Below are 60948 nucleotides of genomic sequence, written 5' to 3'. Positions count from 1 at the left end.
ATATAGACTTCCTCCTGAGCAAGTTGTTTGCTACCACCTCCATCACGGTAATACGTTAAGTGGAGAAATGTTTAATGAGTGTGCAGTTATTTTGAAGGACAACCCTAACGCAGCAGTTACTAAGCTCACTGACATTGTGATATGTTGTGCTACAAGTACTGGCACTGTTTGTTCTTGGTCCAGTAAATGTCGTGTATCTCAGCCAGCCTAGTTTGACAGCGACAATATGAAATCTAAAAAGTATTTATGTCTCAACAACTTCAGAAATCATAAGTGTGATTTGAACCTGCACAGATATATAAGTGCAAAATCAGAATTTAAAAAGATTTGTGACGTTTGTATGACATAAAATTGAATGAAGAAATTAAGTTAACAGCGCATCATGGAGATTGTAAAACGTTTTGGAAAATACTTAAGAAGTCGTTACGTTAAAAACAGACAGTTCTATGACTCCTAATGTATGGCTTTCCTATTTTCAGAATTTATTAAATCCGATGTGCATGACGGCCAAACCAGAATTTGATCTATCAATATCTGATTTGTTTATGTGTGATGAATGTACTGATCTTCCATTCACGGAACAATTGTTATCTGGCGAGATCACAGAACAAGAAGTGAGGGAAGCATAGTAAAGCATCAGGCGTCGATGGAATTCCATCAGAATTGTACAAAATAAAAGGAGATTTTCTCATACCATATTTGTTGCTTTTATTCAATAAAATCCTTGATACAGGTATTTTCTCCGATGCGTGGAATATTGGAATGATAATGTCTTTATACAAATCAGGAAATGTCAGTCAACCAAACAATTACAGAGGTATATCTGTTTTGAATGTCATGGGAAAACTATTTGCATTTATTGTTGAATAACTACTTAGAATTTGGCTTGACGTAAATGATATCTCAAGCTCAAGCAGCGTTTCACTCTGAGTATTCTGAAGATGACAATATCTTTGTCACTTTGCTCCAAATATTTATGTAAACCTAGAGGTCGTTTTTATTGTGCCTTTGTTGATTTCCGCAAAGCTTTTGATTACGTTGATAGAAAAAAACTGCTGTACCTATTGATGTCGAGGTAAACTGTCATTAGTTTTTAAAAATATGTATATCTCAGTCAAAGCATGTATTATAACTGACTCGGATATAACTCCTTGTTTTACTACCAGTAGTGTTCCTCAAGGTTGCATCTTAAGCCCAGTCTTATTCATCTTTTTTATAACCAAACTTGTTTCTGAAATGTACAAAGAATGTCATCCTGGTGTGTTTGTGACACAAAACATTATAGATATTATGCTATTGCTTTTCACGGATGATGTTGCTCTGGTGCCCTAGTATGTTGCTTGCAGAAACAGCTTAATGTATTGCAGTCCTTTGGTATTAAGTGGGGTTTAGAAGTAAACCTTGTGAAAACCAATGTTATTGTTTTTGATGGAGGAATTGTATCGAAGCAGGAAAATTGGATATATGGTGAAAAACATTAAAAAATTGGACTTTATTATAAGTATTTAGGACTATTACCGTCCTCAAGAATACATTGGTCTAAGGCTTGTAAGACCTTAGCGCTTCAGGCATCTGAGGCAATGTTTCCTGTTTATAAATTATTGAAGGAAAACAAATATATCTCATTTTCAACAGCAAATTCAATATTTGATGGTAAAATTCTACCCATTTTGTTCTACGGATCGGAAATATGGAGCATTAAATATATTTGAATCCATTGAGAAATGTCACACTTTGTATTTTGAGCAATTTTTATGCATTGGTAAATATGCTTCAAATAAGATAGTGCTTGGTGAAACTGGTCGCTGCGTGTTGTTAATGCTGGATAATAGATATTAAAAATGGAAGCTGACAGGTACCCATTTTAATGTTACAAAACGCTAAAGCAAGATGGTGAAGGGAAAACGAATTGGTGTCTGGTGTAAGGAGCATATTATTTAACACTGGATTTTCCTTTGAATGGATCTCACAAGACACTCGTAATGAAAAACTATTTTCAAACAAAGATTTATAGATATATTTCCGCAAAACTGGCACCAACAGGTTTCCTCTTCACACTTTCTCAAGCATCATGCTTGTATCAAATCATTGTTACAACCAGAAAAATATTTAAGTATATTAAAAGATAAAACATTATTGAGAGCTCTTTGTAAATTAAGAATATCTCTCCATAACTTCCTTGTCAATAAACATCGTAGACCCAATGAGAGTGATTTTGTAAATTGAAGATGTTCTAACTGTACGAACCAGGAGATTGAAGACGAGTTTCATGTTCTTTTTATATGTGAAAAATTGAAAATGTTGAGATTAATATTTCTATCTTATTTAGATATAACACACAAAGACAATCAATTAATGATCAGTTCGTTGAATTCACGAATGAAGATGTTATCAAATCTTTCGGAATATATTTGAAACATGTATTTAGAATATATCATGCTATGTTCAAGATCATGTTGATTTTTATGCATATGTTAAAACTGAACTGTACTATTGACCATATGGCCTTGCATACTGACTAAACTGTCTGCATGTCTGTCTGAATACGTGGCACTTCTTTATGGATAACAACTTATTTTAATCTTTTTAACGACGTTTCAGGGCTACTTCTTACCCCATCAACAGGTAAACAATGAGTAGGCATATAGAGTTATACAATAATTATATATACATACACATATACGTGTGTAATAACAAAATCTGACCATGGTAACATTAACAATAAGGAACTATAGTAGCATAAATGCATCGTAAATAAACTAATCGTAGATACAGATAGGTGTTCAGGTGACGTGATGACATCAGTACCCATATTCACATGGACGACTGTTCCCTGGAGGTGGTGTTTTGATAGACGGGCTCTGTGAGGGAGAAAAGATGTCAGTCAATGATAATAATGTTTGATGTTGACAATGTTTCCATCATCATAGTTGCATACCACAGGAACGGTGGGTTAGCTGACTGGTTAAATTGTCTGCTTGTATTGGTGCAATGTTTGCTGGCGTAAAACCCAACTCTACTACCAAAAAACACTATTATACAAAGATAGTACATGTATGTCATTAATATGTGGGTCATTCTGATGTTACTACACTTGTGTAAGAAATCATTTGTATTTTTCTCAGACCGCCTCCGTGGTCTTGTGGTAGAGCGTCCGCCCGGAGAGCGGAAGGTCCGGGATTCGATCCCCGGCCGCGTCATACAAAAAGACGTTAAAAGATTGTACTCGTTGTAACCCTGTCTGACGCTCGGCATTAAGGGGCTTAAACAAGGACTGGTCGCCTCGGAGTCAGTATACCGTGTCTGAGTGGGGTATTCATGTTAAACTGCGACATGGTATCTCAGTGAGCTAGCACTATAAATCGTCATCAGTCCGGACTAGTACAAGCAGCCAAACACACACACATACACGTGCATGCACGTCGCTATATAAGTGCAATATTCTTAGACGCGACGTTAAACCCCATTTCACCTCACCTCACCTTGTATTTTTCTTCCTCTTCAGAGGAAATTTTTCAAACATTCTGACACACAAAAATTTAGCCATTGCTACATTAGGCACACTTTATTATGCCTCTATAGCAACGAAATAGTGACTTCAACTGTATTGTCAATAACGTTCTTTGCATTCCGTCACCCAATTTTGTTGTGTGTGTAAAGCAAGCATTACACATGAGCAATGACTGGATTTGTCTTAATTCGCTTGCTTTAAAATATGGATAATATATGTATACATATTATATGAATAATAACTAATGGTACGAACTGGTTCCCAACAAAGCATACGTGTCCCAAATAGATCGTATGGTCAGACTGGGTGACTTAATTGGTTGATAAGGTGTCATCGTACACCGACAGCATGGAGCGTTGCTCACAATATCAAATGCTGAATTTTCTGGTCCAGACTCCATTACTAGTATTTACTGGCCACCGTCATATAGCTAGAATATTGCAATGTGCGACTTAAACAACAAACTAACACATTGTATTATTAGCAGTTGTGATGATATTAAAGTACAAATTGCAATGTGTGGTTTAAATAACAAACTGAAATATTGTATTGTGTTCCATTATGATGCTATTAAAATACAAACCGCAAGTGTGAGTGTTCAACCTACCATCATTGTACGCTTGTCCTTTGGGTGATTTCACTTTCCTCTCCTTTCCTGGTGCGTAACACAAGAAAACAGATGATGTGTAGATTATGTTGCTGTAAGACTGAGATACAGGACAATGCAATATAATTAATTCTGTGCACTGTAGTTACGAATTGAAACACTTTCAAACAAACAGTTTCTTCTCCTGCTGCAATTAATCCAAACGGTCATTGGTATAGAGTATGTCAGTATGGAACAATCGATCAAGGTATTTCAGTTCAATCAGGGTGCAACAGCTGAATGTGTGCGGACAGCCCCTAATCTGGTTGGACTTCTTTGTAAAACCCACGATCCCTTACACGGGATTGCCTCCGTGGTCTAGTTGAAGAGCGTCCACCTGGAGTGCGGAAGGTCGTGGGTCCGGTACCCGGCCGCGTTATACCAAAAGACGTTAAACGACGGTACTTTTTGTTACCCTGCCCGGCACTCGGCACTAAAGGGCTAAGGCAAGAACTGGTCGGCTCGGCGTCAGTATACTTTGTCCAAATGGGATATTCACGTAACATGCGTCATAGTATCTCAGTGGGCTAGCACTATTAAATCGGCATTAGTCCTGACAAGTACAAGTAGCCACACACAAACACACGTTTAATTGCAATGATCTTGAACGCGACGGTAAACCCCATTTAACCTCACCTCTGACACGGTGTTGAGATGCCAAGGATGATAGCAATGGATCGGGGTATTTCAGTTCACTCAGGGTACAACAGCTGAATGTGTGAGGGAAGCCCCACATCAGTGTGGACGTGGACTGTTTTATAAAACCCACGATCCCTCACGCGGTGATAAGCCATAATAACTGGGGCTTGTGTGGAAATCCAATGGACGGGCCGAGGACTGTCTGCCCAGTAACTTACAATGGTATACAGTACTGGGTTTTACAAAAATGGACCAAGGGACATAACATGGTGAAAGTTTACCTCACGACCCGAGGCAGCTGAGGGCGTTGCGATTCGTTTGACAAATGGGGCACCGTGTCTCACCATTGGTTTCTCGAGATAGGCATCAGATCACATGATAAGTTACAATGTGATATCAGTCCGCCTGGCGGAGTAGGATGATCAGTAAAAGTATGTATAAACTGAATGCATATGAACCATGCAAGGTTGCACAAATCAAACGGGTAGTTTGTCAAGCAGCGTCGACGTACCTCTTTTTTGACGTATGTTTTCGCTCATTTCAAGCTGGATGTTGCCGTAGTTTGTGCCCGAAGCAGTTCCTAGCAACACACAGAGTTTTCAGTTTATACAGTTCTACCTCGTCAACACTAGCTACTTTAAGGTACTGGCAGAATATTAATCCTTATCGTCACTAGGGTCTTAAACAGGCACTCTGCTTGTCTCGAACTACGGATTAATCGAAACACATTTCCTTTATAACTCCTTAGTATTTCGAATACTAATTTAAGCTGGTTCTTTCATCAGCCTGTTATCTACCTTGTACACACAAAAACAAATACTTGTGAAATTTCATATGGATTACTTGTGAATACAAGCGACAAATCCTTTCCCTATTCATAAGAAATCTCTGCTAAAATAGTTCGTTGTACGATACCGATTGCATCATCAGCAAGTGTTTATGAATCCGAAAGCCTGATGAACGAGGGTCAGGCTTAACTTTCATTATCTGATTCCTTATGCTTTAAAGCGGTGACAAAGTACCTTTTTTTTTACGTATGTTTTCTTCATCTTCAAATCCAGTGTTGCCATAGACGTGGGCAGGATTCCCATCTGGAACATTGTGTTATTTCAGAAGAGTTGGTTCGATTTCACATATATCATGGTTTGTGTTTTGTCTGTTTGTTTAACGTCGCACTCATCAATATTCCAGATATATGACGGCGGTCTGTAAATAATCGAGTCTGGACCAGACAATCCAGTAATTAATATCATGAGCATCGATCTACGCAATTGGGATCGATGACATGCATCAACCAAGTCAGCAAGCCTGACCACCCGATCCCGTGAGTCGCCTCTTACGACAAGCATAGCCGTCTTTTACGGCAAGCATGGGAACTTTGTGAAATACGCGAGGACGGGCGAGGGGCTCACAAACATAATTACGCTTCGTTTAGTTTGTTTAACGCCGCACTAAGCAATATTCTAGCTATATGACGGCGGTCTGTTAATAATCGAGTCCGGACAAGACAATCCAGTGATTGACATCATGAGCATCGACCCACACAAAATTTGATTGCATCAACGAGTAACCTGCGAGTTTCTGGAACACCTTGGGGACACAACTGTGAACAGAGAAGCGCAGCACCTTAGATGACTTGCCATTCAGTCCCTTTGTACAACTGAAGAAAGAGACCCGTGAAGATTCCGGGGTAGAATAGGTCTTCAGCAACCCATGCTTGGCGTAAAAGGTGACTATGCTTGTCGTAACGGCGACTAACGGGATCGGTAGGTCAGGGTCGCTGTCTTGGTTGATACATGTCATCGATCCCAGTTGCGTGGATCGATGCTCATGATGTCAATCAGTGGATTTTCTGGTCCCGACTCGATTATTTACAGACCGCCGTCATATAGCTGGAATATTGCCGCGTTAAACAAACAAACAAACAAACAAAACACAAGCCATGATATATGATATTAATCACTGGATTGTCTGGTCCAAACTCGATTATCTACAGACCCCTGTCATATAGCTGGAATATTGCTGAGTGCGGCGTTAAACAAGAAACCAACCAACCAACCGAAGAAAGAAGTTTTTTTATGTTTTATCTCTGTGTAAATAAAAGAAACGTCTACGCCAGAGAATAAACACAATCAATTAACCGTCGAAACAGATTTTATTGGGTGCAGAGGGCTAAATAGAGGAGATAATTACTTCAAAGGATTAATGAATATCAGTGATGACACCAGGTGTTCGTGTAAAGGGTTAGCATATCCTGCTCTACCAGTTGCACCTGCGACATACACAATTTACAACAAATAGTAAGTATTTGTTTCCTGGCGCATAAAAGAATGACACCCATTACTGCAAAGACACAGGTCTTGCTGTGGTTGAGGGTACTTGAAAGGCCTTGTTACAATGGTCATTCATTGCATGGAAGTTGACTGTTTACGCCATATCTTTACAAATAATTTATAAACTCATTGAACAATATGATGACTTCATGAAATATTTATAATACTTATCATATTTTTTATCATTACAGTACATTATGGCTCTGTACTCTTTCGTTTCTCCAATGAAATGTTATGGTATATTTATCAACAGCATCACATAAAGAATTAATGTATATGTGGTGTACTATTTTCTGTATTGATGCTCGATGGCTAAGCATTTGCCTGTTACCTGTTGTTTGTGACAAGCCAATCTCGCAATAGGTATTCTCAGGACCTGGAACATAAATTACACTGTTCTTATTTTTCTGAGGGAAAGACAGAGTAGTCATAGACAAAATACCGGACAAAATGCATTAATTCCCAACTTTCGGAACTTCCCAGGCTTTACAAACTGTTCTGTCTAAAAACTAGTACCATCTTACCCATGTGTTGTTGCAGCGGTAGCCCCCGCCACTCACACACTGTGCATAAAAAAGTAAGTGTCTGTTGCCTTACGCCGCACAGCTGTACTGCTGTTACTCGAGGGCGACCTACAGACACACTATTCTTGACCGTACAGTCATCACTTCTTTCAGTGGCATTTAGAAGTTGGTGTGATGAAGAAAGGCAATTTCTATGGATGAACAACTTCTTTATTACAATTAGTGCGACGTTTCGGTGTAGATCCTAACACCTTTATCAAGCAAGCGATGTATCGTACAGTCATAGTTACCAGAAAATCCACTGATACGATAGCGCTGATCTAATTGTAACTAAAACTCGTTTCAAAGTAGTTTCAATGCATATACTCGCCTTCACATAAGTGCCCTCCCGTTCGAAATTACGGCGGTGTTCTGTTTCCAGTGTATAGCCATTGTAACGGCTCACATTACAACTAAGGTGTTCATACCATTCAGTATATAATATATATAATATTGGTGTTCGTACCTCCACTAGGCCGCTCCACGGTCTCGTAATTGCAGCATCTTGAAGGGATTTCATCTGTCCTTGACGTCTGTTCAGATCTAACATAGATACACAATTATGAAATAAATATTCGAGGATCCATAGGACACTGTAATCATGTTCTTCTTCAGCATATTTTAGGAGCTCAAAACGCAGAGCTCTTCGAATGTACTCTGACAAATTAACGTGCAGTGAGGTTCACAACAGTGCTTCAGACAAAAAGTTATAGTGAGTGAGTAAGTTGTTTTTAACGTCGCTTTTAACAGTATTCCAGCTATATCTCGGCGTGTCAGATTAATGTGGGAGGAAAGCCCGAAGTGTTGCAGGTCTCCGGCGTTTCCCACTTCGGTGAAACACACGAGCACGGGTAGGGTGCTGACAAACCTAGAAACATAATCGGGGCGAACTGGGATTCGAAACCACAATCATAGGTTTCTGGCGTGAGTTATAAATAAAGAGCAAAAATGCTATTGTGGTTCATGTACAGGTAGATGTCACCTTTCAGGGGGAAATTACACATTAAACATGTTTTGTTTATTACATTAAAATAAAATATATTTACTTTTGAGGGTTAGAAAAACAGTGAGGCTAATTTTGCCGCACTTGATTTTCGTATTAAAAACAAAATCATGGGAAGGAAACCTTGATAACCATCACACGTTTTAGAATTGGAGTTTCCTCTTTTCAAAGTTTGCTAATTTTGGTTTAATGACACCCCCAAGTGCATACAGTTAGATGTGATGAGAACATAGAGAAGGTTAATTAGAAATCAAGGACGTTGTCTTCAGTTTTAACTTTGATCCAAACTAAATGTCTGATAGAGGCGAGAGGTGAAGGGAGTGAAGCATGTTGGGGAAATCTCACCCTCTCATACACCCGAGCTATCCGTCATTATTTTTTGCTATTTAAAGCTTGAAACCTTCGTCAAAAAGGCAAGCCTTCTGGTATTTAATCACATGGTCGATTCCATTAGATTTCTTTCTTCCTTTGAAACCTGATGATTATTCGCCTAAAATGGTCTTTGTAACATCTTATACTTAAGAATTTACATAAAATCACGACATATTATTTTCACAGCAAGCAACAATCACTGGTCAAAATTATATCGATAATAAATACTATCTCAGGCAGAATCGGTCGAACCTTGGAATGTTTTGTGTATCATATATCTTGAAAAAGGATAAGAATTGACTTTTCCATATTACAAGTTGAATCATGAAGTGACAGCAAAGGCTGGTTAAGATGTTGTGATGATAATGTAAGAAAATTGCGATGTAATTCTCACCATAACTGTAAGTAGATTTCCATGACCGTGTTACTAATTTTACAGGCTGTTACGTCTCTGTCAAATAGCCTGTACAAACGTGAGACCGTAACAAAACACACTTACCTCTTTGGCTCATGCTCAGCTAGAAATAAAAGAAAATGAAAAGCAAATCAGTTGTCGGTAAATGTTGTTTTCAGAACTTGACTTGTTCAATACTATTTTCATTCAACAGCAATTACTATAACTTTTGATATGTGCATAGAATTGTTAAAATAAATAGTAAATGGTGAAACGATTGTGTACTTGATTGTGTGTGCATATCAAGTGTCATTGATGCTGTCAAGTTATACCACAAATGCACGTACATTTTGCAGCATGCAGTCTCCTCCTCAGGTGAATAACGATGATGATGAGGATGATAATGGTAACTATGCCAACAGATCCTGTTACTATGGCAATCAGTTTATTCTGGCTTATAGTGTCATCACTTCCGATAAACGAGGAAACTTGCACTGTGACAGAACAGATTATCTAAATGAAGGCATGGAATTGCACTACCAAATACACAAATACATATATCTTGGATAGAGATGATATCTATTGAAATTGTACTGTACCTGGTTTTGCCAACCATCAAGTAAAACATTCCTGAAATGTGCGTTCCACAACGTTCAGGCTGACAAAAGGATTACTTACAGACCCTGATCCTTGCTTGTACAGTAGATGTTCCCTGTTCATTCGTAGCAGAGCACGATAGGTTTCCCGCATCATCAGGAGACACATGCTTCATAAACGTCTGTCCATGACTGATATAATCGTTGTGACACCACGTGTACGAGGTGACAGCAGGGTTGGCGTCGTCGACGACACATTCGACTTCAACGGCATCTCCAGCCATGACACTGATGACATCTTGCCTTGGTGACAGGTGGATCTCTGGTGGATCTTATGTCAGATATAATGTTTTAAAAATCATAAATCACATAATTCTGAGAGAACAAATCATTTTTAGTTTAAAAAAATCATTTTTAAACAGCATAACTTATTTAAAAATATTTTGTATAACTCGTCTATATAAAATAACATAGCACATAAACACATGTTTGTAGCAAGTAATAAGAATGCATGCAATAGTTTTTGACATAGCTTACATCTGACGTTTACAGTTGCAACTGCCCGTCCAGGTGTCATCATGTGTCCATTATCAGCAGTACAGGCCAGTTCTCCTTGGTCAGACTTTGTTATGTTACGTTTGAGGAATGTCGATCCATGGCCAGTAACTGTTTGTCCGTTGTGAGACCATCGGACTGTGTGGACACTAGGGTTACCATCATCCACAACACACCGTACACTGAGGTCCTCACCTATATCGACATCCAGGGTGTCATTTCGTGGTTCCAGATGTACCACTGTGGGGTCCGAAAACATTAAGAATTAGTCGAGAGATTAGTGGTATCATTCTGAGCAATACAACATAGCGACAAAACGCCATTGCATAAGGTGTAATAAAAAGATTATGGTTTGGGTTACATAAACTGAACATGTGCAGTGAGACTATTCTTGTATCCTCATGGTTTTGTTTTTGTTTGAATGTGCAAAGAAGTTGGTAATAGTAAATCGTAAATGTCAGCATTTAAACAACTTTTGTTAGATATATACAGCCAACAATGGCATCATTGTCTTAACAATTCCTCACTTTTATCCACATATTGTACATTGAAATCCTTGTTAAATACTGAAATATTTAAAATGTATTAGATCTGCCTCGATAAGAAGATCTATAGCTAAGTTTAGGCGCTGTCCAAACAGCTTTAAAATGAACACATATAAACATGTACATAATCACAATCCGTTAGACCTTTAACGTCCATATTGTGGAGAAGGAGACAAAGACGAATATCATATACTGTTTTTATGCCCACATTATGCTGAAACTCGAGAACAGTATTTAACTGTGTATTATTATAAATATCAATCGACAAACTATTGTTAACAGGAAACACTATTGTGTTACGACTCCACCCTGTTTGACAATGGTGACCTGTTTTGGAGGATCTTAGGTGAAAAAAGATATAAAGATCAACAGCATATGTGACTCAAAAGTACTTTTCATCACCTGTCTATATATAAATAAACATGAGACATAAACACATGTTTGTAGCAAGTTTCGTTTCGTGGTTCGAGATGTACAACTGGCGTGTCTGAAGACATTAAGGATCAATCAAGAGATTGGTGGAGTCATTCTATATAATAAACTGCCGGGCGAAAGAAACTTGTTTAGGAGCTCCATAAAAAAACCAAAGACAGATGTTATCGATATAATGATTATTTCAATGAAAGGAATCATTTTTCGATGTCCGTTCATAATTGCAATGCCATATTGATAGTGCATTTGCCATAAGTCCGAGCGAAAGAGACACGGGGTCAAAATAAAAAAAATACATAAATACGAGTCCATTCAAAAGGTGCTCATAAAGTCATGTGACAAAACATGTCGTTAGTAGCGTGTGTGACCACCCCCTGCATCAATGTACGCCAAAATACGTCTTCTCGTGGATGTCGTTCGTCGCCGGATGACTTCAGCAGGAATTCTGCGCCACCAGTCCAATAAAACCTCTTCAAGCTGCTGTCGTTTGCTGGGGAGGGACGCATTGTCTCAGCTGTCGATCACGATGATCCCAGAGATGCTCTATGGGATTCATGTCTGGAGAACATGCTGGCCAAGGCAATACGTTGTTGTTGTTAACGTTGTGCAGATATTGGTGAACAAGTCTGACCCTATGAGGTCGTGCATTATCCTGCTGCAAAAGGGTACCCCTTGGCTGTCCACGTAAGAATGGCACTGCAACAGGTCGCAACACTTCGACCTTGTATCAGATTCCAACGGATGATAACAAGCCTTGTTGTCCGCCCCATACCCTCCACCATAAGGGTGCACATCTTGGATGTATCGGTTCCTCAGGTGGATTGTCCGGATGTAGCGACCCTTGCATTTTGCGACCCTTGGTTTTTAGGATCTTGAACGGGCTTGTGTGTGGCCTGTGTGTGGCCTATGTGTGCCCACAGTTCCCCAAGATCCTGTTTTCCCATTTATCATGACTGCACGAAATTCATTGAATCCTGCAAAACGTGACTTTCATGTGTGCACAGGGTGTGTTTTGGTGAATGTTTTCTGATAACGTTCTAACTTATCGCAAGTCTTTAATTTAGAAAAAAAACTCAATTTGCAAGTGATAAGTTTTTTTTGCCCGGCACTTTACAATACAGCTGGAAAACTACAAAAAATATATAAGTGGTAATAAAGACAGGCAACTAAACATTCCGCACTACCATAACCTCATTCTACCCGAAGTACACTCGTACGAACTGATAGCTATGTGTATCCTCCCGCATCAACCAAGGGGTTTGTTACATATCCACACACAATTTGTATTATCTTCTACTTAATAAAAAACAATTAAACCCGATGTCACGATCCTTACGTTTATCCTAGAAGCGTACCCACTCATGACTTTCGTAATTCTTAAAATGGGTAATGTAGGTATTTCTTTTTGTTCACATTATTAACACCATATTTGTACCCTTTTGACATTAACCTTTTTTACATATAAATCACTTACACCACACGTTGATTCGAGTGGAGGCGTGGACATTCCCTACACTGCATGTTAAACTGCCAGAGTCGGACTTGGATGTTACTGTTTTACTGAAGGTCTGTCCACTGTAGGGATGTCCATTGTGAGTCCAGCGGAACGAAGTGACCGTGGAGTTGGAGTAGTCGACCACACACACGACACCGATCACCTGACCAAGGAGGACGTTTAGGACACTTCCTGGCGGCTCCAGGTGGATTACCAGGGCAGCTGAAAATTGTTCTTATTATAATAGCAACATTCCTTGGAACTGAGACAACCAAAGGAAGGCGTGAAATGAGGGTAATTACGGCATATAAGATTCGCATCACACAAATTAGGGAAGGCAATACTGGGCCTTACATGTTACATGTATTGTAGTCGCTGCCCTTCCAGGTGTCATCATGTGTCCATTATCAGCAGTACAGGTCAGTTCTCCTTGGTCAGACTTTGATATGTTACGTTTGAGGGATGTTGACCCAGTACTCGTTTGCCTATTGTGAGACCACTGGAATGTCTGGGCACTAGGGTTGGCGTTATCCACCACACACCGCACACGGAGGTCTTCAAATCAACCTCCACGGCATAGCACCCAACAACATTCCTGTGTTAAAGGCACCTCTACGGCATACAACCCCACAACACTTATGTGTCAAACTAACCTCCACGATATCCCCCCACCTCCCCCATCAGTACAGTGTCGACCGCCTAGGTGGTCTCGTGGTAGAGCGTCCGCCCGGAGAGCGGAATGTACTCACCCCACCTCACCTCACCTCACCTCACCTCACATCACATCACATCACATCACATCACATCACATCACATCACCTCGCCTCGCCTCGCCTCGCCTCGCCTCGCCTCGCCTCACCTCACCTCACCTCACCTCACCTCACCGCACCGCACCGCACTTCACCTCACCTCACCTCACCGCACCGCACCGCACCGCACCGCACCGCACCGCACCGCACCGCACCGCACCGCACCGCACCGCACCGCACCGCACCGCACCTCACTTCACCGTTACTCACCTCATTAGAGTGTCAAACCATCCTTTGATACATACCAGCCCAGTTTGTTACTGTCTAATACCCAACCCCACAACACAACACGCTAACATTACTACGTCTCTGACGAACCTAACGACAGAGCACGCTGACGTTACTACGTCTCTGATCCTCCCCTACGACATAACACGCTAACATTACAACATCTCTTACCAACCTCCACAACATAATCAGCTAAAATTACCTCGTCTCTGACCCACCCCACGACATAACACGCTAACATTACTACGTCTCTAACCCACTTCCACAATATAATACGCTAAGATCACTACGTCTCTGACTCACCTCCACAACATAACACGGTAACATTGCTACATCTCTGACACCCCCTAAACATAACACGCCAACATTACTACGTCTCTGACCCCACCTTCCCCACGACATGACCCACCTCCACGACATCATACGCTAAAATTACTACATCTCTGACCCACCCCCGCGACATGAAACGCTAACATTACTACATATGTGACCCACCTCCACGACATAACATGCTAACATTACTACATCTCTGACCCACCTCCACAACATAACATGCTAACATTGCTACATCTCTAACACACCTCCACGACATAACACGCTAACATTACTACATCTCTGACCCACCCCCACGATATGAGACGCTAACATTACTACATATGTGACCCACCTCCACGACATAACACGCTAACATTACTACATCTCTGACCAACCTCCACGACATAACATGCTAACATTGCTACATCTCTTACCCACCTACACGACATAACACACTAACATTACCACGTCTCTGACCCACCTACACGATATAACACGCTAACATTACTTCGTCTCTGACTCACCTCCACGACATAACATGTTAACATTACTACATCTCTAACCCACCTCCACGACATAACACGCTAACATTGCTTCATCTCTGACCCACCTCCACAACATAACACGCTAACATTGCTTCATCTCTGACCCACCTCCACAACATAACACGCTAACATTACTACATCTCTGACCCACCTCCACAACATAACACGCTAACATTACTACATCTCTGACCCACCTCCACAACATAACACGCTAACATTACCACGTCTCTGATCCACAGCCAAAACATAACACGCTAACATTACTACCTCTCTGATCCACCCCCATGACATAACACGCCAACATTATTACGTTTCTGACCGACAACCAGGACATAAATGCAAACATTTCTACGTCTCTGATCTACCCCCACGACATAACAAGCTAACATTACTACGTATCTGACGCACCTCCACGACAAAACACGATAAGACATAACACACTAACATTACCACGTCTCTGATCCACAGCCAAAACATAAGACGCTATCATTACTACATATGCGACCCACCTCCACGACATAACACGTTAACATTACCTCATTTCTGACCCATACCCATGACATAACACGCTTACATTACTACATCTCTGACCTACCTCCACGACATAACATGCTAACAATACCACGTCTCTGATCCACAGCCAAAACATAAGACGCTATCATTACTACATATGCGACCCAACTCCACAACATAACACGTTAAGATTACCTCATTTCTGACCCATACCCATGACATAACATGCTAACATTACTACATCTCTGACCTACCTCCACGACATAACATGCTAACATAGCTACATCTCTAACCCACCTCCACGACATAACATGCTAACATTGCTACATCTCTAACCCACCTCCATGACATAACACGCTAACATTACCATGTCTCTGACTCACCTACACGACATAGCACGCTAACATTACAACGTCGCTGACCCACCCCCACGACATAACACGCTAACATTACTACGTCTCTGACCCACCTACACAACATAACACACTAACATTACTACGTCTCTGACCCACCCCCACGACATAACACACTAACATTACTACGCCTCTGACCCACCCCCACGACATAACACGCTAACATTACAACGTCGCTGACCCACCTCCACGTCATAACACACTAACATTACTACGTCCCTGACCCACCTCCACGACATAACACGCTAACATTACAACGTCGCTGACCCCCCTCCACGACATAACACGCTAACATTACTACGTCTCTGACCCACCTACACGACATAACACACTAACATTACTACGTCCCTGACCCACCTCCACGACATAACACACTAACATTACTACGTCCCTGACCCACCTCCACGACATAACACGCTAACATTACAACGTCGCTGACCCACCTACACGACATAACACACTAACATTACTACGTCCCTGACCCACCTCCACGACATAACACGCTAACATTACAACGTCGCTGACCCACCTCCACGTCATAACACACTAACATTACTACGTCCCTGACCCACCTCCACGACATAACACGCTAACATTACAACGTCGCTGACCCACCTACACGACATAACACACTAACATTACTACGTCCCTGACCCACCTCCACGACATAACACGCTAACATTACAACGTCGCTGACCCACCTCCACGTCATAACACACTAACATTACTACGTCCCTGACCCACCTCCACGACATAACACGCTAACATTACAACGTCGCTGACCCACCTCCACGTCATAACACACTAACATTACTACGTCCCTGACCCACCTCCACGACATAACACGCTAACATTACTACGTCGCTGACCCACCTCCACGACATAACACGCTAACATTACAACGTCGCTGACCCACCTCCACGACATAACATGCTAATATTACTACGTCGCTGACCCACCTCCACGACATAACATGCTAACATTACTACGTCCCTGACCCACATCCACGACATAACACGCTAACATTACAACGTCGCTGACCCACCTCCACGACATAACACGCTAACATTACTACGTCCCTGACCCACATCCACGACATAACACGCTAACATTACAACGTCGCTGACCCACCTCCACGACATAACATGCTAACATTACTACGTCCCTGACCCACCTCCACGACATAACACGCTAACATTACTACGTCCCTGACCCACCTCCACGACATAACACGCTAACATTACAACGTCGCTGACCCACCTCCACGACATAACACGCTAACATTACAACGTCTCTTACCTACCTCCACGACATAACACACTAACATTACAACGTCGCTGACCCACTTCCACGACATAACATGCTAATATTACTACGTCGCTGACCCACCTCCACGACATAACACGCTAACATTACAACGTCGCTGACCCACTTCCACGACATAACATGCTAACATTACTACGTCGCTGACCCACCTCCACGACATAACACACTAACATTACAACGTCGCTGACCCACTTCCACGACATAACATGCTAATATTACTACGTCGCTGACCCACCTCCACGACATAACACACTAACATTACTACGTCTCTTACCTACCTCCACGACATAACACACTAACATTTCCACGTCTCTTACCTACCTCCACGACATAACACGCTAACATTACAACGTCTCTTACCTACCTCCACGACATAACACACTAACATTACAACGTCGCTGACCCACTTCCACGACATAACATGCTAATATTACTACGTCGCTGACCCACCTCCACGACATAACATGCTAACATTACTACGTCTCTGACCCACCTCCACGACATTACACACTAACATTTCCACGTCTCTTACCTACCTCCACGACATAACACGCTAACATTACAACGTCGCTGACCCACTTCCACGACATAACACACTAACATTACTACGTCCCTGACCCACTTCCACGACATAACATGCTAATATTACTATGTCGCTGACCCACCTCCACGACATAACATGCTAATATTACTACGTCTCTGACCCACCCCCACGACATAACATGCTAACATTACTACGCCTCTGACCCACCCCCACGACATAAAACGCTAACATTTCTACGTCGCTGACCCACCTCCACGACACAACATGCTAACATTACGTCTCTGACCCACCTCCACGACACACCACGCCCACATCACTACTGTGAGAACAGCTCGGCGCTGTTCCCCATCCAGAGTGGGAACACTGATCCAGGGAAGTCTCGGTTCCCGTACAGTCGACGTTACTCAGCCAAATAATTCCTTCACCTGGCCCGTAAGATGTAGTCACAGAGGCGGTCGTCCTAGAAAATAATAGAGATGATTGCCTTGCTAATTCGTCATTTTCATTTTACTGATGCTGCCAACAAGGATCTATACCGAAATTTCACTGTAAAAGTATATTAAAGAGTTTATTTTCAAAAGGTTGAATCTATTTTGACTTCCAAGAAATACCTTTACAATTCACATGTTCAATGTATTCCTAATGCAGTAAGGGTCTTCTAGATTCAATAGTTAACAATATCACTTGCAAGAACCTTATTACGTTAGTTTCAAACAGATACTAGTTTATGAAATAAGAAGGGAATAGAAATTAAAGTGACCGTGACACATGACAGGTGTCGATTTAGTCATACAAAGTTTATGTAGAAGAAAAACGCTTTTGACACCAAACTCTATCAAACCAAGATGAATTCATTACTAGAGAAGTATGAATAAGTAGGCTTCATGAGACCCATGACTAAGCTCGAGTTTAAAGGTGAATAGTCGTGCGAAGATGTACTCACCAGGGCAGATTTGCCATTTTACACACAACTTGTGCCTCCTGTGAGGAAAACGACGACCTTCTACAAACTGTTCCCCAGACATTGTTGTGGAGTACTTCTACCCGACCCCGTCCGAGAGTTGTCGAATTCAAGCGTATGTGAAGATTAGCTGGAACAAAGAAAGCCACAGAAGGTCAAACATGTCATTGTTTGCATCACCTTTATCTCTATTTTGACACATTATTCCTAGCTTTGACACATTATTACTACAGTTTTGACACATTATTCCTACAGTTTTTACACATTATTTCTACAGTTTTGACACAAAATACAACTTACCAGAAAGACACTGTATTCGGGCTACGCTTGAGGAACAGGTAACACTACCCCATGGATAGTGAAGACATTCATTGAGAGAGAGTTCTGTGCCAAGACACTTGACTTTATCTAGGATGACATGCCTTGATGAACTGCCGGTGTTTAAATGTAAGCTGGCGAGGGCCCCACTACTATATATCAAGTAGAAAGTGTCAAATAGTTTCAAATCAATTGATAAGATCATTGAGAAAAAGGTCAAATATGTGTCAAATGTGTATCTAGTTATTTGTTATAGAATAGTGGCTTGGGAAGCCACACTTCATTTTCGTTATAAAGTATAATAATATTAGTTGTGTAGATTGACTTTCCACACAAGAAAAGATATCCAGCTATACTTGGTTACAACACAATCTCAATATATGTTTTTACGTGCTGTGTCCCAACATTCTACAGACAACTGTTGCCTCTTCCACTCCGAACCCAGTATAGCAGACTCGACCCCATTGTCCACCATGGTACAGCTCCAGCACTCCCTCCCCTGGCGTGCTGGTGGTGGATACAAGTCTTGCCGCTGTAGAATCTGACGAAGACATCATGCTGATATTATTTGGATATTATTTGGATAAATCAGCTGTTGGCCTGCATACATTTCAATTCCACAGAATCGTAACACGGACGTTTGAGGTCATAATATAGTCATATAATTGCAGCCATGTAAATGTTTTAACTAGGTCAGCAAGTTCCAAGAGAAATCTAGCACTGTATATCTTCATCTTTCCTAAATGTTTCATTTGAGAATGAGAGAGCGAGTGGGTATGTATTTATGATGTATGTGTTTGCTTATGTCAGTGTTATTTATGTATTATGTAAAGCATTCATTGGTATGTTATGTGTAACACATAATTCATGTTTTCTAAGGTAACCCGTTTTACCTAAGTAAGTATATTTGTCTTTGTATTTGTATTTAGATGCAGGCACCATAAGTCCTGTCAGTTGTGTTGGTGAACGCAGTTCCCGCCCCAGTTTCACCTGCAGGGTATGATCGTACTTTCTTTTGTATTAATGAAATTAATTAATTGCATTTATCATATTATTACACATGTATATGAATACAAATGTATACAAAGTTATTGTGAATTATAACACATCCTTCAATGTATTTGTTCAAAGCAAGAGTTCTTTCTATTTCTATGATGTCGTCGGTTTGACGATGTGAATGAATATAACATAATGTGATGTGCTCTTACATATCTATGTTTGTGTATATTAACATACATATATATTTACGTGTATATTTATCTTTCAGTTATGTTTCAGGGCGTTTGTTCTGATAATAAATCCTCATGACAAATAACGACCTGTGTTATTCATGAACACCCCCGGTTACATAAATGCATTACAGAAAATCAGTGATGACAGTGTTCGCGAATATGGTCTACTGGTAGCACCTGCCAGCATTTTCATAAAGCCTGATCAGACAATCGAGTGATCAGTATCACGAGGAATAAATGATCCAAAGCATACCTTCAGGAAATGAAAAACACTGGACACCTACAGCTTCTGAGTCGCTACAGTCATCACTCCCCCATGGTCTGTGCTTGCAGTCTTTAAGATCTGTATTCCGCATCGTGCACTGCACGTCATCTAACCACATTGTTATTGAACTGTTATTATCGATTACCTTTCCCCCTCTGAAAATAAAGAGAGAAAAGACACCTTTGCAAAAATAAACATTGTTATATCAGCTATACGTGTTGGTGGGTGAGTGAGTTTGGCCTAATGATGCTTTGGACATTAATTCAGTTATACCACAGCTTGTCAGGCTGACGTGGAAAGAAAGTCCAAAGTGATGCAGACCTTAGACGTTCACCACTTTGGTGAAACAACAAGCATGGGTCTGGTGCTAACAAACCTAGAAAATCGGGATTCGATACCAAGTTGCGTTCAATTCAAATGTCACATTCGAACTCTTTGTGATGCTTATGTGGTGATATGTAGCGTTCCCTTTTAGAGTGAGTGAGTAGGGGTTTACACCGCTTTTACCACTTTTCCCGCAATATGTAAACACTGAGAAATGGGCATCACACATTGTACACATATGTGGCATCGAACCAAAGTTTTCGGCGTGACGAACAAACGTTTTGATGACAAGGTAACAGCACCCCTTGTGCCTGTTAGAGATTATGAATTTCCAGGAAGTGGCTACAAGACGCAAGTATTTTTTGTTTTATGTGTTTGCCCAATTCCATTGTTAATAATCCTAGGTTGATGTGTTTAAATGATAGATAAGCATTTAATTAAATATTTGGGTATATAGAAAGACGTTGAACTACAACTTACTGGTACCCCAGGGCCCTGCACACAACTGAAGCTTCTATTTGGCCAAACTCATCATCACACACTGTGCCCCATCTACCGGAGTGGTACACCTGTAGGAGTCCTTTGTTGTAGTTCGGTGTCAGCTTCATCGTTATGTCACCTAGTAAAACAATGTAACGTAAACTGTCCTCTTGTTGTGATGAAAACCAATATCGTACACATATGTAATGTTTAATGGTAAAGATACCTGTCACTATATTTACCATTTTGACCAATTTAACCATACGTACATCTGTCAAGTCGACCGGGTCGAAAGCTCTATTGTTAATTAGTATGGGACAAGGAACATATAAAAAATACATATGTTTCATCTCAAGCATGCACTCGAACACAAACACTGACTTTGATACTCTACTATGTGCATATAGCGTGAGAATGGTTTGGTAAAATGTAATACATTTTTTACAAATGCTGTGGCCGAACTCAATTACCGGTTGTTAACATTAACAGCGTACATATTAAATTACTGATGTGAACTGTTGTCTGACCAGCCTTTAAACTCAAGCACAGTCCCGAATGGAGTGTAGGATCTTACGAACGTCGACGTTCTGTCACAGAGTCTTGTTGAGTGGTGTCGGGTTTTGTTTATGTTGAACATATAAAATTATGTCTACTATCGAGGCTGCAAAGAAGGATATCTATTTTTGCCTTCAACCCACCACTTGAAAAGCACACCAGGAGTATTACATCAGCCGGTATCCACTTCGCAATACTACATACGAAATAACACACATTCATTGATGGGTATTGGTGACGGTTTAGTAATAACTAATGAATGTGGAGAGGTCAGGCGGCTTGTACATTATCAGAACGAATTCACGGATTCGAACCAGCGATCGTAGATGTCTGGCATGCCTAGGGGACGCATCTCTGCATAGAGAATTGCAGCGCCCTCTCTTGTTGATGTTTTCTCCAGCGTGTACGTGGTCACCTTTTTCTGATCATGACCGTGTATAAACAGTGAATGATAAACAATGCTTCTGATATTCAAGTAAATATATGTTCCGGCAATAACTCACTTGGATCACATATGATGCCAACATCTTCACCGTGACTACAATCGTTGTCGCCCCATGTGTTGTGTGAACAGCTGGCCAAAGATGACTCGGTACCGGAGCAACTCACGCCATCCAACCAAATCTTTCCTCCTCCAAACCCAAAAGTTTCAATTGCCCTTGGTGTAAGTCCGCTTTTACTAAACGTACAAAAATAGTTTCATTTAATTACAGCAGCACAACATTATGATGACAATGAATAATCAGAAACGGGGAATAATGGACCTCATCTGCCTCACTACACCCAATAGATACTGTCATAGCATGATGCCCATCTCCAACACATTCTACAAGTACTATTGTAGTGTGTTGTGATGTTACTGTTAGTTATTGTCTAGCCCTAGGTACTGCGTGTAAGTAATATTTTAACGTGTCCTGGTGTTGTGATATCTACCAAACCTACCTCAGTACATCATACACCTACGATTATGACATAGTGTCCTACTATTGTCACATCTTCACAAACCTAACTCAATATATCATACAACTACGATTATGCACATGGTGTCCTACTATTGTCATATCTACCAAACCTACCTCAGAACATCATACACCTACGATTATGACATGGTGTGCTGTCATTGTCATATGTACCAAACCTACCTCAGTATATCATACAACTACGATTATGCACATGGTGTGCTGTCATTGTCATATGTACCAAACCTACCTCAGAACATCATACAACTACGATTATGACATGGGGTGCTGTCATTGTCACATGTACCAAACCTTCCTCAGTACATCATACAACTACGATTTTGCACATGGTGTCCTACTATTGTCACATCTACCAAACCTACCTCAGTACATCATACAATCACGATTATGATATAGTGTCCTACTAATGTCACATCTAAACAAACCTAACTCAATATATCATACAACTATGATTATGCACATGGTGTCCTACTATTGTCATATCTACCAAACCTACCTCAGTACATCATACAACTATGATTTTGACACGGTGTCCTACTATTGTCATAGTTATCAAACCTACCTCAGTAAATCATACAACTACGATTATGACATGGTGTCTTACTATTCTCATATCTACCAAACCTAACTCAGAACATCATACAACTATGATTATGACACGGTGTCCTACTATTGTCATATCTACCAAACCTACCTCAGTAAATCATACAACTACGATTATGCACATGGTGTCTTACTATTGTCACATCTACCAAACCTACCTCAGAACATCATACAACTATGATTATGACTCGGTGTCCTACTATTGTCATATCTACCAAACCTTCCTCAGTAAATCATACAACTACGATTATGCACATGGTGTCCTACTATTGTCATATCTACCAAACCTACCTCAGTACATCATACAACTACGATTATGCACATGGCCTGGTGTCCTCCTATCGTCATATCTACCAAACCTACCTCAGAACATCATACAACTACGATTATGACATGGTGTGCTGTCATTGTCACAGGTACCAAACCTACCTCAGTACATCATACAACTACGATTTTGCACATGGTGTCCTACTATTGTCACATCTACCAAACCTACCTCAGTACATCATACAACTACGATTATGCACATGGTGTCCTACTATTGTCATATTTACCTAACCTACCTCAGTTCATCATACAACAAGGATAATGCACATGGTGTCCTACTATTATCATATCTACCAAACCTACCTCAGTACATCATACAACTACGATTATGGCCTGGTGTCTCTCGACCTCAGTACATCATACAACTACGATTTTGCACATGGTGTCCTACTTTTGTCATATCTACCAAACCTACCTCGGAACATCATACAACTACGATTATGGCATGGTGTCCTACTATTGTCAAATCTACCAAACCTACCTCAGTAAATCATATATCTACGATTATGACATGGTGTCTTACTATTGTCATATCTACCAAACCTAACTCAGAACATCATACAACTATGATTATGACACGGTGTCCTAGTATTGTCATATCTACCAAACCTACCTCAGTAAATCATACAACTACGATTATGACATGGTGTCCTACTATTGTCACATCTACCAAACCTACCTCAGAACATCATACAACTATGTTTATGACTCGGAGTCCCACTGTTGTCATATCTACCAAACCTACCTCAGTAAATCATGCAACTACGATTATGCACATGGTGTCCTACTATTGTCATATCTACCAAACCTACCTCAGTACATCATACAACTACGATTATGCACATGGTGTCCTACTATTGTCATATCTACCAAACCTACCTCAGTAAATCATGCAACTACGATTATGCACATGGTGTCCTACTATTGTCATATCTACCAAACCTACCTCAGTAAATCATGCAACTACGATTATGCACATGGTGTCCTACTATCGTCATATCTACCAAACCTACCTCAGAACATCATACAACTACGATTATGACATGGTGTGCTGTCATTGTCACATGTACTAAACCTACCTCAGTACATCATACAACTACGATTTTGCACATGGTGTCCTACTATTGTCACATCTACCAAACCTACCTCAGTACATCATACAACTACGATTTTGTACATGGTGTCCTACTATTGTCACATCTACCAAACCTACCTCAGTAAATCATACAACTACGATTATGCACATGGTGTCCTACTATTGGCATATTTACCAAACCTACCTCAGTTCATCATACAACAACGATTATGCACATGGTGTCCTACTATTATCATATCTACCAAACCTACCTCAGAACATCATACAACTACGATTATGACATGGTGTGCTGTCATTGTCACATGTACCAAACCTACCTCAGTACATCATACAACTACGATTTTGCACATGGTGTCCTACTATTGTCACATCTACCAAACCTACCTCTGAACATCATACAACTTCGATTATGCACATGGTGTCCTACTTTTGTCATATCTACCAAACCTACCTCAGAACATCATACAACTGCGATTATGACATGGTGTGCTACTATTGTCATATCTACCAAACCTACCTCAGTACATCATACAACTACGATTATGCACATGGTGTCCTACTTTTGTCATATCTATCAAACCTACCTCAGTACATCATACAACTACGATTATGCACATGGTGTCCAACTTTTGTCATATCTACCAAACCTACCTCAGTACATCATACAACTACGATTATGACATGGTGTGCTGTCATTGTCATATGTACCAAACCTACCTCAGTGTATCATACAACTACGATTATGCACATGGTGTCCTACTATTGTCATATCTACCAAACCTACCTGAGTACATCATACAACCACGATTATGGCATGTTGTCCTACTATTGTCATATCTACCAAACCTACCTGAGTACATCATACAACTACGAGTATAACATGGTGTCCTACTGTTGTCATATCTACCAAACCTACCTCAGAACATCATACAACTATGATTATGACATGGCGGCTGTCATTGTCACATGTACCAAACCTACCTCAGTACATCATACAACTACGATTTTGCACATGGTGTCCTACTATTGTCACATCTACCAAACCTACCTCTGAACATCATACAACTACGATTATGCACATGGTGTCCTGCTTTTGTCATATCTACCAAACCTACCTCAGAACATCATACAACTACGATTATGCACATGGTGTCTTACTTTTGTCATATCTACCAAACCTACCTCAGAACATCATACAACTACGATTATGCACATGGTGTCCTACTTTTGTCATATCTACCAAACCTACCTCAGAACATCATACAACTACGATTATGAGAGGGTGTCCTACTATTGTCATAGTTATCAAACCTACCTCAGTAAATCATACAACTACGATTATGCACATGGTGTCCTACTTTTGTCATATCTACCAAACCTACCTCAGAACATCATACAACTACGATTATGACAGGGTGTCCTACTATTGTCATAGTTATCAAACCTACCTCAGTAAATCATACAACTACGATTATGCACATGGTGTCCTACTTTTGTCATATCTACCAAACCTACCTCACTACATCATACAACTACGATTATGACATGGTGTGCTGTCATTGTCATATGTACCAAACCTACCTCAGTGTATCATACAACTACGATTATGCACATGGTGTCCTACTATTGTCATATCTACCAAACCTACCTCAGTACATCATACAATCACGATTATGGCATGGTGTCCTACTATTGTCATATTTACCAAACCTAACTCAGTACATCATACAACCACGATTATGGCATGGTGTCCTACTATTGTCATATCTACCAAACCTACCTGAGTACATCATACAATCACGATTATGCACATGGTGTCCTACTATTGTCATATCTACCAAACCTACCTCAGTACATCATACAATCACGATTATGCACATGGTGTCCTACTATTGTCATATTTACCAAACCTAACTCAGTACATCATACAACCACGATTATGCACATGGTGTCCTACTATTGTCATATTTACCAAACCTAACTCAGTACATCATACAACTACGATTATGACAGGGTGTCCTACTATTGTCATAGTTATCAAACCTACCTCAGTAAATCATACAACTACGATTATGCACATGGTGTCCTACTATTGTCATATCTACCAAACCTACCTCAGTACATCATACAATCACGATTATGCACATGGTGTCCTACTATTGTCATATCTACCAAACCTACCTGAGTACATCATACAACCACGATTATGGCATGGTATCCTACTATTGTCATAACTACCAAACTTAACTCAGAACATCATACAACTATGATTATGACACGGTGTCCTAGTATTGTCATATCTACCAAACCTACCTCAGTAAATCATACAACTACGATTATGACATGGTGTCCTACTATTGTCACATCTACCAAACCTACCTCAGAACATCATACAACTATGTTTATGACTCGGAGTCCCACTGTTGTCATATCTACCAAACCTACCTCAGTAAATCATGCAACTACGATTATGCACATGGTGTCCTACTATTGTCATATCTACCAAACCTACCTCAGTACATCATACAACTACGATTATGCACATGGTGTCCTACTATTGTCATATCTACCAAACCTACCTCAGTAAATCATGCAACTACGATTATGCACATGGTGTCCTACTATTGTCATATCTACCAAACCTACCTCAGTAAATCATGCAACTACGATTATGCACATGGTGTCCTACTATCGTCATATCTACCAAACCTACCTCAGAACATCATACAACTACGATTATGACATGGTGTGCTGTCATTGTCACATGTACTAAACCTACCTCAGTACATCATACAACTACGATTTTGCACATGGTGTCCTACTATTGTCACATCTACCAAACCTACCTCAGTACATCATACAACTACGATTTTGTACATGGTGTCCTACTATTGTCACATCTACCAAACCTACCTCAGTAAATCATACAACTACGATTATGCACATGGTGTCCTACTATTGGCATATTTACCAAACCTACCTCAGTTCATCATACAACAACGATTATGCACATGGTGTCCTACTATTATCATATCTACCAAACCTACCTCAGAACATCATACAACTACGATTATGACATGGTGTGCTGTCATTGTCACATGTACCAAACCTACCTCAGTACATCATACAACTACGATTTTGCACATGGTGTCCTACTATTGTCACATCTACCAAACATACCTCTGAACATCATACAACTTCGATTATGCACATGGTGTCCTACTTTTGTCATATCTACCAAACCTACCTCAGAACATCATACAACTGCGATTATGACATGGTGTGCTACTATTGTCATATCTACCAAACCTACCTCAGTACATCATACAACTACGATTATGCACATGGTGTCCTACTTTTGTCATATCTATCAAACCTACCTCAGTACATCATACAACTACGATTATGCACATGGTGTCCTACTTTTGTCATATCTACCAAACCTACCTCAGTACATCATACAACTACGATTATGACATGGTGTGCTGTCATTGTCATATGTACCAAACCTACCTCAGTGTATCATACAACTACGATTATGCACATGGTGTCCTACTATTGTCATATCTACCAAACCTACCTGAGTACATCATACAATCACGATTATGGCATGGTGTCCTACTATTGTCATATTTACCAAACCTAACTCAGTACATCATACAACCACGATTATGGCATGTTGTCCTACTATTGTCATATCTACCAAACCTACCTGAGTACATCATACAACTACGAGTATAACATGGTGTCCTACTGTTGTCATATCTACCAAACCTACCTCAGAACATCATACAACTATGATTATGACATGGCGGCTGTCATTGTCACATGTACCAAACCTACCTCAGTACATCATACAACTACGATTTTGCACATGGTGTCCTACTATTGTCACATCTACCAAACCTACCTCTGAACATCATACAACTACGATTATGCACATGGTGTCCTACTTTTGTCATATCTACCAAACCTACCTCAGAACATCATACAACTACGATTATGCACATGGTGTCTTACTTTTGTCATATCTACCAAACCTACCTCAGAACATCATACAACTACGATTATGCACATGGTGTCCTACTTTTGTCATATCTACCAAACCTACCTCAGAACATCATACAACTACGATTATGAGAGGGTGTCCTACTATTGTCATAGTTATCAAACCTACCTCAGTAAATCATACAACTACGATTATGCACATGGTGTCCTACTTTTGTCATATCTACCAAACCTACCTCAGAACATCATACAACTACGATTATGACAGGGTGTCCTACTATTGTCATAGTTATCAAACCTACCTCAGTAAATCATACAACTACGATTATGCACATGGTGTCCTACTTTTGTCATATCTACCAAACCTACCTCACTACATCATACAACTACGATTATGACATGGTGTGCTGTCATTGTCATATGTACCAAACCTACCTCAGTGTATCATACAACTACGATTATGCACATGGTGTCCTACTATTGTCATATCTACCAAACCTACCTCAGTACATCATACAATCACGATTATGGCATGGTGTCCTACTATTGTCATATTTACCAAACCTAACTCAGTACATCATACAACCACGATTATGGCATGGTGTCCTACTATTGTCATATCTACCAAACCTACCTGAGTACATCATACAATCACGATTATGCACATGGTGTCCTACTATTGTCATATCTACCAAACCTACCTCAGAACATCATACAATCACGATTATGCACATGGTGTCCTACTATTGTCATATTTACCAAACCTAACTCAGTACATCATACAACCACGATTATGCACATGGTGTCCTACTATTGTCATATTTACCAAACCTAACTCAGTACATCATACAACTACGATTATGACAGGGTGTCCTACTATTGTCATAGTTATCAAACCTACCTCAGTAAATCATACAACTACGATTATGCACATGGTGTCCTACTATTGTCATATCTACCAAACCTACCTCAGTACATCATACAATCACGATTATGCACATGGTGTCCTACTATTGTCATATCTACCAAACCTACCTGAGTACATCATACAACCACGATTATGGCATGGTGTCCTACTATTGTCATAACTACCAAACTTAACTCAGTACATCATACAACCACGATTATGGCATGGTGTCCTACTATTGTCATATCTACCAAACCTACCTGAGTATATCATACAACCACGATTATGGCATGGTGTCCTACTATTGTCATATCTACCAAACCTAACTCAGTACATCATACAACCACGATTATGACATGGTGTCCTACTATTGTCATATCTACCAAATTAAACCTACCTCAGTACAGCATACAGCTATGATTATGACATGGTGTCCTACTGTTGTCACGTATACCAAACCTACCTCAGTACATCATGGAAGAAGTTTTATATGTTAGGGCAGTTTACCTTTTCTCTGGTCGCATATCTCAGAACATCGTATTAGTACCTTCACAATAATGTGCAAACATAAGCAAACGTTTGTTATTTCGCCATTGCTTTTCCTTCATGAAATCAGCAATATATCCCCATTAGTTTTGTTTGTTTCGTTTAATGAGTGTTTAACATCAATATTCCAGGTATGCGAGGGCGTCCTGTAAATATACCAGGTCTGCTGTACACAGCGTGTCTTACTATCGTCCCAGTTGTTTGCAGGCCACCTTGGCTTCATCTGCCCCAAAGCCATCGTCACAAACGGTGCCCCATGTGCCGTTATAGAACACCTCAATTCTCCCAACACCGTTGCTCAGGGGGGACACCAGTCGGATTGTCTGGCCAGACACTGAAACTTTAAAATGGTTTCGCAATATAAAACAAATTCGTCCTGGTATTTAACATCTTGTACACATGTGTCAGCAACAAACGCCAGTACAATATATTATGTGAAATATTCAAGCTGTAAAGAAAGATATTTAACTTTGGCATTCAACCTACCACTGAAAGAAATACATGCCAGAAGTATTATATCAGCTGTTATCCACTTCGCCATATTGAATACAAAGTAACACACATTCGTGGACGGTTGACCCGCTGATACACGAGGAGTGGCCCTCCCTGCAAGGTCGGACGGCTTACGGCGTGATCAATTTCTTCTTTTTTTCACTGTGGAGCTTCCTGGTAGATAGCGGGATATGCGTAACTTCACAACAATGTAAATAGGGCGCATTGAGTACCGTTTCCCATGCCTGTCTGCATTCGTGATTGAGTGTGTCAATATTTGAGTTGATAAACGTGTTATTGTGAATTAGTATATCCCTGTCGCGACATACATAACCCCACCAGGATGCTAGGTAAGATAAAAAATGATATTAACTCTCTAAACTCCAGAAAGAACAAAAACGAATCAATCATCCCTGAAGATCGTCATAGACGCTTTCTCGTTGTTGTTTTTCGTCGCCTGACGTTGTGCTTGTTCGTGTCGTTATAAGACCAAGCAATGCACACATATACAATGTACATGAAACGGCATTTGGAGGCCATTCATTCAAAGAAACCAAAGAAAGGATTTGCTTGTGTGTAACCTTAGGCAGCATGTGTCGTTTACCTATCAGACTATTTATCCCCGGCCTTTTTTGTCCATTACCCATTACCAATCAGTGTGATTTAAGTCCTGGCTTCCAGTTGTGCATAACTGTCAGTGCGAATTACTGTAATGTGTTGGCTTCCATTGTCTATTGCTAATCACCTATCAGCGCCAATCATCTGTTGGCTTCCCTTGTTAGTTTCCACCTTTTGCTATCTTATTACTTTTGTTGTCCTTACATGTACATATATATGTTCTCTGCCTTATATCAGTCATTCACGTGATGAAGGAGCAAGCATATACTTCAAAACGTTGTGTTCCTCAAGATGATGAAGTTGACATCCATAAATTCTCTTCTTTATGTTTTATCACTTCTAAATGCCTTTCAAAGACTTGCCTTGGCGGTATTTTCATATATATTTTGTTGAATAGCTATGGTCCCCACTGTGTTGCAAACCGAACATGTTTTTTATGTGTTTCAGCAAAACCTCTGCCCGTGTAGGCAGCGGAAGTAACTCAAAAATAACTTATCGTGTTTAGTTTCGGAAAAGGCAGTGAATGTGCCGTTGTGTCTCTTGATTTTAAGGTTACTATCACCAGATTGTCTGGTTTATTTAAATGCCGCTGTCTCATGACACTAATACTGCTGTACGGCGTCAGTCAACAAACAAACACTTACTTTTTATGCAAATACGTGTGAGTGGTAGGTGCTACCAGTTGGGCAGTACATGCTTACCCTTTTCGTGAACACCTGACATAATGACACCCCTCACTGACTCAAGTTGAAAATGACACGTTAATCACAGGTAGACTAAACTATGGAAACAGTTGGACTAAACGGTGGACCCGTGAAGATCCGGGGTAGAATAGGTCTTCAGCAACCTATGCTTGCCGTAAAAGGCGACTATGCTTGTCGTAAGAGGCGACTAACGGGATTGGGTGGTCAGGCTCGCTGACTTGGTTGATGCATGTCATCGTATCCCAATTGCTGGATTGTCTGGCCCAGACACGATTATTCACAGACCGTCGTCATGTAGCTGGAATTTTACTGAGTGCGGCATTAAAAAAACAAAAAAACTAAAACAAAACATGTCATGTGAGGTGCATAAACAAGACACTTACCACTGACAATCAACGCAGCTAGAAAAACCAAGTGAGTCCCGATCCTGTGCTCCATGATGAACGTGGTACACAAGGGAACACTAGGCCTCACACTACGTTGTACATATGGCTTATATTATCCTCACATGCCCCTTCCAGAACTCCGAGTATATTCGAACCTCCGTTCGCTAACCAGGGAATCTTTATCTCTACTGGAGTATTTAATTTCCGGGTCGACCGCATGCAGCCTACATAACAGGGTGGCCAGTGATTCATGTAGAAGACGTTTCAACCAGGAGGTTTATAATCCCACGAATTCGTCTTTCGCTAAGCTCTATATATGCGTGCACAGTACACGTGACAAGATAATATATCTGCCTCATGAGGCGATTTGTTTTCACAAATGCAGTTGGTTTTGGACATTAATAACTTTGTGGATTCATGACATAAGGATATCTGAGACACCAAGATGAAAACATGTAACTCTGAGTTGTTTTTTTATGAATTAATTTTTCTTTATTGTAAAATGTTTTCCGTGTTTGTAACTTTTACACAACTAATTTGTTTTCAAATGAGAACGGATCAGTTACCACATTATTACTTGTAATATTTGTTTTCTTGGGCTTTTGTGATTGTAACTTTTAGTTCACCATGATCCAAAGAAACATTTCGCATTTTGCAATTGTCCGACCGTCGTCCGCGGTTGCTTATCTGACGTCCATCTGAAAAGCTTAAAGGGATGGAGAGAGTGAGTGAGTGAGTGAGTATGGTTTTACGCCGCTTTTAGCAATATTCCAGCAATATCACGGCGGGAGACACCAGAAATGGGCTTCACACATTGTACCCATGTCGGCAATCGAACCCGGGTCTTCGGCGTGACGAGCGAACGCTTTAACCACTAGGCTCCCCGGCCGCCCCTTGTTACAGTAAACTATGGTTATAACGAACTCAAAGGGACCACTAATTTTAGTTCGTTATAACCGCAGTTGGTTACTAACATATATTACAGCTTGTATACAGCAAATATACAGCAAATGGACGGGATGAAAACACATTTCGTTATATCCGTCAGTTCGTGATAAGCGTGTTCGTTATAAACGTAGTTTACTGTAGTATGTTTTAATGAAACACAAATCAGATCATGAATATTTTTTATATGATGATGCGTAAGATGCAGGATTGAAGAAACATGTACAATAATTCCTAAATATTACAAACAATGTTCACACATAAATTGTAGATGTTATAATTAAAATATGGCGTATTTTAAAAAAAGCAGCATTTATGATCACAATCACACATTATGCAGATTTGTTCTGGAAGATCAAGCACTGTTTGATCTATTCATTCTTATTCACTTATTTTTATGTTGGAATGAGGATATCTACGTGCATACTGCATCACTCTAAAATGGTTTCAGAGTGGCCAAGTAGATGAGCAGCTTGCTATCTTTAGTACCGTGTTGTCCGTGTAAGAGTGAGTGAGTGAGTTGGGTTTAACGCCGCTTTGAACAGTGTTCAAGTTATATTAGGGCATGTCAGCTTTACGTGAGAGGAAAGCCTGAATTGACGCAGGTCTCAGATGTGTACCACTTTGGTGAATCTCACGAGAACGAGTATGGTGCTGACACAACTATGCACAGCGAATTGGCCACTCTGGAATATATATATTCCAGTTACGAATTTGTGATCCCCCATTAAGCTCCAAAATGTATAAACAGCGGCAACGTGAAAGACATCGTTCAACCAACTACTACAACGTCTAAATTAAATTAAAAAAGAATAAAAACCTTTTGCCCCGAAATCCACTCACGAGGAAACAACCAACCCGTCAGGACGGTTTTGAAAGAAGATTTATTTGAACAGTAAAATCGATGAATGCAACATGCCACTGTAACTAAGGTTCACTGCATTTAATCTTGGGATAAGCCAGGCTGCAGATTGCACGCCTGTAGTCCTTGTTTCATTCTTATCAGCCTGTGTCAACTTGCTCTCAGTGCATACATAACAGTTACATATTGATTTATTAGTTGTATTTAACATTTATCTTTCCCTGGACCGAGTTGGGGACAAATAACGAACGTAGCTTATGTTGTTGGGCGTAACAGTTTCAACATGTGTAACAAATGTGTTCAGACAACACAAACCTAAGTATGGGGATGATGGGTTTAGGTGTGTAGGCTGTAAGATGATACAAGTATCATGGTTTAAACGCCGATAAAACACACCAAATGTGTATTCCGTTTAGGATTTAAACACATCTTAGATCTAAACATATCTTGGAAGTGTTAACCTTCTAAACACATTTTTTACTTTGCGGTTGCCTCCCGTAGCCGTACCAGGATCCGCATGGATTGGAATCTAACCAACGGATTCCTGGGCCGTAATTGTGTCACTCTCCGATTTAATCTGACAAACACTGATATAACTGAAAATCATGTTTAGCTAATTTATACCACAGCTCTCCAATTACAATCTGTCGAACCCTAACGGTTCCACGTGACATTTCCAGTCGTCCAACATTATATTCTGACAAAAGATCATGTTTATCTCCTTCATGATTGGCCTCAATATTGCATTTGTGAATGAGTAAGTTTTTGTTTTGTTTGTTTGTTGTCTAACGCCGCACTCAGCAATATTCCAGCTATATGACGGCGGTCTGTAAATATCGAGTCTGGACCAGACAATCCACTGATTAATATCATTAGCATCGATCCAAGCAATTGGGATCGATGACATGCATCAACCAAGTCAGCGAGCCTGACCACCCGATTCCGTTAGTCGCCTTTTACGACAAACATTGTCGCCTTTTACGGCAAGCATGGGTTGCTGAAGACCTATTCTACCCTGGAATCTTCACGGGTCGAATGAGTAAGTGAATGATAGTTTTTGACGCACTTAGGTTTATTCAAGATGTATCGAACGATCTGAACCAGGATCAATGAAAAGATAAAATAAGAATCTCAGCAGCGAAATAAACAAAAACATTATTAATACAATACATAATTCACCTCAATACACTTATTCCATTTGTCCTTCAAGCTTAACCACGCCTCTGTGGCAGCCTTTATGTCCTCGTCATCCTGGAAGCGTCTTCCACGTAGGGCAGATTTCATTTGCCGGAACAGGAAATAGTCACTGGGGGCTGTCTGGGCTTTAGGGTGGGTGATTTAACTGTTCGAATCCAGATTCTCGACTTGTGAACCGGAGCGTTGGTAAGGAACTTTATTACAGCGCGTTGTTCATGTTTGAGAGAATCCATGATTGTGACCACCCTTAGGTGAATGAAGCCATCACATTGTTGTGTCTGGAACTTGTTATGACACGTGTCAACCTGATGTTATGACTAGTGTCACACCTGCCACAAGTTGACATTGTTTGTGTAAGCACAAATGGCCAAGTTGCAAAACTTTTTGAACACATCTCGTATTACAGAGGAATAAGTTGATAATGTTATAAGGTTAAAAAGGCATCTAAAAAACATTAGAAAATGGTAACAAATAATACCGTTTTAGCTGCAATGAGGAGTTGCATTAGATATAGTTTGTGACAGAACTTTTAGTTTGAAAGGAATCAATATATACAAGACATTTCACATTTATCACAAGTGTATTCTGAACATTTCATAATTATCATGGGATTGGTTCCTGGTTATCGTCCATAAGTTAATGAAACAAATAGAGAGTTTCAAGGTATATTTCATTTGGAGCTTCCAGATGCGAGTCCAATAGAGAGATGAGCAATCTGGCACGTAGGCTTCTGTATTTTTCCGATTACGACACACTTGAGTTCATGGTCAGATCTAACTTTTAACGAATCAAAATGAGGTATTGTGACATGTGACAAAGACAGACCAGGCCCGAACACTATAAAATGATACCTGCAACATTAGGAGAGGAGAGCGCGGTTTGCAATCGATCGAGTCGAATCCCGATCGTTCTAAGTTTTCCCCAGCTAGTGACGAGTCTGGTCGGTCTGATCCTGTCCTGTATTGATAGATGGGCTGAGAGTAAGTACAACTATGTGAGTATAAAGCTGGTGTTGCGTTTCTTTATTATGCGTGTGTGAATGCTGACAGAGACAACTTGGAGTAAGTGTCGTTAGACCAATCACTCCTTGACGGAGCCGAGCCACTGAGGGCAAGATGAGTGGCAATATCGTGGCGTAATTGAGGACCAGGAACGGCAATACATTTAGTAATTGTATTAGGGTCGCTCTGGACGCCCAAAAGCAGTTACGACAACAGGTTGTTGTGCACACACAGACACACACACACGCAGAGACACACCCACGCACTCACACACACTCACGCACACAAACACACACACTCACACAAAGACAAACACACACTCACGCGCACACACACCCGCTCACCCACTCACGCGCACACACTTACGCGCATATACTAATGCACACAAACATACACACATATACACACAGACACGCACTCGCGCACTCACACACACAACACACAGACACACACAGAGAGACACACACAGACACACACAAAGAGAGCCAGACTCACGCACACACACACTCATACACATATGTACACACACACACGGACACACAGATTCACGAACACACACACGCAGAGACACACTCACGCACTCACGCACACAAACACACACACTCACACAAAGACAAACACACACTCACGCGCACACACACACGCGCATATACTCATGCACACAAACACACACTCACATACAAACATACACACATATACACACAGACACGCACTCGCGCACTCACACACACCACACAGAGAGACACACACAGACACACTCACACATAGACACACACTCACGCACACACACACTCACACACACATATGTACACACACACACGGACACACAGATTCACGAACACACACACTCACGCACACACTAGCACACACACAAAAAGTAATGGGCAAGTATGAAACTTTTAAGCTGTTGACACACACACTCACACACACACACACAATAGGTAATACGCAAGTATGCAACTTTAAGCTGTTGTCACACACATACACACACGCACGCACACACACACACACGCACACACACACACACTAACACACTCACACATAATAGATAATAGGCAAATATGAAACTTTTAAGCTGTTCACACACACACTCACGCACACACTCACTCACACACACAATAGGTCTTGTTGCTTTCAATACTATTGTTTGTTAAAGCTGATTTCGTATATGAATATATCCAAATGTATGGTAAAGAAATAAAGGGAATTAAAATATATTTTGTTACTTTTGTTAATATTTTTTTAAGATTAGGCAACCATGGAACTACTCTTCAAGTAGCAATTGCAAGGGGTGGTGAAATGTCCACCTTGATAGGCAGGGAAAGTTTACTTTTCATGGTTCAACTTTCCAATAGTCAACTTTCCCTTCATGTCGAGCAATATTCCAGCAGCTCCAGCCTTTGGTGTTAACATTTCGCAACTTTTCAGATACAATCGAGCATGCTCTGTCTACTAAGATTTCAAAGAGCGTCATACGATTTTTGCTCAGAAGTTGTTTGATCAAGTTTATAACGCTCAAGGCCTCAGTAAAGCTTTCAAAAAGTTTTATAGTTGACAAATTTGACAATCAGTGACAAAAAATGCAATTCCCTATTTGACTTGTACCATATGTTCCCATATATTTTTGGGTGAACAATTGACTGGCCTTTGCATGTGTTTATGACGGGTGGCACCGGTGGGGCAGGATACGCTCACCTGGTATCATTACTATTTGATAGTGTTTCATGAACACACTCTCATGATATAATATAGTCGGTATTGTTAATCGACTCTGCTTTATGCAAAGATAGTTCTATTGGATAGGGAAAAGGTTTTGTCGCTTTATTTACATTTGTAATGAAATGAAATGTTTTTTACGTTAGACAGCTACACAAAAAGTAAATAATGAATTGGATATTTACTGTGCCTCGTGAAATGTTTCTCTCATCTCTTGACGTGGCAAATTAGATACTTTAACGCAGGGTACAACCGCCTCCGTGGTCTAGTGGTAGAGTGTCCGCCCGGAGAGCGGAAGATCCGGGGTTCGATCCCCGGCCGCGTCATACCAAAAGACGTTCAAAGATGGTACTTGTTGTTACCCTGTCTGGCGCTCGGCATTAAGGGGCTAAAACAAGGACTGGTCGGCTCGGAGTCAGTATTCTGTGTCTGAGTGGTGTATTCATGTTAAACTGCGGCATGGTATCTCAGTGGGCTAGCACTATAAATCGGCATCAGTCCGGACTAGTACAAGCAACCACACACACACGTGCATGCACGTCGCTATATAAGTGCAATAATCTTGGACGCGACGTTAAACTCAATTTCACCTCACCTCACAACGTGTTAATGGAAATAAGCACGGTTCTGTTTGCTTACACACGTGCCATATGTTCTTGAATACAAATCTACGAGAGATGGTGAACAAGACATGCGCACATACACCTGCACATCGATTAGAATCATTTTAGATCCATAACCATGAACAAAACAAAGCACTGTGGACACTCAAAACAAATATCTTTACACGGTACATATTCCCCTGTCATGGCTGTGAATACATATATTGTGGAAACTCTGCTATGTACATGCAGCCCAAAAGTAAACATTTGCCCACGTTACATGAGATGCCAAGGTGGACTTTGATATTAAATGTAACTAATAAGCAAAATAATTGTAATGTGCGAGCCTTTGGTCTGTAGCGTGCACAATACGCTTGCTCCTCCTAATATATGATAATTAGGATACGGAAGCACAATAATAAGGAGGGTGATATATGTACCATATAATGCCATGACAACAATCGAAGTTTGTAGGTTTATGTTCATTCACGAACGCTGAGAGGTAACATATATTTACCCCAGTTACGCTTATGTATTTACAAATTTACAAACTCGTGTTGTCCGCGAGGATTTCCTTTCTAAACTATGACGATCTCGCACTCGATAATATTTACGATGGTTTAACACAAACTAAATTTTGAGCTATGAAAGTAAATTTGTTTGTGAGTACTAAAAGCGAAAAAGATGGAGAACAAATGACATAGAACTGTACACTGACTGTGAGATGACTGCATACACAATCTTCTTTGGATTTACTGGAAAGGAATCGATGCTTAAAAAGTTTAAAGAAAAAACGACCTTTGCATTAACATTTAACATACATATGACCTTTAGTGAACCTGAATCAAGTAATCAAGTTGTTTTTGTTGTTGTTGTTTAACACCACACTCAGCAACATTCCATCTATATGGCGGCGATATGTTAATAATCGCATCTGGACAAGACAATCCAGTGATTGATATCATGAGCATCGATCCTCGCAATTGGGATACGATGACATGCAGTGTTTAATTGTGAAATCAATGATGTCAGTCAGGTAATAGAAGTCTACATTTATGATTACTTTTCCTTGTTGCAGCGACCAGAAGATTACATCACCGATATATCGACCTGAATGAGTTTGAGATGAGAGTTTTGCTATAGGCATTGGGACAACCGGATTTCCATATTAGACGCGTCTTGCGACATACACAGCCGAGAAAGACACGATAATAACGACACATTCGTTATCGTATTTCAGTTGAAGAAACATTGCCGGTGCGAGGTACGACGATATCCTGTTGAGAAAATGCCACACATGCACCAAAAACTAAGATGTTACACGTGGAAACAATTCATTATTGAGGTAACAATCTTATAGTTAAATCCGTACTATGATTAACTGTATCAAGTCGGTGACGCCGATAATGAGTAAGTGAGTACGTTTGACGCCACTTTGAACAGTATTTAAGTTTGCAGTACAATGTGGAGTGAAAGCCCGAAATGAATGCAGGTCCAAGACCTTTACCACTTTGGTAAAACCCACGTGCACGGGCAATGGTGTCGAAATATATGGAAAGATCGGATCGAACCGGGTTTCGTGACGTATAACATAATATACTTTTCTATTATGTTACTTTCAGGCAAACATTCGCTCCATGGACATTTTGATTTGGGCCGATGCATCCGTAAGATTCCCAAAGTCCACAATTGAACCACTCCTCAAAGAAGCCAACACGAAAGGCGCCATCATGGAAGTGGGAGCTCCACCATACGCAGTCTCAGATCACGTACAGAAAATAACATTTGATTACTTCAGTAAACAGGCATGTCAGTTTGCTCAGGTGGGCGAGATGCAAGCGACTTTTCTTGTTTTTAAGAATGAACGTTTCATCAAAGAGGCGCTACTTAAGCCCTGGATAGCATGTGCATTGAATTCAAGACCCAGAGAAGCTTATAGTTTGTTATACATACGTCAGAAAATATAACAAATGTCACAGGTTTGACCAAGCAGCTCTGAATGTACTTCTAGCCAAATTGTTATGGGGAATCATTTAATCCGTCTAGAAAATATATTGACATTAAGAAAGGTTGGTTGGTTGGTTTGTTGTTTAACGCCGCACTCAGCAATATTCCAGCTATATGACGGCGGTCTGTAAATTATCGAGTCTGGACCGACAATCCAGTGATTAATATCATGAGCATCAATGACATGCATCAACCAAGTCAGCGAGCCTGACCACCCGATCCCATTTGTCGCCTTTTACGACAAGCATAATCACCTTTTACGGCAAGCATGGGTTGCTGAAGACCTATTCTACCCCGGAATCTTCACGGATCCATTAAGAAAGAGGACAAAGTTCACTATTTTGATCACTTAGGAATGTGATGCTCAATAAAAGTTGTGATAGTAGAAATGGTAGTACTGGCAGTAATCACCTGATGACCTTGTGTCACACTGACGTTTAATTATGAGGCGATGATCTCAGTTGTTGATAGCTTTCACGTCATAGAGGAGAGGTGAACCTGGGTTTAATGTTGCCTTCAAGATTATTGCATTTATATAGCGGCGTACATGCGTGCGTGCGTGCGTGCGTGCGTGTGTGTGGCTGCTTGTACTGGTCCCGTCTTATACCGACTTTACAGTCCCAGCTTACTGAGATATCATGCCGCAGATTTACATGAATACCCCACTCAGATATGTTATAATGACTCTGAACTTACTACGCCTTGTTTTATCCCAATAATGACGAGCTGCAGGCAAGTTAACAATAGGTATCATCTATTAACGTCTTTTGCTATGGCGCGGCAAGGGGATGGAAGGACCAATCTTCTGCTATACGGGCAGATGCTCTCTCCACTACACAACAGAGGTGGTTTAGATTTAATACTGACGTTACTGACGTTTAATTATGAGGCAACAATCTCAGTTATTGATAGCTTTGACGTCATAGAGGAGAGGTGAACTGGGGTTTAATGTTGCGTTCAGGATTATTGCATTTATATAGCGGTGTGTGTGTGTGTGTGTGTGTGTGTGTGTGTGTGTGTGTGTGTGTGTGTGTGTGTGTGTGTGTGTGTGTGTGTGTGTGTGCTATACGGACAGATGCTCTATCCACTACACAACAGAGGTGGTTCAGATTTAATAGATTCGATACTCGTTGAAGTGAAAGTTGGCTGCTTATTGGTAGATATGTTGCCGCTTATGTTTACACATAGCCAGTAATGAATATGAACTCTAATGAAACTCTTTGTCTTTCTCAGTCAAGCTTATTGAATGTGATATTATAGTGAAGTCGTTAGACCAAATTTGGCGTGTTAATGAGATCTATGATTGAACAATTTAACTGCGCGAAAATCTAACTGAAATATCAAAGCACCGCCAACGTTTCTGGAAAACATTGTTTCTTTGTTCGTAAAATTCAGGTTGATCATACTTACATAAACTTGTATCAGTTTGATTTTCTTCTGATTCAGTGAGTAAGTGTGTCAATATGGTTTTTACGCCGCTTTTAGCAATATACCATCAAAATAACGGCGGTGCACACCAGAAATGAGATTCACACACGTGGGCTTACTAACAAGTTGAAAGGTCAAGTTGCACACCACACCTAACATGTCAAGGAAGGACGTGGTGGCTGCTGTGTTAACACATAAATTAAATACAAATCATCCATATAAATTCCCACTTCTATCTTACATTGTTTCACACACAGTATCATATTCAAAAGAGCAACGCAAGGTAGGACAGCTGTACTGAAGGCTGCGGCTACAACCAAGTTGTAACTGTCTGAAAATGAAGGTCACACTGATGTTCTTTTGTAGATATACGCTTGCTCCTCCTAATATATGATAATTAGGATACGGAAGCACAATAATAAGGAGGGTGATATATCTACCATATAATGCCATGACAACAATCGAAGTTTGTAGGTTTATGTTCATTCACGAACGCTGAGAGGTAACATATATTTACCCCAGTTACGCTTATGTATTTACAAATTTACAAACTCGTGTTGTCCGCGAGGATTTCCTTTCTAAACTATGACGATCTCGCACTCGATAATATTTACGATGGTTTAACACAAACTAAATTTTGAGCTATGAAAGTAAATTTGTTTGTGAGTACTAAAAGCGAAAAAGATGGAGAACAAATGACATAGAACTGTACACTGACTGTGAGATGACTGCATACACAATCTTCATTGGATTTACTGGGGTCACACTGATGTTCTTTTGTAGATATACACTGTACGGGACTGGTGATCCGCGACGCTCTGTCAGATGCGCACCAGGGACCAGAGCTTCTTTTAAAGGTTTCACACTGTTGTGTTGTGAAAAAAACATATGTTGAGACTGTTTTAATGTAATCCTTTCAAGGGTCTAGGGGCAGCTTCGCCAGATACATTGTGAGGTAACATACAGACAATCTTCCTAAAGTAGGCTTGCCCATTTCGCATGGATAGTTCTGTTGTACTCTGTTCTAATACCTTTTTCGTATTTGTTTGTTTGTTGGTTTGTTGTTTAACGCCACACTCAGCAATAGTCCAGCTATATGACGGCGGTCTGTAAATAATCGAGTCTGGACCAGACAATCCAGTGATTGATATCATGAGCATCGATCCACGCAATTTGGATCGATGACATGCATCAATCAAGTCAGCGAGCCTGACCACCCGATTCCGTTAGTCGCCTTTTACGACAATCATAGTCGTCTTTTACGGCAAGCATGGGTTGCTGAAGACCTATTCTACCCCGGAATCTTCACGGGTCTCGTATTTGGTAAGTACATAGTACACAATTCGCCTCGCCTGGGTAACATTAATACTTGACTGGAGACAAATTGCCTTCCACTGCATACATATAAGGATCTGTGAAATATTTAGCTTGACTTGGAAATAATTGTGAGAGTAAAATGTTTTATTCTTGTGTTTTGACATCAGCAGATATACTACCAACAGAAAGATGAGGATAAATAACTAAAGATTTGCATGTGGCTATCGATGAGTTGTACTTTTACATACCGTGTAATTTTTCGACTGTGGGACAAGTTCCGTCAAACGGGTGGGGCTGCAATGAGACCTAACGAAACGACACAAAGACAAGGTCGTCTCATTACATTAAATGCACTTCGCATCTGCCCCTGTTATCATTCGAGAATTCCGTACAATAACAGGAAGGCATTTTCAACATCGACCGTTAAAAACTAGCTCAAAGCAGCCCATACAGGATGTGGCCCTAACAGCTTACCATTGGTGGCAAAAATAGGGTTGGGCTAGGCAACACCAGGGACGGTCAGTTCGCCAATGGCATTACATAATGTTCAAAGAATCAAGGTTTCGCCGCCATCTCACAGATGGCAGATAACGTTGTTGGCGACGTAGCGGCGATCGGTATGGCAGGGCAACTATTCTTGACCACGATCGGCACGGGACCGATAGTGTCATGGTGTGGGGCAGCATCACACATGGCATGAGAACTGATTTGGTTATTGTAAATTGACATTTGACTGGCCAGCGATATGTTATTGAACTGTTACGTCCTTTAATTGTTCCATTTGCTAGAATAATCGGTAGAAATTTTGAACTGCAAGATGACAATGCCAAAGCACATCGTGTCCAGGTCGGCACCGATTTTCTCAGGCGAAAAGGCATTCTGACATTTGACCGGCCCACTATGTCCCCTGAAATGTCCCAAATAGAGCATCTGTGGGATGTTCTCGGACGCAGACTGCACGCCAGAGACCCCGCACCAGCCAATGTGGCCCACCTTGAGGTAGTTCTTTAGGCGGAATGTCGGGCAATACCAAGGGCAACCATACGCAAGATTATTAACAGTATGCCATTAATGTGTACTGATGTATCGCCAAACATGGTGGACACACCAAGTCAGGGTAATTGATGCGTCATAAAATCCACAGACATGACTACCTTCGTTTTTCACTGCGATCTACAGGTATGCGACCCTTCAAGAAACTGGTTGTCACCCACCACTCACACACTTTGCATAACAGAGAATGTGTGTGTTGCCTGGCACCACACAACAGTAGTCCTGCCATGCGACGGCGGGATGTAAACAAACCAGACAATCAAGTGATAGACCGGAAATACGATAGCGGCTTATTTTATTTATTTTTAAACTGAAAACTAAAAAGGATATGTTAACATCCCCATCCACACTGTGTAAACACCAGTTTGAGATTCCTCAGTGTGTCAAATAAAACAATATATACATTTACTACTTTTGCCAGCACATTGCAATTGATAGCTGATCACGATTACTTTTACTTGACAAAGATCCTCCGAGGCTGGTCAACCTCTAGCATTTGTTGTGTTTGGTTTGTTGTTTAACGCCGCACTCAGCTATATTCCAGCTATATGACGGCGGTCTGTAAATAATCAAGTCTGGACCAGACAATCCAGTGATTGACATCATGAGCACCGATCCGCGCACATGGGATCGATGACATGCATCAACGAAGTCAGCGAGCCTGACCACCCGATCCCGTTAGTCGCCTCTTACGACAAGCATAGTTGCCATTTACGGCAAGCATGGGTTCCTGAAGACCTACCCCGGATCTTCACGGGTCGATTGGTAGAGTACTATGATGTTTAGTGTACATGTTAGAGCCGACTTGAGTTTATCGCATTTGACCAAATCGTGGATCGGTAGTAGTTGAATGGAAGACAAACGGGGCTGCCCATTTGAAACTACGTTCTTTCGATGTAGTTGCCTCTGTACTCTCTCTCTCTCTCTCTCTCTCTCTCTCTCTCTCTCTCTCTCTCTCTCTCTCTCTCTCCACCTTGATCTTGGACGACGTACACAGACACCTGAGACCATAGCGCGTGTAGGTTCCTTGGAACTATCTGTTACCTGTCTGTCAGAACATCTCCATCTTCATGGGAGACTCTTCCTTAAACAATTAGTGATAAGACCCTGTGGCACAGTTAAGAGAGATTTCTATAGTACTCACGTCTTTCAGAATCACCGGAAGGTACCATAGTGCTATGAATCAGTAGTTTGGTTCACCGGTCTCATCAATGGTATTGAACTATCGCGCAGTTTCAAAATATTTTGTTACATTTTGCACCTCTTGTTGGTAAAACTACCTCGACAAGAGTTCATCACAGACGGTTTCAATGTGTCATCCAGGATAACGTGTCGTCGTCCTAGCAATGCGATTTTAGCAGGTTTAGTTGTGTTCCTTACTGAACGTTAGAACATGCCAAAACAAAAACGGAAACTAAGTTTTATTTTATATTCAATGCTCAGTTGGTACACTGTGGTGAATTATTCAATCGAGTTTGTAAATACACCAGTTGAGCAACGTATTTCTTTCAGTAATACTTCAACAGTTCCGTCTTGAGCTGTGCAATCACGAGGTCACTTCACTGATATATCACGACTGTCACTGAAGGCTTTGGTAACAACCATGAAGATCCGGGTTAAAATTGGTTTTCAGCAACCCATTCATGTCCTAAGAGGCGACCAACATTACCAGGTGGGCAGGCCAAATCATTTGGTTCATGCATGTCATCGTTTACCAGTTTCGTAGATCGATGCTAATGAAGATTTGATTATTCACCGACCGCTGTTATATAGGGGGAACAGTGGAATGCAACGATAAACAACAAGAAAACTAAATAAAATGTTGTATAAAAGCGTTACAGGTTTTGGGTGGTGTCAACATTCTCAAACATACAACATAAACATTGTTCTACGCTACAATTGTAACCGGATTTTCTTGGCTTTATCCATCATAAATATACAGACGACACCAAGACGGCTACGGGGTGTGAGGCTTATGTTTATTTGTGAATAATCACGAAAGACACCCTGTAATAAGAAACATCAGATAATATAGTATATGCATATTAAAACATAATATATATCATATAATCATCAAAGCAATCATTTCTGGTACATTACTTACTACTAACTATTATTAGATGATATGATAGAAAAGGCTCATAATACATATTAAGTTAAATGGTTACACATACCCTATGTGTGGCACAAGGGTGTGAAACGTGAGACCCTTCAAATGTCACTGTTCATGATATGTCCTGCAGAAGAAAGAGCAGGAATAAATACTTAGAGTGACTAAATACAATGAAATGAATAACAAAATGCATAGTTTGTACAATTCCATTAATGTAGATATTACTTAGCATGTATACAAGATAATATTAAAATACACTATTGCTTAGGTTAAAGTTCACCTTCTAAAACATTCATTCAAAACATCAAAATTAATAGGAATAAATGATTTAATGTAAATACTCATTAATGCTTATTTATAATGCCTAATCTTTGATTTCTATTTAATCCTATTTTGAAGTCAAGACAATTATATACTAACCTTTTGTGGTGATCTACGAATCCTCCCAATGCAGTGCATAGTGAAGGTGACAATATGGAGTTAGTCAGAGCAAGAAGGTAAAGTTTGAATTTGGCCAATCACAGGATAGCTTCGGGTGTGATCGATCAGTAGAGGGTTTTCCTCCCACATTAAGCTGACACGCCGTGATATAACTGGAATACTGTTAAAAGCGGCGTTAAACCCAACTCACTCACTCACTTCACTCGAGCCTTTGTCACTTTGTCTTTGAACCAAGTCCTGGTATTGTCCCTTCGTTGACTATCATTGTACCACTTTGTTGTATCACTCCACAATGTCAGGAAAATAGCATTCAGGAAATTCAATATCAAACGTCAAATCCAGAGAATAATAAGTCTCTGTAAAACCCAGGTTATATATGGCCAAGAACAATAACAATTCATGTTGACAATCAAACATGTGCACACAGATAGACATGCAGGGCTTGGCATGACCAGCCAATTCCTATACCTCTGCCCACACCATCCGTCTTCATTGAGTTGGGGTCAAAGTGTTGTGTTGGAAACAGACACACAGCTCCTGGTCCAAGGACCTTCAAGTCACCAAACTCGCCTCACCCAAGGACGCAGGTCACAACCAATGGCACACATGTCGCCCAATTTAGTCGCCCTTTACAACTGGCAATGGGCATCTTCCCGAGGCAAGAGAGTTAACTGACTATAAAAGTCCAGTTTTCACTCTTGCCGAACTAGGCTGGTATTATGGAGTTACATTTTGGCTGGAATAACGAGTCTATGCTTTGTCCAATCAAAATCGCGCACCGAAATCGAAATCCCGTTCGTAAACCGTCGTGCAGATTTCGGTCGATTGCAGGATTTGCAAACCATGTGCACCACCAACTCGTTGTCAGCAGATAATTTCCAAATCTTTTAATCAAGGTGCTCGCGTGATTTGATGCATTTCGCGATGTAAGACCCGTTTTATCACAATATAGATCTTGATTATCGATCAGATCGTCCTGACTGGGCGCCACCATTTTGTGTGAAGCAAACGCAAGTGATGCGAGAGGTGGAATCTGATTGGTCTTGGTGCGGCACTGTGATACATAATGAGGTACGTGGTGTGGCACTGTGATACTTGATGAGGTACCTGGTGCGGTACTGTGATACTTGATGAGGTACATGGTGCGGTACTGTGATACTTGATGAGGTACGTGATGCGGCACTGTGATACTTGATGAGGTACGTGATGCGGTACTGTGATACTTGATGAGGTACGTGGTGCGGCACTGTGATACTTGATGAGGTACATGGTGCGGTACTGTGATACTTGATGAGGTACGTGGTGCGGTACTGTGATACTTGATGAGGTACGTGGTGTGGCACTGTGATACTTGATTAGGTACGTGGTGTGGCACTGTGATACTTGATGAGGTACGTGGTGCGGCACTGTGATACTTGATGAGGTACGTGATGCGGTACTGTGATACTTGATGAGGTACGTGATGCGGTACTGTGATACTTGATGAGGTACGTGGTGCGGCACTGTGATACATAATGAGGTACATGGTCCACCATTGTCATATCTACCAAACCTACCTCAGTACATCATACAACTATGCTGATGACATGGTGTCCTTCTATTGTCGCATCTTCCAAACCTACCTCAGTACATCATACAACTACGATTATGACATGGTGTCCTACTATTGTCACATCTACCAAATCAACCCCAGTACAACATACAACTACGATTATGACACAGTGTCCTACTATTGTCATATCTACCAAACCTACCTCAGTACATCATACAACTACGATTATGACATGGTGTCCTTCTATTGTCATATCTACCAAACCTACCCCAGTATATTGAACTAGTTTTATATGTTAGGGCGGTTTACGTTTACCTTGGTACCCTCGTATATATATATATATATATATATATATCTAATACATATGATATATAATGGGACAAGAGCGTGTTTACGTATCTCTCACACATTTCCATCGTTTTTGGAACCTGCTTTCATGTGAGGATCGCTCATCATTCCTGATTCCCTTCCTAGCCCGTGACGGAAGCTTGACCACTGTCGCCGCTGAGTGAATGTAGTTTCTGTGCAGTTAGTTTTATTGATTTGTAGACTTAGTGAAAGTTGTAATACATTTGTTGATTTTATACCAGTTGTAAGTTGTTTGTTGGTTCTTTTATGTACAGATTTCTGTAATAACATATTGTTTCAAACTCGAGCTATGATGCCATGATGTTATATTTACACATATCGACATGTATAAAATTAACACTGTACACATAAGCTATGATGTTGTATTTAAATATAATGCCAGGTATTTAGTGAGAGAGTGAGTGAGTATGGTTTTACACGGCTTTCAGCAATATGTGAGGGGACATTGCAGACATATTTCAGCTATGATGCTCTACTTAGATATAACGCTGTGTTTAAAGTTAACATTGCAGACATATTTCAGCTACGATGCTCTACTTAGATATAACGCTGTGTATAAAGTTAACATTGCAGACATATTTCAGCTATGATGCTCTACTTAGATATAACGCTGTGTATAAAGTTAACATCGTGAACATATTCTAGCTATGATGCTGTGTTCATTACGCCAGGTATTAAGTGAACATACAGAACATATTCAAGCTATGATGTAGTATTTGTATATAACGCCAGGTATTCTGAGGACGGACCTGTTGGAGCTTAACAACTTAGGAATTCAACAGTCTCTTATTGATTTTTGTTTGAGGCCTGATAAATATATCGCCTTACCTGTTCTCACTGTAACGCTGTATGCATGGAGGCATGTACAGTTACGTCTTTGCATTTATAACTGGTGACCACGTGTCCAGATTGAATCTTGAAGAGATAAGCAGTGAATAAGTGAATTTCATTTAACGCGGCCGCTTCTGACAGTATGTTGGTTATATCACGGCGTGACAGCTGGACGTTGGAGGAAAGCCCAAACAGGGGTATACGAGCAGGGGGAGGGTGCCGACAAACCAAGAAACATAATCATAGTGAATTTGGAATTAGGACCAATAAACAGCGGACTAGGGACTTATTGACGCAGTTCTGCACAATGAAGAAAGCGTCTTCGTTTACTGGCCGGGCTACCCATCGTCGCAAGCACCGGCGTTTACACGATTTAACCTGTACGGTTCAAAGTGATCATACCCCGGTAAACCAACACAATATGAAATTCAGTTCTTAAATATGTATATCCGCACGCACGCACGCACAGATAAGTATCGGTCTTGGTAAGCTTTCGACAAGCATGTGCTGGTGTTTGGACAACTGTCTGGACATAGGACCAAGTGGTGACCTATGCATACCACATACACATATTCGTAAATCTATAATTCGCCAACTGGAAAGTGAAACTGTAACAAGCGTTTAAGCTATCTAAACTCCTGTTGATATACTCGTCTAAAGAATTATACATACATTAGAGCCACAAGGCGCCGTAGCTCACTTGCACTTTGACGAAATAATGGCAGCCATGTTTAAAAATGGATTGGACTTTTTTGTTTCGACAAAAGAGACAATGGCTTGGATCATCCATACATAATTCTCCACAGGCCACGTAGTTCCAGAAATGAATCACTGAAAAAAATGCACTGACGCTAGAAAAACTGGGGTACGTAAATATCAAAGCCCATAGCTTGATAAACATATGTGCCAAAACTTATATCAAGTTATTTTGTTATAACATACCGGCTACATGTAGAGGATATTTCATGTGTCAAGTGAAATATCATGTTTCTCTCAACGAGTGACGGGGGAAGGGAGGAAACGGTATGATATTTCACGAAACACATCTATTATCCGATTTATTAAATACTGTTTGTGTACTTGTCTCCCGGGAAATTAAATAATTTCATTACAAATGTAAAACCTTGAAACGTAAATTCTCCCTACCTAACATACAGGGACTAAAAAAAGGTTTTGTGTTTGTAAAATCTGAAAACAAAATATAAACAAAAGTAACCAAAAATACTTTAGGTCACTAACAATCTCTATCACAAATAAAGATATGATTATACACATAATCACCTGAAAAATATATTTGAAAACTACGAAACCGCTGTAAGGAGCGAAAGACTACACGCTGGTCAAATAACAAAAATGGCGCTTTGTGAAACGAACAGTCTCGATTGACGAGTTAAGTGAGAAATGATTAAAAGCCAAGTTTGACTGGGCTCGTGCCATTAGCATGTTGCAATATTGGGGACATGGGTTATGATTAAAAGCCAAGTTTGACTGGTAAGGCGCCATGAGAATGTTGCAATGTGGGGCTATGGGTTATGATTAAAAGCCAAGCTTGACTGAGCTGGTGCCATTAGCATGTTGCAATATGGGGACATGGGTTATGATTAAAAGCCAAGTTTGATTGGGCTGGTGCCATTAGCATGTTGCAATATGGGGACATGGGTTATGATTAAAAGCCAAGTTTGATCGGGCTGGTGCCATTAGCATGTTGCAATATGGGGCTATGGGTTATGATTAAAAGCCAAGTTTGATTGGGCTGGTGCCATTAGCATGTTGCAATATGGGGCCATGGGTTATGATTAAAAGCCAAGCTTGACTGAGCTGGTGCCATTATCATGCTGCAATATGGGGCTATGGGTTATGATTAAAAGCCAAGTTTGATTGGGCTGGTGCCATTAGCATGTTGCAATATGGGGCCATGGGTTATGATTAAAAGCCAAGCTTGACTGGGCTGGTGCCATTAGCATGTTGCAATATGGGGACATGGGTTATGATTAAAAGCCAAGTTTGATTGGGCTGATGCCATTAGCATGTTGCAATATGGGGCCATGGGTTATGATTAAAAGCCAAGCTTGACTGGGCTGGTGCCATTAGCATGTTGCAATATGGGGACATGGGTTATGATTAAAAGCTAATTTTGACTGGGGCGGTACCATGAGAATGTTGGATGATGGGTACATGGGTTATTATTAAAAGCCAAAATATACATGAAGCAACCAATTTCTATCAAAACCTGATTAAAAGCCAAGTTTGATTGGGCTGGTGCCATTAGCATGTTGCAATATGGGGCCATGGGTTATGATTAAAAGCCAAGCTTGACTGGGCTGGTGCCATTATCATGTTGCAATATGGGGCTATGGGTTATGATTAAAGGCCAAGTTTGATTGGGCTGGTGCCATTAGCATGTTGCAATATGGGGCCATGGGTTATGATTAAACGCCAAGTTTGATTGGGCTGGTGCCATTAGCATGTTGCAATATGGGGACATGGGTTATGATTAAAAGCCAAGTTTGACTGGGCTGGTGCCATTAGCATGTTGCAATATGGGGCCATGGGTTATGATTAAAAGCCAAGTTTGATTGGGCTGGTGCCATTAGCATGTTGCAATATGGGGCCATGGGTTATGATTAAAAGCCAAGCTTGACTGAGCTGGTGCCATTAGCATGTTGCAATATGGGGACATGGGTTATGATTAAAAGCCAAGTTTGACTGGGCTGGTGCCATTAGCATGTTGCAATATAGGGCCATGGGTTATGATTAAAAGCTAATTTTGACTGGGGCGGTACCATGAGAATGTTGGATGATGGGTACATGGGTTATTATTAAAAGCCAAAATATACATGAAGCAACCAATTTCTATCAAAACCTGATTAAAAGCCAAGTTTGATTGGGCTGGTGCCATTAGCATGTTGCAATATGGGGCTATGGGTTATGATTAAAGGCCAAGTTTGATTGGGCTGGTGCCATTAGCATGTTGCAATATGGGGCTATGGGTTATGATTAAAAGCCAAGCTTGACTGGGCTGGTGCCATTAGCATGTTGCAATATGGGGCTATGGGTTATGATTAAAGGCCAAGTTTGATTGGGCTGGTGCCATTAGCATGTTGCAATATGGGGCTATGGGTTATGATTAAAAGCCAAGCTTGACTGGGCTGGTGCCATTAGCATGTTGCAATATGGGGACATGGGTTATGATTAAAAGCCAAGTTTGATTGGGCTGGTGCCATTAGCATGTTGCAATATGGGGCTATGGGTTATGATTAAAAGCCAAGCTTGACTGGGCTGGTGCCATTAGCATGTTGCAATATGGGGACATGGGTTATGATTAAAAGCCAAGTTTGACTGGGCTGGTGCCATTAGCATGTTGCAATATGGGGCCATGGGTTATGATTAAAAGCCAAGCTTGACTGAGCTGGTGCCATTAGCATGTTGCAATATGGGGACATGGGTTATGATTAAAAGCCAAGTTTGACTGGGCTGGTGCCATTAGCATGTTGCAATATGGGGCCATGGGTTATGATTAAAAGCTAATTTTGACTGGGGCGGTACCATGAGAATGTTGGATGATGGGTACATGGGTTATTATTAAAAGCCAAAATATACATGAAGCAACCAATTTCTATCAAAACCTGTATACTTCTAGAGATCACACGATTAATGATATAGACCTTGATGATTTACTTCTAGAATATGATGTTCCTAAACTTAAAACATCTGAATCTGATCTTATCGAAGGATGTATTACTAAGAATGAGTTGCTTGCAGCTCTTAAAAGATCCAAGAATAACAAAAGTCCAGGGTCAGATGGTTTTTCATATGAATTTTTCCAAATGTTTTGGCTTGATCTTGGCGACTTCATACTTAGAACAATTAATTATAGCTATGAAACTGGAAACTTGTCAATCACCCAGAAGCAAGGCATCATCACCTGTATCCCCCAAAAAGATAAACCGAGACAACTCATAAAAAATTGGCGCCCGATCACCCTGTTAAACTCCATATATATAGAGGTTATCACGCGAGTGTGTTTGGGGATGGTAAATATCCTGCATTAGGAATAAACATTGTATTTGGCGAGCCTTGGCGAGCTAAATACATAGTGTTTATTCCTAATACAGGATATTTACCATCCCCAAACAGACAAGCGTGATAACCTCTTTATCATATAATGTCATTCTTTAATTCTGTGCTTTAAAATCGCTTTCCCTCTCTCACAAACATTACCGAAACATTGCGAGTTTTCCTGGAATGAATCTGTTTCTTATGCAGTGGCGAAGCAACTTATAGGCAAAACAACAGTTGTTTTTAATTGCCTTTCGCGGTAATCCATCGGTCTGTCCGCTATAGTAACTGCCCTTTGTCAAAGGGAAGCTACTCTAACTCTAGTCTATGAGACGTCACGGCCACGGTCAGACGTTGTTGATAGTCGGTCTGTCCTTTCATAACGTTAAGAAGTGTAGTCAGATGTACACACAGCGACAAAACGAAACAAGGTAACAGTTCAAACATATTTCGGCCGAATCCAACCATTTTGATTTGTGGAAAAGGTTTTAAGCCACAGAGGTCTACAAGTCATATGATATGGCTACTGATCCCGCTTGGCTAGGCCTCGTGCCCTCGCAAAATTGTTTCGAAATTTATATCTCGAAAGTTGCCAAAACTTATAAAATGCCTTAGCTACGTCACAGTTAGACACTGATTTTCAGTATATTAGACTGTTCGTTTGATAATGATAGCAATTATCCCTGTAGTTTATCCAGATTCACGATAGTTAATTCTGACTCGATTGCCGAATGACGAGGGCGACGCCATGCTTGTTTATAAACAGTGAAAGTAGTCCTACTTGACCTTTGATATTTGAATCTCTATCCGCATATGACCCCAACGGATATCGTTTTTATCCGTTGGCTTTATCCTGCCGAGAAACCTACCCATTATATGATAAAAACTTTTATCTTCTGTGATTGCAGATAGATTTAAAAAAAGTATTGCCTCAGATAATCAGTGAAGACCAAACTGGCTTCATGTCTGGAAGATATATCGGAGACAACATCCGCCTGATATATGATCTACTCTTATACACAGAATCTAAACAAATGCCAGGTATGCTACTTCTAGTTGATTTTGAGAAAGCATTTGACTCTGTCTCCTGGTCTTTCATCTTTAAAACCTTGAATTTTTTTGGATTTGGCGAAAGTATTTCTAAATGGATATCTATACTCTATAAAGATATCAGGTCTAGCCTAATTATAAATGGAAATATGTCACCTTGGATACCAGTCGGCCGTGGCTGTAGGCAGGGGGATCCATTATCTCCTTATATTTTTCTGCTTTGTGCAGAAATTCTCGCAATTCTTGTGAAAAAAAAAGAGAAGATATTCAGGGCTTAACTATAAACGGTAAAGATTATTTAATTGCGCAATATGCAGATGATATAGAATTTCTTTTGGACGGTTCTAAGAGATCCTTCTAGGCTACCATAGACACTCTTGATATCTTTGCAAATATCTCTGGATTAAGAATAAATTTTGATAAAACTCAAATTATCTGGATAGGCTCCAAGAAGAATAGTAATATCAAATTTAGACAAGACTTAAACCTTGAATGGAACCCTGAAACCTTTAGAATTCTAGGCATAATGTTTTCTACTAATCGAGATAAAATTATTAAACTTAACTTTGAAAGCAAAATCTTTGAAATTGAACAAACCATCAAGAGATGGATGAAAAGAATTATAACCCCATTAGGCAAAATTGCAATTATCAAATCAATGCTCATTTCAAAACTTAATTTCCTTTTCCTTACCCTTCCTAGTCCCCCAGATGAATTCCTTAGAAAGATAAATACTATTCTTTTCAAGTTTTTATGGGATAATAAACCAGACAAAATAAAGAGAACAGTTGCTTGTAAACCTATTTCCCTTGGAGGACTTGGTATGATTAGATATTTTTGCATATGTTGACGCTTTGAAAATAATCTGGATAAAAAAGTTACTAAATGTTGTTTTGGAAAAGAAATGGAAAATTTTAATGGCTGATACTACTCCTGAATTTCCTGATCTACTATTTATGGGAAGTGATTTTCCACTTAAGCTTGCTAAAAAAACTAAAAACCAATTTTGGAAAGATTGTTTTACTGCCTTTTCTAAATATAGCAATAAAATAAAACCCAATAATTATGAAGAGTTCCTAAGGGAACCTCTGCTATACAATAAAAATATTATTATAAATGGCAAATCATTAGATAACAAAACCTTTCATCTCAATAATATACACAGCATACATTGCTTGCTAAACAATGATGGAAATTTTATGACATTGCAACAATTCTGTAATAAATACTTCAATATAAATTTTCTTGAATTTTATGGTATTACAAGATCAGTAAATACATACATGATACAATTAGGCATTAATAAAGACCTGCATCTGGAAACAACAAACAATACAAATATATCTATTGCCAATCTCTTTTCATGTAAAAAAGGCTCAAAGAAATATTACTATGTAATAAGTCAAACCGATGAAAGCTTAAAAGTTATTGACAAGTGGGAAGAGGAACTTTTAATGGATATGAACTGGCCTAGCTTATTTATCAGAGCACACAAAACTACTCCAGACCCTAAACTTAGATGGTTTCAGCTTAGATTGCTCCATAGAATTCTACCTGTTAATACTTATCTACTCAAGATGCATATTGTTGACAACTGTCTATGTACTTTCTGTAATGCCGAGCCAGAATCTATCCAACATCTGTTTTGGGACTGTAGGGTAAGCACAAATTTCTGGAAAAGATTTTCACAATGGATTGAATCCAAGTGTCCACATACTGGCAAGATAAATCTTACTTCAGACCTAATTCTTTTTGGCTTTTCAAAACATTTCCACACTGATGATATTTTTGATCTGATACTCTTATTGGCCAAATTTCACATTTATAGATGCAAAATGAAAAATAACCAACCAACCATTACACATTTCCAAAATGAGGTTAAATATTATTACCAACTAGAAAAATATAGACACTTTAATAAAGCCAAACAGACTGAATTCTATACGAAATGGGCTCCTTATGAAAACCTTTTGAAAATATAAACATTTGCTATTCCAAAACTTTACTAAATATATATCCTGCATTCTGTCTTCATAAGTACTAAAGCTTCTAGTGAGTGTGAATGTGTGTAGGGATGTGTGCGAATGATATGTACTTTCTTAAAAAACCCTGGTCATGTATTTTTAATCTTTTCCAAACATGATGTACTTTTACCAGGAACAATAAAAAAAAAAATATATATATAAAAATTAAAAAAATTAAAAGCCAAATTTGACTGGTGTGGGGGCAAGAAAATGTTGGGTGATGGTTTATGAGTCAAGTTGAAATTCAAGTTATGACTCACTGCCATGAGAAGTTTGGTTGATGTCTGCATGGGATATGATCAAAATCCAAGTTTGAGTGGTGTGGCGTCATGAGAATGTTGGGTGATCGGGGCACGGCATATGATTGAAAGCCTAGTGGCATGATAATGTTCGGTAATGGGGGTATGGGTTATGACTGATAGAAAACGTCTATGCTAGAGAATAACTAGTGTCGAATGTCCAACGAAACACATTTCATTGTCCGTAAAATGCAAAATACTGGTGAAATGATATGAATGGATTGACGGCAGGCAAGTGTTTTTCGAAGTGATTAATAACTTTCTATGATGGAGACAGCTAAAACGAACTGTCTTTAAATCATCTCTCACCAATCATTGAGACAGAGTCGCGTTATTGTATTTCAAGTTATATATATTCGTCACAAAAACAATTACAACCTTAATTGGTAGCCATTATTATCATATCCAATTACACATTAATCTACGACTGAGTATGTAATCATAAACGCTGCCTTTCAGTGTATGGTTTGTAGGTTAATGTCAGACTGTCAATGTATAGATCACATGGATAAAGTCAGTCTGTCAGTGTATGGTTTACACGGGTAATGTCAGTCTGTCAATGTATGGTTTACACGGGTAATGTCTGACGGTCAGTGTCTGGTTTACACAGGTAATGTCAGTCTGTCAGTGTATGGTTTACACGGGTAATGTCTGACGGTCAGTGTATGGTATTCTCTGGTAATGTCTGACGGTCAGTGAATGGTATTCTCAGGTAATGTCTGACGGTCAGTATCTGGTTTACACAAGTAATGTCTGACGGTCAGTATCTGGTTTACACAGGTAATGTCTGATGGTCAGTGTATGGTTTACACAGGTAATGTCTGACGGTCAGTGTATGGTTTACACGGGTAATGTCTGACGGTCAGTGTATGGTTTACACGGGTAATGTCTGAGGGTCAGTGTCTGGTTTACACAGGTAATGTCTGACGGTCAGTGTCTGGTTTACACAGGTAATGTCTGACGGTCAGTGTCAGGTTTACACAGGTAATGTCTGAGGGTCAGTGTATGGTTTACTCGTGTAATGTCTGACGGTCAGTGAATGGTTTTCTCGGGTAATGTCTGACGGTCAGTGTATGGTTTACACAGGTAATATCTGACGGTCAGTGTCTGGTTTACACAGGTAATGTCTGAGGGTCAGTGTATTGTTTACACAGGTAATGTCTGACGGTCAGTGTCTGGTTTACACAGGTAATGTCTGATGGTCAGTGTATGGTTTACACAGGTAATGTCTGAGGGTCAGTGTATGGTTTACACGGGTAATGTCTGACGGTCAGTGAATGGTTTTCTCGGGTAATGTCTGATGGTCAGTGTTTGGTTTACACATCCAACAACGAATGATATCTACACTAAGCACATCCAACAACGAATGATATCTACACTAAGCACATCCAACAACGAATGATATCTACACTAAGCACATTCAACAATGAATGATATCTACACTAAGTACATCCAACAAGTCGGGTTTATGAACAACCCAGAATGCCAACACGTATCACTTGAAGACATGTTTCTTTAAATCATAAATAAGCTGCCTTAACACACAACAATCTGAGACTATTCATTTAAGTTTTACTTTTCATGATCCCCTGTATTCTTTTAAGAGCACACACACACACACACACACACACACACACACACACACACACACACACACACACACACACACACACACACACACACACACCACGCACACACGCACAGACAGACACACACACACAGACACACACACACACATACACACACACACACACACACTGTCAATGAGAAAGAAATAATTATGCAATTATGCAGATATCTATTTATCATAAAATGGATTTATAGACATATATCCACAAACATCTGATAAAAGCCGTCACTTGATATTGTTTGATACCTGCCGTTTGAAATACTGATACTACATTAATGCATTGTTTGTGATAGATGTGCTGTTTAACAAAATGATAAATTATTATATGCAATGATATGACTGAAATATTACCCCAAGCTATCAAACGAAGGACGTTATTTTCTTACATCCATGTACAAGGAGACTAGGGTTAATTTGTGTCCTCGACCCAACTTGTGTCATTGATGTCATGGGAGCATCACACACAACTTCATTCGAGACGTCAGACTGAATGTTGATTGTCTTGGAGGTTGGGACTGAAGGCAAATATCCGAATATGACACTGTTACGTCTGTGGCTTCTACTTCTGTGTGCACAGGCAAAAGGGCATGTAGTGATCCACAAAATTGGCATCAAGATGTGTCATATGAAATGTATCCAAAACCAGTTCTGTAGGAGCATACTGTACGACATTCACTCCCTGAAATGTCGTCTCTCACATAATGATTTGCCACATGGAAATGCAGAAGGTGGATACATCCTTGATCCACAAGACAAAGCGAATGTAAGTTCAGATTACTTAAATTATCTTGAATTTAGAGCAGGTGTTTAATATCATCATATTTCTGTTTCACGCATGCGAGAGTTCCATACACACGAGGGCACAAGAGGGCAAAGTGTTGCATCCCTAAGGGTTCCAAATAGCCTTGAACGTGGGTTCGAATCCTCGTATGCCTCATTATGTTTTTAGGTTTGTCAGCATAATACCCTTGCTGGTTGGTTTCAACAGAGTGGTAACATCTAAGACCTGCGTCACTTCGAGCTTTCCTCCCCCATCAAACTGACACGCCATGAAATAACCGTTCAATCATTGTTGAACAAAACGGCCACACTCACTCACGTACAAGTTTGTTTATAGTATATGTAACAGTCAAATAAATATTATCTCAGCCTTTGTCTTAGTTTATAGCAAATGCCTGTTCACTTTTGACCTGCCGTCCCAATGACAAGTGCTTGATAAATCACCAGGGAAGGACCGTCTGTGCTGGAGGTAATGCGTTTGTGTTTGCTGCCTATCAGTTATCATCATTTTGACGCTGATTAAGATTGGATGTAAGGGTTTACGCAGTCAATTTAGAAGTTAAAAGAAATATCCTTAATGAGCAAACTCACAAAGATTTTATAGAGAATACCATTATCTGGTATGATGTGTGAATTATCATGTTTTCGTTTCTCACAAACAGGAAATTCTAAATACGATATTTTCAAATGAGATGGTTCAGGTGGTTATAATTTCATATTTGCGTCAATTTCATAATTTACGGTATTCATTTATTTACATGAGGACAGAATTGACTGCTTGTACACGTGTAAAGCATGTACTATACGTACTTGAACTTGTATCGAACTTTCGCATGGAAAGAATAAATAAGCTGATATCTTAACATCAGCTCTGTTTCTTTGAAGCTACAACTTGGTTTGTCTATCTTTAGTTTAACAACTTGGTTTGTTTATCTTTAGTTTTACAACCAGGTTTGTTATCTTTAGTTTTAAAAAGTATAAAGAAGCTGATATCACATCGTCAGTTTTGTTTCTTTGATGCTACAACTTAGTTTAGTCAGCTTTAGTTTTACACCTTGGTTTGTTTATCTTTAGTTTTACAGCTTGGTTTGTT

General features: G+C 40.2%; 1 protein-coding gene across 9 annotated transcripts; it reads right to left on the bottom strand.

The window, feature by feature from the left end:
• Window positions 1-691: 691 nt before the first annotated feature.
• LOC124148919 (scavenger receptor cysteine-rich type 1 protein M130-like) lies at window positions 692-32864 on the bottom strand. 9 transcript variants are annotated; one of them, XM_048398536.1, is made up of 20 exons: window positions 32577-32864; window positions 30566-30719; window positions 22416-22591; window positions 21358-21496; window positions 20542-20708; window positions 19447-19597; window positions 19039-19208; window positions 18721-18868; window positions 18068-18237; window positions 13064-13306; window positions 10595-10852; window positions 10140-10388; window positions 9809-9955; window positions 9567-9585; window positions 8159-8235; window positions 7461-7505; window positions 5819-5887; window positions 5308-5376; window positions 4119-4166; window positions 692-2861 (listed from the first exon to the last, which is right to left on the bottom strand). In XM_048398536.1, exons 1-20 carry the CDS (start codon window positions 32629-32631, stop codon window positions 2815-2817), a joined length of 2601 nt encoding a protein of 866 aa, XP_048254493.1. In that variant the 5' UTR covers window positions 32632-32864; the 3' UTR covers window positions 692-2814. The 9 variants fall into 9 exon arrangements, with proteins under 9 accessions (XP_048254493.1, XP_048254491.1, XP_048254489.1 ...); XM_048398534.1 differs by having other exon boundaries at window positions 10595-10861; window positions 30566-30713; XM_048398532.1 differs by having other exon boundaries at window positions 10595-10861; window positions 32577-32863.
• Window positions 32865-60948: the final 28084 nt, after the last annotated feature.

The sequence above is a fragment of the Haliotis rufescens genome, unplaced genomic scaffold (genome assembly GCF_023055435.1).
Source record: "Haliotis rufescens isolate VD_foot unplaced genomic scaffold, xgHalRufe1.0.p SCAF_18, whole genome shotgun sequence".
NCBI classification, from domain to species: domain Eukaryota; kingdom Metazoa; phylum Mollusca; class Gastropoda; order Lepetellida; family Haliotidae; genus Haliotis; species Haliotis rufescens.
This window is presented reverse-complemented; position numbering and strand designations above follow the sequence as displayed.

What these genes read in the sequence shown, in the direction of transcription:
- LOC124148919 (XM_048398532.1), bottom strand. Translation starts at nt 32,631, where the DNA reads ATGGAGCACAGGATCGGGACTCACTTGGTTTTTCTAGCTGCGTTGATT. An exon ending in AAAATGGCAAATCTGCCCTG is followed by an intron (nt 18,238 to 18,720) that starts GTGAGTACATCT and finishes ATTATTTTCTAG; the next exon opens with GACGACCGCCTCTGTGACTA. An exon ending in AGGACAAGCGTACAATGATG is followed by an intron (nt 2,862 to 4,118) that starts GTAGGTTGAACA and finishes TCTCCCTCACAG; the next exon opens with AGCCCGTCTATCAAAACACC.